At 35.3% G+C, this 72089-nt stretch overlaps 3 protein-coding genes across 3 annotated transcripts; all 3 read right to left on the bottom strand.

The window, feature by feature from the left end:
* Nucleotides 1–19892: 19892 nt before the first annotated feature.
* LOC111913858 (WRKY transcription factor WRKY51) lies at nucleotides 19893–21303 on the bottom strand. Its single transcript, XM_023909570.3, has 3 exons — nucleotides 20725–21303; nucleotides 20504–20632; nucleotides 19893–20420 (listed from the first exon to the last, which is right to left on the bottom strand). Exons 1-3 carry the CDS (start codon nucleotides 21246–21248, stop codon nucleotides 20255–20257), a joined length of 819 nt encoding a protein of 272 aa, XP_023765338.1. The 5' UTR covers nucleotides 21249–21303; the 3' UTR covers nucleotides 19893–20254.
* Nucleotides 21304–23116: 1813 nt separating this feature from the next.
* Nucleotides 23117–29282, bottom strand: LOC122197898 (calcium-dependent protein kinase 11). The gene is made up of 5 exons (XM_042902058.1): nucleotides 29171–29282; nucleotides 26885–27025; nucleotides 26671–26786; nucleotides 23274–23441; nucleotides 23117–23176 (listed from the first exon to the last, which is right to left on the bottom strand). The coding sequence occupies exons 1-5, from the start codon at nucleotides 29280–29282 to the stop codon at nucleotides 23117–23119; spliced, it is 597 nt and encodes a 198-aa protein (XP_042757992.1).
* Nucleotides 29283–32890: 3608 nt separating this feature from the next.
* LOC111913828 (uncharacterized mitochondrial protein AtMg00810-like) lies at nucleotides 32891–33450 on the bottom strand. The gene is made up of 2 exons (XM_023909542.1): nucleotides 33379–33450; nucleotides 32891–33271 (listed from the first exon to the last, which is right to left on the bottom strand). Exons 1-2 carry the CDS (start codon nucleotides 33448–33450, stop codon nucleotides 32891–32893), a joined length of 453 nt encoding a protein of 150 aa, XP_023765310.1.
* Nucleotides 33451–72089: the final 38639 nt, after the last annotated feature.

Raw genomic sequence — 72089 nt, 5'->3', positions numbered from 1 at the left:
TTAATCTCTTAGATCTCCTTTAGTTCAAGTTTATGGACTTTTTGGTCCCAAGATTGGGTCTTTGAGACTTAAGCACGTTTCTAAGACTAGGGTTGCCTCCCTTAGATTCATATGAGTCCCATAAGCAGTAAAGTTCCAACCTTTATGGTCCTATTAAGTCCATGCATGAGATCTAGTCCTCTTTATGGAAGTAGAAGATTATTTTGAGAGTTTGAGTTGGTTTGGGCCATATAAAGTCACCAAGTCAGTGACTTTATGGCTTAAGACATGGAATAAGGTTTGGATCTGAGTTTGTAGCTTCTGAATCGAGGTATTAAGCACTTATTAGAAAGTTGGGTTATCAGGGTATTACGATGAGCGTACGTGCAGGTACGCCCAGCGTACGCGTCGTCAAGCCTTTACGCTAAGCGTACATTGGAGTACGCCCCACGTAATTCTGCCAGATGGGTTTTGAGCATTTGGGCCTCGGTGTGTGCTGTGTTTTGGACTATAGGTCCTTGGGCCTTAGTGGGCCATCAGGAGTCAACGATTATGAGCCAATAGTGGGCTTGGGAAGCCTACCTAGTGTTGGACCTTTTTTATATTAGGTTTTGGGCCCTAGTTGTGGACCATTATAGGGTAGGGGTAAAATGGTCATTTTATCCTGAGAGTGACTATGATATTGGGCTAAGTGGTATATGTATTGATATTGGTAGCTCGGGGAGCTAGGAGAGCAGCGGTTCAGAGAATTGCCGGGCAGCAACCGGAGGGTTATCAGCAAAGTTCAGCAATGCAGGTGAGTTTCCTTTCAGTAGGAACGGGTCAACGGCCACAATGTTGACCCATTTAGTTAACAGTAGTTTCGGACTACAGTTCGATGAAGTAGTTCAGTATGCTTGGTGTCTTTGTGATACAGACATGGTATGAGTTATGTGTTCCGTACTATGGTCCGACGTAGTATGCAGTATATGTGTTCATATTATATGCTATGATTATGTTATGTTGTTCAGTTAGTTCTGGACCTCGGTTCGATGCAGTAGTTAGAGTGCTTGATGTCTTTGTGATTCAAGCATGTTTTGTGTTATGTGTTCCGGACTCTGGTCCGATGCAGTATGCAGTGTATGTGTTCATGCTAGTTGATATGTTTATGTTATGTTCAGTCAGTTTCCGGACTTCGGTCCGATGCAATTAGTTCTGGATTTCGATCCGATGCAGGGGACAAGGTCCCAGTCAGTTCCGAACCTCGGTCCGATGTAGTTAGTTCTGGATTTCGGTCCGATGCAGGGGACAAGGTCCCAGTCAGTTCCGGACTTCAGTCTGATGCAGAGGGCAAGGCCCTGGTTAGTTTCGGACTTCGGTCCGATATAGTTTCCGGATATCGGTCCGGTGCAGTGGGCAAGGCCCAGTACGTGCTGTATATGTTATTGTATGGTATGCGATAGTTTGGGGGAACTCACTAAGCTTCATGCTTACGGTTTTTAGTTTTGGTTTCAGGTACTTCTGGTAGTGGAGGGAAGAACTCGGGGTGATCGCATGGCACACACCATTGATTAGTCAGCTTGGGATGTTTACTCTGATAATGGAAATATGTTTTGGATATGATACTCTAAATTCACGTTATGACTCATGATATGTTTTTATGAATATGCCTTTGGTAACGTTTTAAAAAGAAATTTTTAGTCGTGATTTTGGGGACGTTACAGAGGGTGTTTCCACGCAAGACAATACCGATGAAGTCAATAGCCTTAATAACAATTTGAACAAATATGTTTTCGAGGAACAATCGGAAGAAATTATCGAGAACACACAAAGTGATGACTTTCATGACACGCACATGGAAGATCATTTTGAGCAACCAGTTGCTCAATAGGGGATTGAAGAAGGAAGGCAAAAGAGACGAAGGACACAACCAAAACACTTGAGTGATTATCAAGTGAATCTTCCCCCATCCATCGACCACACGCTATCAGGTTCCAATCAAGACTCCTCAACGGTACATCCATTAACTCATTATGTTTCATATGAGCATTTTTCTAATACTCACAAAGCTTTCTTGTCCGCCATCACAAATCATGATGAGCCAAAATACTTTCACCAAGCAGCTCAAAGTGAAGATTGGAGGGAAGCCATGCGAAAAGAGATACGCGCCCTTGAACAAAATGGGACGTGGACTCTTGAACAATTACCAAAAGGAAAAAGGGCAATCGATTCCAAATGGGTGTACAAGATTAAGTTCAAACTGAATGGCAGGTAGAAAGATATAAGGAAAGACTTGTGGCGAAAGGTTTTACGCAAATGGAGGGAGTTGATTACCATGACACATTTGCACTTGTTGCTAAACTGGTGACCTTACGAACACTTCTAACCATTGCCGTGAAGCAGATACAAGAGGTAGACGTCAACAACGCTTTCCTTCATGGAGATTTAAAGGAAGAAGTTTATATGAAAATTCCTCAAGGGTTCTCGAAAAGGGATGAAACGAGGGTGTGCAGACTCAGAAAGTCTATATATGGCTTAAAGCAGGCCTCTTGAAATTGGTATTACAAGTTCACAAAATCTCTTACTGATCTTGGTTACAAACAATCCAAGGCGGACAATTCTCTTTTCATTTATAGAGATGGTCATACTCACGTTCAGCCATCATCTATGTAGATGATGTGATACTTGTTGGAAACAATATGAATTGGATTGAAAGAACAAAGTCTCATCTTGACAGAGAATTCAGCATTAAGGACCTTGGACCCTTAAAATATTTTTTGGGGATTAAAGTGGCGAGAACATCCGAAGGGTTAGTCCTTAGCCAAAAAAATACACATTGGATATTCTACAAGATAGTGGGTTACAGGGATGCCGACCTAGTTCCTTTCCCATGGAACCAAACCTCAAACTTAACAAAGCCGAAGAAGAAGAAAAGATTGACGCAAGCCAATATCGAAGACTCATAGGACGATTACTTTACTTACAGGTTACTCGCCCTGACATAGCCTATTCGGTTAGTGTCCTAAGTTAATTTGTTGGGGACCCAAGGCGTGTTCACTTGGATGCAACTAATAGAGTTTTGCGATATCTTAAGACCACCGTTGGTCAAGGGATCCTGGTCTTAAACACCAACAATACCGACCTTGTAGCCTACTGTGATGCTGATTGGTTGGGGTGCCCACTTACTAGACGATCGAGGTCGGGTTATTTGCTACTGTTAGGGGGAGCCCCGATATCATGGAAGTCGAATAAACAGTCTGTTGTTTCACGTTCTTCGGCTGAAGCAGAGTACCGAGTAATGGCTATTGTTGTTAGTGAAGTCACTTGGGTTCATTGGTTGTTGAAAGAAATCGATGTCATAGTGACTGGACCTACACCTCTATTTTGCGATAACCAAGCAGCGAAACATATAGCAAATAATCCCGCTTTTCATGAAAGGACGAAACACGTCGAGATGGATTGTTTTTTTTGTCCGTGAACGCGTTAAACGTAAAGAGATTGTTCCTGTTCACATCAACTCAAAACAACAAGTTGCTGAGTTACTGACCAAGCCCCTTGGTTCTCATATTTTACAAACCCTTTTGGTCCAGTTGGGCATTCGAAACTTACAAGCTCCAACTTGAGGGGGAGTATTGGAGTCCGCTTGTCATTCCCTTGATCTTCTCTTAATCGTATATATTGTTTACTTGTATAGCCCTTATTTTTAGCACTTTCTTCTTTCATTATAATCTGTGTATTGTATAAATTCCTTTTACCTTAATGAAATCAGTAGCTCTTCTAGTACCCATTTGTATAATTATCAATAATGGCATTAAGCCTAAAATCAAGGCTTCACACCATTCTTTGAATTGAGAAGCATGATTGTAGTGTTGCGGTTCAGATTTAACTGAAATAGCAATCATAATAACTTTGTGTTGATTAGAAAAAATATCATATGAAATGCATTGATTCTAGGGATGTTCACATTGTATATATGTAACCATCTTAAAGTGATAATCTCTTATGTAAGAAGGAGGTTGATGGGTTTGTGATGACCGATGAACGAAGAGCATTAAATTCACTTGAAGGATTGATATTAATGTTGGATATAGTGTCTAAGTCCATAACTTTATTTGGTATGTACTAGATCCGACCCGGCATGGTCCATTTGGGTTGCATGGCATTGCAATACTTGGATAGACTAAATGAGAGAATAAGGCACTTATGATTATTAATATATTATAAGTTCTAATATATTAATAATAGTATTACTTAATTAGTATTTGATCAAGTATTAATCTAGTATTAATTTGGTGATCAAAGTGAGACTAATTAAATATATAAGGGTTGATTATGACAATCATCAATTCTTTTATGGTGGATTAATGATCCATGGTTTATGGGTTATGGATGTAACCATTTGGAGCTCCATGGATAGTCCATGGGAGTTACAAACCCATGGGTCATGAGAAATGAAGAGTCATGACAATTATGGGTATTCTTAATGAACCCCTAATTGTGACACCACTATAAAAGGAACCCTTTGGCTAGTAAAATTGGAGCTAGTAAGGTTACTAGAGAGGGCATAACCGATTTTGAGTGCTAGAAGTATTCTCTCAAGTTATTCCAAGTTTTGTGGTGTTGTGTGAAGCATTTGAGGCACAACATTTGGGGTGCTAGGCTCACAAAGTCTTGAAGGAATCCAAGCAACAACAAAGTATGTATTTCTACTAGTTTTATGTTTCATATATTCCCCATTCCATGCTAGTTAGGAAATAACCTTGAAAAAGAAATTTGCATGTATATAGAGAAAACATAGATTCAAGGTTATTAGAGTTGCATGTACACTTAGGAAGTGTAAGAATGCTCAAAACCCATCAGTGGTATCAGAGCCTAGGATTGTTTTCTGTATACTTGATGCAAAACTGCTTGAAAATCGAAAAAACTGCTCACTATCGACTGGACTCGCCGAGTTCATGGGGAGGACTCGCCGAGTCCATGTACAAATTCATCCTACTCGTCGAGTAGGATCATGCACTCGACGAGTAGGTGCGTGCTGGGCAGTCTTTTCGTGTTTTGTTGCTGGAAATGGATTAGAATCATTATCCCAATCTGTTTTGGACTTGTAAAATCTGTTTTTCAAAATGATAATGATTATGTTAATCCATTTTACATGACTTTTAACAATTTCAAAGTATTATATATGTTCATATGATTTCTTGAAATTTCTTGACATGAATTTGTGTTCTTATGAGTTTTTAGAAGATCATAGGAATTATGTGTAACCGCCATGTGTGTTTAATTCTTGATCTTAATTGTATTGATGGTGTCCATAACTTGCCTCAAGTTATGGATAACCAAAAGTCACTTCTTTTAATTGTGATTAAAGAACTAAAGAGGTTTCATAAAATGAAGAGTCTTCATTTTTATGAACCATTAAAACTCATAAGTTACAAAATTGAAGAGACTTGGAATAATTTCAATTCTTGCCCTCAAGTTTTGGAATTTGAAAAGTCTTACACTCTAATACTTTAATTCCAAATTAAACCTTAGATTTTTAAAAGGTTTAAAAATCAACACTTATACTATTATTATAATTTTATTATATAGATATGTATAAGAATATGTCATTCTTACCGTTAGTAGGCCTCATTCACGAAGCCGGTCTATAAGGGGGGTATAAGGTTGTTGCCTATAAAATGGTGACTTAATGGGTGTCCACTCTCACCCACCGCTTCCTTGATCGGTGGAGGTTCGTTAGCCGAACGGGTAGGATATGACTTTAAATTCTCATTAAAAGTATAATGAATTATAAAGTAACTATACATTATAAATTCCCAATCTTAGTTACTTTAGGAAAATGTGAATTTGGTGCTAGCCCATAAAATTACACTTTGTACCTTACCAAGTCGTTAGTGGAGCGTGTGTGGTTAACCGGCACACTAACATGGACTAGTAAGAGTGGCAAAGGGTAACTTGACTTTATTATAGATCGGTGGAGCGTGTGTGGTTAACCGGCACATCGATTAGGTAATATTGTTAAAGGTACCAAGTCAATTTGTATGGTTATTCACACCTTGTTTGTGATCCTCAGCATCCCAGTCACAAACTTGAGAGGGCACATTCGAGATTCAAACATGCCATTGAAAAGTTCAATGTATCTCAAAAGATCTAGGAGTTTCAAAACCAATAAAACCTAATAATAAAATATTTCGTTCTTATGGTGGAAATTGGTAAATCGCCATTTACCTACCTTCAAATATTTTAATGTGTGGATTACGGCATCCCTCTTCCACCTATAAATAGTTTGTTGGATCCTAGCCTTAATATTTCATTTGGGTGACTTATTAAGGATTCTTAATCTAACAAAACTTATCTTCCTTTTATTCCAGATGTCTTCCAATAACGCTGCTGGCTCAAACCCAACAGACTCCTTTTCCCTAATGAACTTGTGTGGTAAGGTCATCTTTGATGGATCCAACTTTAATGAGTGCATCAGAAACATCAGGATAATTACCCGCTATGAGGACAAAGAATATGTCCTTGATAGGGAGCTTAAGGTTGTTAATGAAGCCACTGCTACTCCAGAAGAGCTTGCAGAGTTCATTGCGCATGAGAAGGATGCCACCAAGGTGTCCTGCATCATGATGGCCACAATGACTCCGGAACTCCAAAAATCTTATGAAGATTTCTACCCCTATGAGATGCACCTAGATCTGATGGAAGGGTACCATCAGAGTGCGCGTCAAGAGAGTTATGAAATCATTTCCTCCATGATAACCGCAAGGATGAAGGATGGTGAACCCATCACCGGTCACTTGCAGAAGATGCAGAGGTTCGTTAACCGGTTGCTAAAGCTCAATGTTGACTTCCCTGAGGAATTGGCGATTGACATCATTCTCCATTCCTTACCTCCAAGTTATGATCAGTTTCGTATGACTTATCATATGAACAAGGAGGAAGTCACACTTAGCAAACTTCAAGGACTCTTAAGGACAGCTGAAAATGGCATTAAGGGTAAAGCGGTTGCTACTTCTACTCCTTTAACAGCCCCTGTTCTTGCAATTGGGCAAGGGAAGGGTAAGAAGAGGAAAAGCCCTTCAAAGGGTACCAAGGGTAAGACTCTTGATGGTTCCTCTTCAAGTGGGACAAAGAAAGGTCCCATTACTCCTTCTTCGAACCCAAAGGAAGCACATTGCTTCTATTACCAAGATAAGGGACACTTCAAGCGAAGCTGCGCCAAATATATGCAAGATGTAAAGGATGGGAAGGTTAAACCCACCCATGCAGGTATTTACACAATATTGTCTAACAACTCATCTAATGCAAATTCTTGGGTGCTTGATACATGGTGTCGTATTCACATTTGTACTGATTTTCAGGCACTAAGAAGAAGTGAGCAAGTGGTGCATGGGAAGATAAACTTAGTCATGGGCAACAAGAAAGCATCACTTGTTACCAAGATAGGAGTTTATTCTTTATTGCTTAATAATGGGTTAATGTTAGATTTGAATAAGTGTTGTTACTCGCCCGAAATGGCGAGAAATATTATTTCTTTTCATGGCTTGTACAAACAAGGTTTTACATTTTCATTTGATAATAAAAATGGTGCTATTAATGTTTATTACAATGATGTATTTTACTTTAAAGAAATACCTTTTGATGGTGTATATGAAGCCGTGAATGTTGTAGACAATTTAGGAAATAATGTGTTGTATATTGATTCTTCTGATAGTTTGGATAAAGCATCCTCGTGGCATTGTCGTCTTGGACATGTTACCAAGATGCGCATAGGACAACTCCAAAAGGCTGGAGTCTTGGAATCATTTGACCTCAAGTCAGATGATAGTTGCGAGTCTTGTTTACTTGGAAAAATGACAAAGTCGCCCTTCACAGGTACTTGTGATAGGGGTGAAGGTTTGTTGGACCTTGTACACACGGATGTGTGTGGGCCCTTCAGAGTTGCTACAAGGGATGCTAATCGTTATTATGTGACTTTTACTGATGACTACAGTAGATATGGATATATTTACTTAATCAAGCATAAGTCAGAAACCTTTGAAAAGTTCAAAGAGTTTAAGCAGGAAGTTGAAAATCAATTGGGCAGGAACATCAAGATGCTCCGATCCGATCGGGGAGGAGAGTATCTTATCATTGAGTTCCTTGACTATCTTAAGGAATGTGGGATTTTCTCACAATTGACACCTCCTAGAACACCACAGCTGAATGGTGTGGCTGAGAGGCGCAATCGAACCTTGTTAGATATGGTTCGTTCCATGATGAGTTGAGCTTCGTTACCAATCTCTTTCTAGGGGTATGCCTTAGAGACTGCCGCCCATATCCTTAATCTAGTCCCTACTAAAAAGGTTGCCAAAACACCTCACGAGATGTGGACTGGGAAAGTGCCCAATTTGGACCACATCAAGATTTGTGGTTGTGAAGCTTTTATGAGGCGTGAGACTCATGACAAGCTTGAGCCCCGAAGCGAGAGGTGTATTTTCATCGGCTACCCACAGAGATCCTTTGGTTACCTCTTCTACAGACCCAGTGACAATGTGGTCTTTGTAGCAAGAAGAGGAGTCTTTCGTGAGAGAGAATTCATAAGCCAAGGGGGCAGTGGGAGGCAAATTGACCTTGAAGAGCTTCAAGAGTCAAGTGGTGAAGGAACCTCAAATGCTGTCAGCCAACCTGAGGAGGAAACTCCTGTTGAGCCGATAGATGAGTCTGTACCTCCAAGACGTTCCACTAGGGTAAGGAACACACCTGAATTTTATTATGGTTATCACATCACCACTGAAGGTGATACATTTATCAGTGATAGTACACTGATAGATTTGGATGAACCTAATAATTATAAGGAAGCCATGGCAGGCCCTGAGTCTGCGAAATGGAAGGAGGCTATGGACAACGAGATTCAGTCCATGTATGACAATCAAGTTTGGAACTTGGTTGACAATGTACCAGGTCGTAAGACAGTGGGGTGCAAATGGATCTTCAAGAAGAAGACCGGCATGGATGGGAAAGTACACACTTATAAAGCGCGACTGGTTGCAAAGGGCTTTACTCAAACTTCGGGAGTTGACTATGATGAGACCTTCTCACCAGTAGCTAAGATTAAGTCTATTAGAGTGTTGTTAGCCATAGCTGCATTTCATGACTATGAAATATGGCAAATGGATGTCAAAACCGCTTTCCTTAATGGGAAGTTGGCTGAGGATGTTTGCATGGCTCAGCCAGAGGGTTTTGTCGATCCAAAATACCCTAATAGAGTGTGTAAGCTTGAAAAATCCATTTATGGATTGAAACAAGCATCTCGCAGGTGGAATCTTTGCTTTGATGAGAAAGTTAAAGAGTTTGGCTTTTCTAGGAGTGAGGATGAGTCTTGTGTGTATGTTAGGGCTAGTGGGAGCATAGTTAGCTTCTTGGTGTTGTATGTGGATGACATACTTCTCATAGGAAACGACATCCCAACTTTGCAGGAGGTTAAGGCCTGGCTTGGGAAGTATTTTGCTATGAAGGACCTTGGGGAAGCTGCCTATATCCTAGGGATAAGGATATTGAGAGATAGGAGTAAGAGAATAACTGGACTTAGTCAAAGTACTTATGTGGATAAGATACTGAAGAGGTTCAGTATGCAAGATTCCAAGAAAGGAGAGTTACCAATCCAGAGTAATGCCAAGCTAAGTAAGACTCAGAGTCCGAGTACAGAGGCTGAGACAGCTGAGATGAGTCAGATACCATATGCTTCCGCTGTGGGCTCGATCATGTATGCTATGACCTGTACTCGCACTGATGTGGCCTTTGCTTTGAGCATGGTCAGTAGATATCAAGGGAACCCTGGCAAGGCACACTGGATAGCGGTAAAGAACATTCTCAAGTATTTGCGGAGGACTAAGGACTGGGTCCTTACCCTCGGAGGCAGTGATGACTTGAGAGTGGAAGGATATAGTGATGCTAGCTTTCAAACTGATAGGGATAATTTCCGCTCTCAGTCAGGCTGGGTCTTTATCCTAAATGGAGGAGCAATTACTTGGAAAAGTTCCAAGCAGGAGACAGTAGCTGATTCGACTTGTGAATCAGAGTACATAGCAGCAAGCGAGACAGCAAAAGAGGCGACATGGATGAATAACTTCATCGGAGACCTTGGAGTTGTACCAGCTATAAAGGAGCCAATGGAAATTTTCTGTGACAGTGAAAGTGCGATTGCTTTGGCTAAAGAGCCAAGAGATCACGGGAGATCTAGGCACATTGACAGAAAATACCATTTCATCAGACATAGAATAGAAGAATGACTCCTCGTGGCAAAGAGGGTATCATCAGATGAGAACCCGGCAGATCCCCTCACGAAGGGACTGAGCAGGGTTAAGCATTTACAGCATGCAAGGCGCATTGGGCTGAAGGATGATATTAGTTTCAATAATTAGATTCCTGAAACTTGTAAAATGTAATTGACATTTGATGATAAATAAAAGTTGTTATTTATTTATGAGTAAGGTGTTACTATCTTGTGTTGATTGTTTACTATGTTTCAATTTTGCATGTTTTTACTTCCAGAATAATTATGTTATGGTATATATATCATATTATTCAAACCATCCACAGTCGGTCAAACTTTGGAAGTAAGTATTGATTCAAGACTGTCATGAATTTGGCTTGTATGATTTGTCTAAAGTGCTTTAGACAATGCAATGGTTGCTACAACATTCATGAGTACTCATAAGGGCTGAGTATTGGATTCAACCCACGCTCACTTGCATCACTTCATGGAATTTATCTCGAGTGATCGTGAGACGGTAATATCATATAAATCTTCAAACCTAGAGATATGAGTTGTTGACTATGAGTTGGTTATTCATTGATTGTACGAAAACACATTGGTAACTCAATGTTATAAAACGTGCCTTTGTGATTAATTCAACAAGTAGTTAGTACAAGCATATCAGTCGAAGTTTATCTGTTCCTTCTAGAAATAGAAGCGATATATGGGCCCCTCGATGATTTGGTTTTGACCTATGTACCGGGCCCGGTCAGAACCTAATTGATGTGTTCAATTTAGTTCTATGCCGAAACAAATCGGAGATCGAGAAACAAATGTTGGACAATAAGTAAGACCATGTTCCATGTGTTTGTCCGGCTGATATCATGAGAGCAGAGGATTATATGATCACTTACCTTAAATGACGTATCATCATCATCTCAGTTCCGAGAGACTTTGAAAGAGCTACGATTGCTAGTCGGATTTTGAAGTCATATTTGCAAATATAGTTATTAGATTTATCCAACTGGGAGACTGTTGGATATAGTGTCTAAGTCCATAACTTTATTTGGTATGTACTTGATCCGACCCGGCATGGTCCATTTGGGTTGCATGGCATTGCAATACTTGGATAGACTAAATGAGAGAATAAGGCACTTATGATTATTAATATATTATAAGTTCTAATATATTAATAATAGTATTATTTAATTAGTATTTGATCAAGTATTAATCTAGTATTAATTTGGTGATCAAAGTGAGACTAATTAAATATATAAGGGTTGATTATGACAATCATCAATTCTTTTATGGTGGATTAATGATCCATGGTTTATGGGTTATGGATGTAACCATTTGGAGCTCCATGGATAGTCCATGGGAGTTACAAACCCATGGGTCATGAGAAATGAAGAGTCATGACAATTATGGGTCTTCTTAATGAAACCCTAATTGTGACACCACTATAAAAGGAACCCTTTGGCTAGTAAAATTGGAGCTAGTAAGGTTACTAGAGAGGGCATAACCGATTTTGAGTGCTAGAAGTATTCTCTCAAGTTATTCCAAGTTTTGTGGTGTTGTGTGAAGCATTTGAGGCACAACATTTGGGGTGCTAGGCTCACAAAGTCTTGAAGGAATCCAAGCAACAACAAGGTATGTATTTCTACTAGTTTTATGTTTCATATATTCCCCATGCCATGCTAGTTAGGAAATAACCTTGAAAAAGAAATTTGCATGTATATAGAGAAAACATAGATTCAAGGTTATTAGGGTTGCATGTACACTTAGGAAGTGTTAGAATGCTCAAAACCCATCAATTAGGATCATTAATTAGAACATTGTCATTATGAGACACATTTTCAAGGTTGGACTAGTAATTATTGTAACGTCAAATTCAAACAAAAATTTTCATTTTCAAAAAGACGTAAGCAAAATTTTAAAAACTATTTTTCAAAAAAGAACAAGGTAACGAATTATTTTGACATCATCAATCTATATTATAAAAAGTATCAGAATAATTATAAAATATCAGAAGTCTAAACCATGAAATTAACAATGATGCGCGTGATGTACAGTCAAGTTGGGATCTTCAATCTAACAACAGAAGTGTGTGAAAAACATTTAATCAAAAACTATAAACACAAAGCTTAGTGAGTTTCTCGAAATACCACATACGTACCACAATAAAAATACAATGCATATAGACAAATGCTCTCAACTTTAGTGCCAATCAACCTGATCAACGGCGACTAACAGCACTAATGGTTATCTAGTCATCAATAACGACTACAACTCTAACATATGTATAGTCATCATCATCAGTTAATGACTTTAGTGCACGTCTTACCAAAGACATGAGTATTGTAGGCTCTCGGCTCTAGTGTCAACTCTTATTCAACTCCTAAAACATAATATGTCGACATACCATATGATCAATCAATCAAATAATCAACAGGAAAGATACTATACTAGCCCAATTGCCAAATCAACATACCACATGACATCTACATCCTATCATACAAAGGATATATACTGCAACACATAGTATAGTGAGATAACTCAGCTGATCTAAAAACTGATGAAACACAGTTAGACGCTCAAACACACAAGAATTAGTCTCACAAACCACGTAAATAACAAAACAAAGTTCAAACCTCGGCCTATAGCTTAAACTCACTAAGTTTGACCAAATGTCAAACTAGTCAAAAAGTTAATAGTCAACGATTATGTTTTGCAACCCTTACCCATGCTATGTCATGATCACTAAAAGACAAAATAGTCGCGCCATCAGATCAATCGCGTAGCACGAACCTTCCCTTGGTCGCGTCACGATTCTCACAGTAGAGTCCATTTTCTTATTAAGCACTTAATCTCTTCAGACCAAGGCTTAGATCTTCATATCTGAATATTTCCATTAACTTAATGGATAAAGTTTCCAATTTTATTCATTTTGACGGCTAGATCTTTCCCAATCTAAAACCCTAACTTGATTAGTCCATTTTAACTCCATAATGTTTTACATGGTTTAAAAAGGGCGCAAGCATATGAAAGCGTGTTATTTTCCCATGAATTGTCTTTTGGCCTAGGAATTCATTAATATACAATATGAGTACAATACGGGATAAATAATACAAACTAGAGTTTTGGGCCTATACTAAAATACAAACATACTAATTACATAACAAATACATACATGTATACATGGTACGCTAATACGCTCCCGCAGTTTGAGTGGGAGGTCTTGAGCGGACACTCAAATTGGATCTGAAATCACTAAATAATGTGGTCGGAAGTCCCTTGGCGAAGATGTCAGCATACTGAAGAGTTTGGTATTCTTACATTTACAATAAGGATTGGAATTGTGAAACAAACATCATTGAAATATTGTCAATTGATCTATTTCACAAAAAGAAGACCATATGTAAACATAGTGTGCATACTTAGAGTATGGCATGACTATTGTTTCAATTCAAGTATTAAGTTGATAAAATCGAAACATTGAATAATGAGTAATCGATATGGTGCTTAGATAAAAGGTGTTTTTATTTACTCTCAAAGTGTTGGGGCCATAAAGGATTAGTATTATTTTGTGTTTCACTTTGCATGTTTTGACTTCCAGAATAACTAGGTCATTCTTCCCAAATGACTAAGTTATTCAAACTCTCCACAGTCAGTCATACTTTGGAAGTAGGTATTGATTTAAGACTGTCATGAATCTGGCTTGTAAGATTTGTCTAAGGTGCATTAGACATAGCAATGGTTGCTACAACATTCATGAGTGCTCATAAGTTCTAAGTATTGGATTCAGCCCACGCTCATTTGAATCACTTCATGGATTTTATCACGAGTGAATCATGAGACGATAATATCTTATATATTTCAAACCTAGAGATATGAGTTGGTTATACATTGATAGCACGAAAACGCATTGGTAACTCGATGTTATAAAACGTGTTGTTGTGTATGATTCAACAAGTAGTCAGTACAAGCATATGAGTCGAAGTTTATCCATTCCTTTTACCCTTAATGGGATAAAAGCGATATCTGTGGGCCCCTCGATGACTTAGTGATGGCACCCCTAAGTGCTTGGCCAAGCCTGGACTGATTTGATTTGTTCAATTAGTCAGTCATCATAAATCAGACATCGGGAAACAACAAATGGACAAAGCGAATGATTATAATCCATGTCTCAGTCCATATGATATCTAGAATGGAGGAATATATGATCACTTATCTAATGGACGCGTCATTGATTTGTTCAGAGTTCGGCAACAGCTTTTAAGAGCTACGATTGTTGGTCGGGTTGTGAAGGCGTACTTGCAATGATAGTTATCAGACTTATCCAAGTGGGAGACTGTTGGATTAGTGTCTAATTCCATAACTATAATTGGTATATACTTGACCCGACCCGACATGGTCCATTTGGTTTGCATGGCATCATGCATTTGGATAGACTAAAATGAGAGAAATAACACTTAAGATTTATTAATATATTATAAGTTCTAATATATTAATAAGATTATTTAAATAGTTTTGATCAAGAATTAATTAAGTGATCAAAAGAAGACTAATTAAGTATATGGGTTGAATTTGTAAATCATCCATACTTGTATAGTGGGCTAAGACTCTATGGATTATTAAGTTGGGCTAAAACTCATAGGATACTCCATGGATGCTCCATGGTGTGTTTGAACCCATGGATCCAAGGAAATGGAAAGCCATGACAATTAGGGTTTACCCTAATTGTAACGACTATATAAGCATCATATTCTTGTGCAAAATCGGTCACTATGTGTGTATGTAGAAGGCAAGCCAATTTCATGAAGTGGTGATTTCTCTCTAAGTTATTCCAAGTGCATATTATGTTGTGTGAACTATTTGAGGTGTCACATTTGGGGCACTAGGCTCTTGAGCTCCATGGAATCAAGCACCAACAAAGAGGTGTGTATTTCTACTAGTTTCTATATTACTTGTACTTCATAATATGCTAGTTAGGGTAAATACCTTGGAAATTGATATTTGCATGTATAATAGAGAAAACATAGATCCAAGGTATTTAGGGTTGCCTGTAGACCATAGGAGTGTTAGAATGCTCAAACCCCAACAGTATAAGTGTTAATTTGATTTGGTGATTATTAGGTGGAGATCTGAATATATGATGGAGTTCACTCATTTCAATTATCTTATCACTATGTTCTCCTTTTGCATGTTTAGAACCCACTTCCCGAGTATTAATTTACTCAAACGTCCGCAGTCGGTCATGCTCTTGGAAGTAAGTAGTGATTCAAGATTTTCATGAGTATTATTGGATTGTCCATAGTTAATGGACATAGCATAGAGATTATGCTAACACTCATGAGTACTTAATAGAGATTTAAGTATTGGATCAACCCACGCTTAGAGATTACTTCATGGATCCAGTTACAAGTAATTTTAAGACGATAATATCTTCTATTATTCAAACCTAGATAGATGTGGGGTTTTTCTATATGATTATGTTATGCATTGGTCTAATCCAACGCTATGCGTAACTGGTAGTTATAAAGGGTATGTCCATGTGTGACATGATGAAGTAGACAAAAACTATGTAGTCGAAGTTCATTTGTTCCTTCTGCCTTAACAGAAAAAGCGATATCTATAAGCCACTTGATGATTTGGTGCTGACATCTAAAGTGTTTAGTCGAGCCCTGACTAAAATCGATGTGTTCAATTTAGTAGTCAGATGTAGGCGTCACAAATCTATATCGGGAAACATACTCTTGAATTTTGAGATTGACCATTATCCATGTTTCGAGTTCATACAGATATCATAGAACGATGGAATAGTTGGTCACTTATCTAAGGGCTGAATCTTGATTAGATCAAGAGTTCGGTAGTTACATTGGATGGCTAAGTCTGTGTTGATTATTGGAGAAGTATTGGTCCTCATATAGTTGATGACTTGTCCAAGTGTGAGACTGTTGGAAAGAGTATCCAAGGTCATAAACTATTGATAATATTTCTATTAATAATAGGGTCCTTTTGGGTTGCCCTCAAGACCCAAATTGAGTAGAATAAATAAAGTAAAAATTGGTTTATTAATTATTATGGTTAATAATTAATTATAAGCTAATTGGAAAAAATATTTTCAAAATTAATTAACCGTTTAATCAATCAAAGGGTTGAATATTCAATTAATCAATAGTTGGTTGATCAGGAATATTCCAGAACCCTTATGGAATTTGGGTTGGATGAAAATCACTCCATCCCACATGGGAAAATGAGTGAATTTCGTGGTTGACTCCTTGTACCACATATGAAGGAGTACAAAACGTAGGAAGGGATCCACGGCTATAAATAGGGTCTTAGGGATTTCATTCTTGTTTGCACCTTGGCTTGAAGTTTCGCCAACCCTTCTTCCTCCTCCCATAGGGACAATTTCTAACCCTCTTAGGGTTTTTGAATTTAACCTTTCTCCTAGTTATTTTTATTCCGCTCTTTGGTGTCATTGGGTGTGATACCATCAGAGGGATTATGGTTTGGGTCCTCTCATCCAAGCAACTTCGTGGAGGATGAGATCTCAAGCATAGAGATCAAGGGATACATAAGACGTATGTTTTTCTTCTTTGTATTTTCATTTTCTAGGGTAGATGTAGTTAGCATGAAACCATAGATCCATGGGTTTCATGTATACTTAGGTATATCAAAGTTTTGATTTTTCCGCTACCTAGTTTAGAGTGTATTTGATGCATAGAAAACCTAACAAGTGGAACACTAGTAGACTTGCAATTTGTATGTGTTAATGAAATCACACCAACTGGGAGTATGGATTGTGGATTCATCTGAGTCCTTTATTTTTCTTGATTACCTTTTAATCACGTAACCCTTAGGGTAGAACCAGATATATATATATATATATATATATATATATATATATATATATATATATATATATATATATATATATATATATATAGAGAGAGAGAGAGAGAGAGAGAGAGAGAAAGAGAAAGAGAGTAAAAAAAATAAGTTAGAGACCAAACATGTAAATTACCCTAAACCATAGGGACCATTCGTGTAATTTACTCATATATAAATCTTGAATGTTGGTAATACGCATTAGGCTTCTCAATTCTAACTTATATATTTTTACAAGTATTCAGATTAGATGTTCATGAAAGAGACCGATAGATGAGAGCAAAGATATTTAGAAGGCTATGTTTATATAATGGTTTCACTTGCTGACTTATGTTCTAATAATGATTGTACACATTACTATAACTAAAACTTAACACTAAAACATTTAAGTTGGTATTATGGAACATTTTATCCATAATGAAGTCTAATATTTAGGAAAAAATATTTCAAAATGTATTACATATTTTAGCCCATACAATAGATGTTTCATGCACCCCATCCTTTTTATGCAGGGTGTTGGGTACTTTGTTATATATGTTAATGGATGCATTTGCTTTACATGGATTTATATTATGCATCTTCGCTTTGAGTTACCCAAAAATTTTATCACTTTTTCACAAATGATTCAATCTTAGTATTAAAAATCCATCAACAAAAAGAATCTATATTTAAGCTAGCAAGAAAGATGAGGATACCTTTAATTTAATAGATGTGTTGTATTCTCTTGATTTCTCCTTGTAGCTAGCTCCAACTTGAGCTCAAGATCAGCTGAAACCTTCCTCCTCTACTCTCTGGAATGTATGTGTGGGAGATGAAATAAGAAAATTGACTTAAGTCTTTAAGTACTCTGTCTGTATTGTCGTCTTAAACGTGTCACGTAATTGTAGAGATCCAACTCTTAATTAACTTTTCAATTTTACCCATGGTCACAAATAACTCAACTCTAAGAGATTATAACTCTACTTTTGTATCTTCAGGTTGACTTTGTATTTATAGATATTTAGAGGTTATTTCATTATTTTGTCCTATTTAGCTAGGTTATTTGTTTTCTAGCAGTTTTGTAGAAGAGAGCACGTTTTCTTATTGTTGATACACGATAATCCCTTTGAACATCTGAATCTCAATTTCTTGCTCGATTAAATACCACACATTGTTTCTAACAAATAATAAAACATGATATAAGTAAAAGGGAAAAAAGAGTTAAAAGTTAAAGGTATTTAAAGATTGAAACTTGAAAGCAGAGTATTGATGGATTATAATTTATAAAGGAGGTACTCCTGGCAACCACTTTAGCATCCACTTGCTTCTGAAAGTCAAAGGCATCCCCTTTAATTTGCACATGATGAATACGTCACAAGTGGTTGCAAAAGTCACATCAAAAGAATAACCTAACCTAATCAATTTCCTTCCTTCCTTCTTTCTTTCTTTCTTTCAACATATTAAAGTTTTAGTCCCTATAGTTTATACCTTTCTAAATATTTACTTTTACATCTAACCAATGGTTGTCGATATGGAGGAAGAAGGGGTCATAATGAATAAATTACAAAAAAATTGGATATGAATGAGTAAATTACAAATTTAGCTCGTATTCTTAATTTGGATATGAATGAGTAAATTACAAATTTAGCCTCTTTAGTTTATAGTTTTATTAAAAAAAAAAATTGGTTTTGAGGGTACTTTGGTGATTTCATATACTTTTAATGGAGATCCATTAAAATTAGACCTGACAATTCGTGTCTGCGTGTCGTGTATTCGTGTCAGACACAAATTTACACGACACAAATTTGTTAAACACGAACACGACACGAATTATAAAACGTGTTTGAGATATCAAACACGAACACGACACGTAAAAAATTCGTGTGACACGTGACACGACACGAATAGACACGTTTTTCAGTCGTGTTACATGAAAACATGAAAAAACACAAATAGACACGTTTTTATTGGTTTTTTTTAAACTAGCACTATAAACTAATTATTGACTTTTACGAAACTAGTCCTTAATATATTATAAATATAAAATTTAACCCTAAAGTATATATGTGTATATACATGTTTGTACGTGTCACGTGTCAACACGAATCCGTATCGTGTCTTATACGTGTCTAAACAGGTAAATTCGTGTTTGACACGTATAAGACACGAAATACGAATTTAAAATACATTATCAGCACACGAAACACCAATTTCTAAAACACATACACGGAAAACTCGAGGCCTTAGCTGGTGATCCGGGTTGTTTCCCTCTCGACGATGAAGTTTATCCCCCATCGTCTCGCTGGCCGACCTTGTATCGTGTTCGTGTATCAAATTGCCTGGTCTAATTGAAATAGACCAACCATGTAGCATTTTACAACCAAGAAGACTATTGTCAGCAATTTTTCTAAACTAGTCTTAAACCTATAAAAAGGTGTAAACCACAGGGACCAAAACTGTAATTTTACTCAAAACTATATAAATTTCAATTATTTATATATAAAATTTGAATAACGTAACATCATTGATTAACAAGATACTATATCACTTAACCTGTTTATTGATCAGAAGTCCGACAAAATTGTGTATAAATGTTTTTTGAGTTTAATATAAAATCAAAATTGTGTATAAATGTTTTTTGAGTTTAATATAAAATCAAAGACTTAGATGATATTTTTTTTTATTAAACCCTAATACTTTTACAAATTAATAGTCGTTTATTACTATTTTTATTCTTTAAAAATGCCATCGAATTATTAAATAGTTTGACATAATTTATCTAATAATAATTTATTCTCAAATAAAGAGAGTCTACGTACTCATATACCTCAAATTCATTTGACTTTTTTTAATTAATAAAAGACAAAAGAAGAATCAAAATAATTTCAACAAAATCGCATTTAAGATCAAGGCCTCTTTACCCTTTTTCTTTACACTTCAGTGCCTTCTACTTTACGTAATTTACAAATCACACCCTCCATATTTAACATCCTCATACGAAATACAGGCAGCAGCAGCTTCCCCCATTGAAATCAAAATTACCTTGCATCAACGATGATGAACATTTCCATGGTGTTTCACCGGAGATTTTTTGATGCAGCTGGAATTCATTCAATGAATTGATGGGAAAACGCTTACTGTAGGAATTGTGCGAAGTGATAAGGTGCCAATTGAGCTCGCAAATCTTCAATGAATCTTTAAGCCGGAAAAACTCGCCGGTACCGGCGTCGGAGTGTGATGGTGACGGTGTTCTCTGTCGTATGTGACAAGAAGCATTTTTGAATCGGTTAGAGATAACTCTATTCGTTTCCTTGCTGGACATCCTTTTACTGTGTTGCACTTGTAATATACTCTGCAAATTCATCAAAATCGAGATCAATATCTATGATATTTGTGGAAGATTGCATTAAATGGGGATATTTTGCGATTTATTACCTTGGAAAGGGTAATCCCTCGATCTTCTTCTCACCGTATTTCTTCCAAGAGTAATCATCAGCTGGTATACTTTCTACCTTTGATCCAATTATTGGAATCCTTCTGACTTCTCGTTTTGATCCGGTTTTCCTGAACAATCAGAAAGGGAAAAACGTTAATCGATGGAAAAAATAAGTGAAATGTGTATTTTCGCGAAGGTGAATCGTGTAATTTGTTCATACCTTCTCTTGCAACAATGGCAGCCGGAGCGAGAAACCGAGTTGTTCTCTCTTCCAGATCCTTGTAAGGAACCTGATGGCCGGTCAGTGCTGGGTCTTTTCCGGTGAGATGATGGAAGCGGCGGTTTCCTCGACGAGAACGACAGAGTCGGTGCTACTATCCCTAAAGAAGACAACTGTTTACCATCGGAAACGCTTCCTTCCAGACTTCCCCCAGCGACAGAAGAAGTTATCGACAGAAACGACGACGTTGTATCCGTACCAGATCTTTTCAAATCAAACTTCTCAGACGCCGTTGACTCCCGCAGCGGAGGCTCTATCGGCAGCTTTTCTTCAGATTGCGAAGAAATTGAAGGCGCGTGCGGATCAGAAGATGAAGGTCCGCGGCGGAAGCGAGCGTGTCCGCTGCGCTTCAAGGCGGAGACAGCTTGTTTGAAACTAGAAGAAGCAGCGTAGTCGTGATTCTGCAGCTGGAAGATGCGATTGAGGTGTTCAACGGTCTGAATTCCAACTAATTCCACCGCCATTGTTGTAGAAGAAATGCTTCAGAGAGAGAGAGAGAGAGAGAGATTGAAGAAATTGGGGATGGGGACGGGGGTTATAAAAGAGGGGTTTGGGAAAGTGAAGTCAAAGAGATGGGAAGTTAATCGGACGGTGGAGATTTGTTTGACTTTCTGAGATGAAATAAATAAAGGGGCAAAGGAGCAGAGGGTATCAATTCAGAAAAGTCTAACAAGGACTGAATACTTTAACTGCAAAAATAAGAAAGAATAAACAAATAAATGACAAAATGATAAAAACATATTATTATTATTAATATTAAGTTCTTGAATTAACAAATAGTGGATGGAACTTTATATTGTTCTTTTTTACCAAGACCGTTGACAAAAATACGAGGACAATTTGAAAATAGTTTACATTTACAACCAATGGCATGAGGCTCGGGTATGATATATCATATATGGTGTTATGTGAAAATAAAAGTGAGGTCCAATAAAAATTTTCTGGTAAAATATTATTAAGTAATTTGGTATCATTAAATTTAAAACTTAAATTTATAACTACCATCTTCTAAATTTATTACCATAAGGTCCATAACATTATGTATTAATTATTTAGATGTTCGAGTTGTTAGGACCATATATATTCACTAAAATATCTTCTTTGTCATCGTCATTACCATTCAAAGCGGTCATTTCTTTATCTATACAAGAGATATCTTCTGAAACTTGGGGTTTAACTTTTTCTTTTTTAGATTCATCCACAACATCATAAACTTTTTCGAGGTTTTTTCACAACTTCATGAACTTCATCTATGTTTTCTAGCACACGTAATTCAACTTCTTTTTCTTTATATTCTTTTACAGCTCATTCTTCATTACAATGATATTTTGGCATTTGTTTAACGATAAATCGATTGATATATCCCATTTGACTATGAATAACTTGTTATTCTTTTATGTTTAGAACAACCTAATTCAATTTTCTAGTTAGATACATCTTTTTTTTAACACACACACACACACACATATATATATATATATATATATATATATATATATATAGAGAGAGAGAGAGAGAGAGCTAGGTTAATTTGTTTAAACTAAGTATTGTGTTATCGTATGCATAAATGTGGGCCAATCAAAATTAAATAATTAAATAATTAAATAAAATAAATAAGGGTAATTTAGTCATTTGTTTAATAACTTCCAAAAATAATCTCTATAATCTTGCTAGCCTTCACTCTTAACCTAATTTATTTTCTTATATACAGTCGTCGATAATGACCTGAAACAAAAAGAAGGGCAATCGTTATCGACCTTGTACATCGATGAAGGTGATGAAGGGCATCAGGAACGAGAGAATGAAAATGGCGCAGACGCATGGATTGCCAACATTATTTACACTTTCACCCACTAATCCTTCCAATATACACCTCAATTCTCACTCAAATTCTATACGAGTGCGTACTTCAAAAATTAGGGCAGATGTCTCACTCGAAGTCAAAGAACACCCTTTTCCTTTTCCCCCAAACGCCATACGAAGGAAGCTTGATTCCAGGTGGTTGGATGGATTCGGTCTAGGAATTGATCTTGCGTTGTCTCGTACCTGTCTTGCCATAAGCAAAGGATTCTCAGTTCGCCCCCTCAAGGTTTCTTCCTCACATCTCCATCTCCATTAATGGTCTTTTTCAATTTTCATTTAATATATAATTTCAATTTGTATAACTAATTCGCACAATCTCAATGGGTTCTTAGGTTTTTTATTTGGATTTTATCATGTGTGTGTCTACTCTAGGTTCTGGAATTAAGGGGCCAAAAGCTTGAGAAGGGCTTGCTTGAAATTGCTCAATAATAGGTATGTTCTTGTTTATTGAAATTCTACCCTTTAGATTCTAAAAATTAAAAATCAAAAATTCCCCATAGTCTATCGTTCCATCGTTGTCGATATCCGCCTGCAATTTAATTTGGATTCGATTTAAGTTTTTTTTTATAGTTTTGCAGGCGTTCATGGAAATTAATCAATTATTGTAGTTAATGTGAATTACCTACCGCTTCCATAAGTTTGTTCATGTCTAAATCCTTAAAGTTGGCGCATGCTTTTACCAACCCTTCCTTTAATTCCTCTAATGTGATTTGACCACTGCCATCTGTGTCCATCATTTTGAACATCTCTTTCAATCTAACAATTTCCTCTTCAGATAGACTCTCAGCAATAACCTGTTCAAATCACTAAACTATGACAACCCGAAATTTCCATTCTGAACAAACCATATCAAGCCAATAGAAGTTAGAACAGTTACAGTGAAATTCCATACTTTGGGTATAAGTTTGACAGTTTTTCAAGATTTACACTTAAGGAGATATCAGGAGAATGGATGCACTAGGGTTTTGTGCAACATTGTTATTCCAATACTCTAGGATATTAGAGTTCATTCCGAGAATAAAAATATTTTCTACCAAAAATCTCTGGACTATATATAGAAATCTGAACCATATTCGTTCATTAGTTACATTTCCAACTAGAGAAAAGCCGAATTCTCTCTCACGGATCTTCGGGTTTTTATCCTAAATCGTGAGTACTTCTATATAGTTGTATTATATAGCTTAGATTGTGTTTTATAACATCAAAATCGGATCAAAACCCCAAGATTCGGGAGTTTACCGCCCAAGAACACTTGGAGAGTAAACTCCTTTTTATGGGCCAAAAGTGTGCCCAATGTCCCTCAAAGCCTTGGGAATGAACCTAGAAGCTGCCATTACATGTTTAAGACCACAAAACAATTAAGAATCATGGCTAGAAGAGAGTTCACGGCCAAGGAAGTTCTTGGGTCGTGAACTCCATTTTTAAGTGTCAAAATGCCCTAAAAACCTTCCTTAAGCCAAGAGACTAATTTAGACAAGTACCCTAATGTGTTTAGGACTAGCAAACACCTTTAGAACACCAAGAAAAAGGTGTTCACGGCTCAAGAAGTTCTAGGGTCGTGAACTCCAAGAAATAGTGCCAAATAGTGCTATAAACTCTCCTAAAGCCTTGGACAATTTCCTTGCTTCATTCTTAGATAAATTAGGGACTTGAAAACACCACAAACCCCCCTCCCAAGGGAGACTACAATTGTAATCTCCATGGGATATGGTCCATGGGCCGTAAACTCCTCAAAGGAGTTAAAAGGAAGCCCAAACACTTGTTTAAGCCTTGAAGCACTTCACCACTTAAGTTGTAATAATGTTAAGCTTCATTTAGGGACCCTATAGAGAGTTTACGGCCAGGAGTTTACTCCCCTGGCCGTAAACTCCAACACATATGGTCTTTTGACCATAAACTCCTATAAGAGGTCTGCACTCCTTTGTTGCAACCCATTAGCCTCATAGCACTTGACCAAAAGTGTTTTCCTCGCATTAGGATGTTTATACATGTTTAATTAGTGTTATAATCACAAATTGTTTATATACATATGTCTTCATATGTAATTAGGACCATTGTGTGTGTCTAAAGTCTTCACTTGACACCTAGCAGCCCTACCTCTTCAGTTCATCCGTATCACCCACAACAGGTGAGTTCATACCCCTTAATCAATGTTTTAACTGTTTTTAAACGTTTTATGGGCGGGATACAAGTAGAATTATGCTAATTATTATATCAATCACATGTGATTAATAAGCAGCATTCAAATGATTGGCTACGCATTAGCCGTTTTATCAAACAGTTTCATTCAAATGTTTTTCATAAACACTTTATGTGTTTAAAACTCCTTATTACACTGTACATTTTACTCTGTATGTTTTATTTCAAACTTATTTACAATAGTGTTTCAAACAAATGTTTCTTTATACTAAACTGTTTTATCAAACCCATGCCTTCAAACCATTTTATAGATTGACATCAAGTCGATCTTTTCTTAGATGATAATTATGTTCAAAGGTTTTACAAAACTTATTTTATTGCTTTTATATTATAATTTGCATGCCTCTATATGTATAGTTATATAAGAAATGTTTAAAAGACTTAGGAAGGCTATCCACCTTGTTTCCTTTTCCTCAATTTGGATGTGGTCTGGTGGGATATCGGGTACTCGTCTAAAGGTCGTTTAAATATTTGTTATATATCATGTGTACATATATAGTCATAAAGGTCCTTCCAGTTCATCCAATGCCCTTGGGTAGCAAGGGTATACATCCATGTTCATACGTACCTGTTAAATTACTAGTAAGCTACCATATGGGTAGTTTCGGAAGATACTAGAACTATTACTAGAACGCGATATCATACAATGAGTCAATACTTTCTAGAACATTACAGTACATTACTATACTTGCTAGATAGAGAGAGCATACATTACAGCTAGAACATTACAGTACATTACTATACTTGCTAGATAGAGAGAGAACACACATTACAGCTAGCACACGTAGAACATTTCAGTACATTACATATACATAAATACGTTGACAAAATTGTGATCCACTGTATCGGAGCATGCCTTAAATGTCATGGCCCGAGTTGTAGCCAGAGTCTTTTGGAGGGAGAGCGTGAGTTTGCGTATAGATCTATATTGAATTGACTATCCTACACCTTGCTGCTAGCTACAGTCGGACCTGCAGGTCTGTGGGTGCCAAACGTCATTTCTTTTTACGACCATACCTTTGTCGTTGTTACCAGTCGATAGTATGGTGCAATTAATCACATGATACCTTAATATAAATCCGGTTTAAGGTAGTTAGTACAGCAGTAGTTCTTATAGCACTACACTACAGTACTACATTAATTTTCCCTTTACATATATTTAGTGATCTTTTTACTTAAACATTAAATGTAAAAACTATATTTTGTTATTGATAGTTACACTTGGAAAATTACACACTTTTACAAGAAATGAACATTCAGAGCAGTTAGGTCTTGGTAGAAGACTACATATAGATCAGTTAAGTCTTGGTAGAAGACTCCCTATTATAATAGTAGGAATCATAGGGATTTCTAGAGTTTTTCAAACGGTTACAGTTGTTTTACATACATTTTCAATACTTACGATTTACATACATTTTCAATACATACAAAATTCTTACATACAAATTAAGACACTAAAATACTTATGATCTCACCAGCTTCAAAGCTGATACTCGCTTTCAAAATTACTTGTATCCTCAGGTCATCATAGACAGGTACCGATGCAAGGTTTAGAGAAGATGGAGCTCGTTCAAGACTCATCTTTCATTTTGGTTTATGCTTTAGTGTTTATCAAAATTTGACAGAACACATTTGTATAATAATTATATTATTAATGCAATGGATGATGTTGTTGCTTGTTTACTACTTTTCATTGTTGTGATACTGTACATGACGTCCTCCGCCCCAAAACGTTTCCGCCGTTCTTGGTTTTGGGGTGTGACATAAACTAATCTCAATCTTTAAGCAAAAAATGGTAAACATAATATATATAATAAAACTTACTTTTATGGCTATCTTCTTGATTCTGTTCATGGCAGAAAACTGCTTCAAGCGAGATAGAACAACAGTATCAAGAGGCTTATCTGGAGCAACACCATCAGCTTGAATCCATGGGTGATCTACATTACATGAGAATATAGAATTGGAAACTCAAAATAAAAAAAATATCCAAAGAAATTGGAGAGTTTAAGTAGTTGATACTCACTCAGAACTTTACTTGCTGTCATCCACTTTTTGGTGTTTCTTACGAGCATTCCTCTAAGAAGATCTTTTGCACTTTCAGATATACTTGGCCATGGGTCTGATTCAAGGTCAAGTTCACCATTCAACACCTGCTGATATATCCCAACTTCCATTTCTGTTCACCATTCCATGCTTTTTAAGATTTTATGTATTTTTTATGACATTCTGTTAGAATATGTGTAATTGTATTAAAATGTACAATTTCATAGCAGTTATTCTTATAGAATGCGTGAAGGAGACATACTGATCAAGGGCGTGAACGTTGGAATGGAATGACGAAATTCAAATTCTGTTGGAATCACAGAAGTTGATGCTTGAAGAACGAACCACATTATTCTTTTAGAATGTATTAGTCGTTGTTAGATTTTGATGTTTCTTCCCCGTTTTGATTGTTTTTTTAGTTTTATTCTTTAACAATAAATGTAATTCTTAACAATTGTTACCCGTATTCTATAAGAAATAATGTATTTTTTGTTTTTATTCTTTAATTGATTGTTCAAGATTTTGTTATTCTAATAGATGTTGTTACTCTTCAAGAAGTTTTTAAAGTCATCATCAATAGGTTCATGAATACTTTTATTATTTATGGTTCAAGAATATTTTTATTTTTGAATATACTCATAAACATATTCTATCATAATGTCCGAATTAAAAGAATTATAATTCGTAAAATCGGATTTTTTAAATTAATAGAATCTATGATCCCTTAAAAAATGCAATTTTCCTTTATTAAATCTATATTAATTGACTAAATTACCCTTGTAAGTAATTAAGATGAATTTTTCAATTATATTTAATTCAATAATGTATATTAATCACTTTCTTAAAATAAGTAAATTTGATTGGCCCACATTTATGCATACAATAACACAATAATTATTTTAAACAAAATAACCTAAGCCTATATATATATATATATATATATATATATATATATACATATATATATATATATATATATATATGTATATATATAGGGAGATGATCAAATGAGAACACCTAAAAGGTTGAGAACGCGAGAACAATTCTGGACCAATCAATATATAAGGGCATACTAGTAATTGTATATTTTAATTAAATTAAAATAAACTAAAATTCAATCAAATTCCCTTAAATTTAGGACCAGTTACCAAAAAGAAATAAATATTCAATTTTTTATTTTTCTTATTAATGGAATATAAAAAAAACATTTTTACCAAAATGTATTTTAAAACTGAAAAAAAATTCTTACAAAAAACAATTTTTTTTCTCTATTTCACAGTTTTTTTTGTTCAAAAAAATGAATAGAAACCGAACACCAAATTAGTACATTTGTATTCATAAATGATTTTTTTTCAAGAAACCTGATACTACTTTAATCACAAATAAATACACATCAATTTACAAGTAATCCAATTTCTTTTCTTAATCAATTGAAAATAAAAAGAGTGTAAAAATTATCATTCTTCATAAAAAGAATACCTCTAATCATAAATAAATATACTCATTAACACATGCTTACACTATTATTCACAAATGAATATAGTGCTATTAAGAAACAAGTACCTTGTTATTCAGAATTGAATAAATGAATACCTCTAATCATAAATAAATACATTCATTCACTGTTATTCAAATGAATATACTATTATTAACACATGAATGCACTGCTATTCATTCACTGTTATTCACACATGAATGCACTGCTATTCACAAATGAATACACTGCTATTCATAAATAAATACAATTTTTCATTCTTCCATTTCCTCTCATACTCCCTTCTTTTTCGCTTGTCTTCGAGGTGCAACAAAAACACCCCCACCAGAGGTGTTTGTTGGTGGTTTCCGGCGAGCCAAGGGCAACAGCCCCCTCTGTTTTCTCCCACTCTTTTATGACACATGAAGAAACCCAAACACCCCCTATTTTCGTTTCTTTCTGCCTTCCTCCACTTGGCAATTGTTGCAGCAGCCCCCTCTGTTCCCTCTTCCCTCTATATTCCCCTCTCAAAAACCAAAAAGCTCAAACACCCAATCCAAACACCCAGTTGAGCCTATCAAATTCTGCCAAACATCAAACTCCAAACACAATAACACATATCAAACCCCATTGATTTCAAAAAGAACAATAAAAAAGGAATCATTATGTTCTTCTTCTCCCATTTCTTGTGAAAATAATAGCCAAACACCCCCAATGGATTGATGTTTCATCTGTTTTGTTCTTTTTATTGTTCTTATCAAATCAGGAAGAAGATGAAGAAAAAAGAATACTAGAGATTCTTACCTCGGTTTACTGTTGGCGACAGATTCAAGAAGGATAGAGGATCGTTGTCGTTTCCCCCTTTTAACGGGTCTGCCATCACTGAACCACCGGGCCAAAAATCTTCTGCCTTCATTTTTCCTTTTTAGTGATCAGTTAAGCACCAAAAGTCAACTAGTGGCTTGTTATTTCACTCTATATCAACAGAACCTGTGATTAATTTCAAGAAAGAAAGAAGAGAATTTTAGAAGGGTACGATTGATTAAAGAAGAGAAGAGGTCCAATTTCGAGTTTAATAATTGATACCATTACCTGTGATTTTTTCTTGTACGTGGCGTCGATTGAAGAGAAAGAAGAGTTGTATAGATTCGATGTTTAGGTCTGTGATGGTGTAATACTGGGTGATGCCCAGATCGATGATGGCGTGAGTTTTATGATGGAGGCGGATTTGTTATAAAACCCTAGAGAGAGAGAGAGAGAGAGAGAGACGAGAGAGACGGGGGAATAGGAGAAAAATGAGAGGAAATATGTGAGAGGGTGAGAAATTATAGGAAATATATAAAGTTGCAATTCCTATGATGCCCTTCTGATCATTTTAAAGTTACACTTTAATACCATTAGTTTTAGAATTTTTCATAAATAGTCCATTTAATAATAACCTTAGATCTAAGTATTTAAATGGTTCAGATCTGTTCTCGCGTTCTTAACATTTTAGGTGTTCTCATTTGATCATACTCCTATATATATATATATATATATATATATATATATATATATATATATATATATATATATATATATATATATATATATATATATCAATGCTAATAACTTAACAAAATATATTTGTGATATTTATCGAAAGTTAATGTTTAAAAAAGTTAGAACACCAAACAAAAATTGTGTTTTCTAAATTTCTAAATATTATATTATATTAATATTACAAACTAGAAAATGGAAAGCCCATTGCGTGTCTCCCCCACCCCGCCCTAAAATTTGTCAATGTTTTAATACTCTACTCAGATTAGGGATGTCAAAAGCTTTTGTGGGACCCCGATTCCGTACGGGAGTGGGATTAAACCTTGTTTTATTTTCAGGGTCGGAGGCGGGAGTGGGTATTTCCGTCCCGTACTCTCGCGGGGGTTTGTTTGTATATTTATATAAAAAATGTATATTTAATAGAATATATATATATATATATATATATATATATATATATATATATATATATATATATATATATATATATATATATATATATATATATATATAACAACAATACATTATTTAATTTTAGTGTTTTTTAACTTTATTCCACTTCACAACATACGACGATATGATAGTGAATTGGTCATATATATATATATATATATATATATATATATATATATAATAGTTAATTGGTCATATATTTTTTGACATGTCGTACTTTTTTTTGTAATGTTAGATTTGCTGTATTTTATATTTGAAAGTTTGTTGGATTTGTCGTTTTGTAATGTTGGATGTTTAATTTTTTAGTTGTTAAAAAACAAAATTTTAGGCTTTTAAAGTTATGAAAAATAGTTTTTTTAGTCCAAAATATGATAGTTGTTTTAGCAAAAGAAGTCAAATTTAAGCCTATAAAACGGGGGAACGGGGCGGGATCGGGGGTGATGAAGGTATTCGGGGTGGGATCAGGGGCTATGTAATCGGGAGATTCGGGGGGTGAGGGTGGGGATCGGGGTCAGGGCAATAACTGATTTTGTGGGCGGGGGCGGGGCATCTACTTCCGCTCTCTTTTGGTCCCGTTGACATCCCCTTTATAGCAAACATTGAAACTAAAACTATAAAGTATAGTGATATAATTATAAATACAATTCGCAATGTATAAAAGGAAAAACCAAGAGCATTGTTTTCTTTAGTTTCACAACTTTATTATTCATTAACTTCATTATTAATTCATAAAAATAAAAATGATCATTTAGCATGGGAGAGAAATAAGTTAAGCATACGTGGGAAATTTAAAGTGATAAGAGATAGGCAGTTGTAGTTAGGGAGTCGGTTAGAGAACTTAGAGGAGGACAAGACGACTACCAACAACTCAACGATATATCAAGATTCAAGACAGAAAAATGATAGTTTTTGGCGAGATAGATGAGTAACGCCGATAATATATTGGTACATTATTAGGTTTGTTATTGTTTGATCTTTTGGTGAGTTTTATAAAAACTATAACATTTGCTTGAACTTATATTAGAAACATATATGTATTTTTTTTATATACATATTTTTCTTAAATTGTTGATAAATTATAGAATTTATGATAAGATTTTGATTTTTTTTTAATTTTCATTGATTTTTTTCACAATTAAAATTACTTTAAGATTGAAACCAAATGTTACATTGTGTATATAGCTAATTGCTATTTTTTTTAATAAAAACACATAAAAATATGTTTTATGAAAATATCAACACCATTACTATATATTTTCCCTAAATCCGGAGGCCCTTTAAAATCAGAGGCACCGCACGACCGCATGACCACACCATTCGCACACCCCTAGGACAGACACTGAATGACATTTTTCGTGTGGTGGCTACAATGGTGCACATTATTCTTCTTGGTTGGGACTACACCGACGACCATGGTGGTGGTTTATGGTGGTGTCGGTACTGATCTGGAAGCTCTCTATGCTCCTTGGCATGGGGAGTATACCTTTCAACCTTAGAACATCTTCAACCCATTCTTAAATATCATTTTTGTTCTTCTATTTTTGCTTCCATCCTTGTTGCAACTCTACCTTATTTATTACCTCATTTTTTAAGAAATATATATTACTCCAAATATGAAGTAATATTTTTTTCCAAAAATAAAGTTGAAGTTTCAATTAAAAAAAATAGAATATATATTTGTTAAAAAACAAATTATAGAATGAGTGTGTTTAACAATTTATGTAAGTTACAAGAATAGAATACCTTATTGATACTTTAATGGATAAAAAATGAAAATATGGTTGGAGATTAAATTGTAATTGTGATAAAATCTCATGCATTCTATTACTTCGATAAACGTATTTATACAAATATATATCAATGGACCAAGGGCCACATATGGGATAACAATCTAGATACAAATACTACACAAAATAAATATGTATGTTAACAACCCCCGTAGTTTGAACGGGGGTAGAGAACGTTCAAGCTGAACCAAAAATCAAGAAACAAAACCAAAGGAAAACTTTTCGTAAATATATCTGGATATTGAGACTTGGAGGGAACATGAAGCACTTGAACCTGGCCCAAAGCAACCATGTCATGAACAAAATGAAGATCAATCTCAATATGATTGGTATATTGATGTTGAACTAGATTTTACGCCATATAAACATCACTTACATTGTCACAATAAACAATAGTAGCCCGATGGGGAGAATAATGAAGCTCAAGAAGTAATTTGCGTATCCAACATGTTTCAACAACCAAATTAGCAACACCGCAACACTTTGCCTCAACATTGGACCTGGAGATAGTGTGTTAGAGATTTGAAGACAATGAAAGAATATTATATCCTAAAAGGACACAACAAGAGGTAATATGTCGAGTGAGAGGACAACCAACGCAGTGTGCATCCGAGTAGGCAATAAGGTTCTATGTGTCAGAGCTAAAAAATTAAAGACCATGATCAGTTGTACCTTGAACATAGCGTAAAATACGCTTCAAATTTGTGTAGTGAGGCCCACGTGGATCATGCATGTAAATACAAATTTATTGAACTGCATAGGTAATGTCAGGTCTGGTGAACGTGAGGTATTGAAGGGTACCTGCCAGACTACGATATAGAGTAGGGTCTGGAACATGTGGACCTGAACCATCAAACTTAGTATACAGGTCAGTGGGAGTGGATGTTGGTTTACAGTTAAGCATAGATGTACGTTCTAGAATCTCCATGACGTATTTTCGTTGAGACAAAATTAGGCCGTCGACAGTTCTAGTGGTTGAGATACCCAAAAAATAATGAATATCACCAAGATCAAACATGGAGAACTCGATTCCAAGTATGGATGAAATATTTGTCAAAAGCTGTGCAGAATTACCAATGAGGATAATATCATCCACATAAAGAAGTAAGTATGCAATTTGGGTGACCTGTTTGTAGATAAACAAAGGTGAATCACACATGCTATTAGTAAAACCAATGCGAGAAATAAATGTAATAAATCATTGAAACCATGCCCCGGGTGCCTGTTTGAGACCATAAAGAGATCTCTAAAGAAGGCAGACATGATGGCGCAAGATGAATCATGAAAACCAGGAGGTTGCTGCATGTAGATTATCTTCTAAAGATGGCCATGAAGAAAGGCATTCTTCACATCAAGCTATTGAATAGGCCACTTGTGAGTGACCGCTATGCTCATGATGGTACGAATGGTGTTGGGTTTAACAACCAGGTTGAAAGTCTCATCACAGTCAACATTGGGTCATTGACTTTGTCAATTTGCAACTAGACGTGCCTTGTAGCAAGAAAGATTACCATCCACATTTAGCTTCTTTTTAACAATCCATGTGTGATTAATAATATTTACAACTATATGACAAGGAACAAGGGTCCATGTTTTGTTTTCCATTAGATTTACACATTCTTCTTGCATTTCTTTGATCCAGTTTGGATCTTCAAAAGCTTGTGAGTAAGTATGATGAAGAGGAGACTCAGAGTCAATGTGAAGATTTAGGTGTTTAACAGGTTTCTTAATACCATGTCTTAGCCGAGAGACCATAGGATAAGTATAGATCAGCGTGTTAAGAGGAACATTGATATTCAGATAAAGGGGATGTATCATCATGATTGATCACATCAGCTGTAGAGGGAGACTGTCTCAGTGGAGATTTTCGAGGGAAGCATGAGGAGCAGTAGGATTCTGATGAGGACTCTCGGCAGAATAAGATTGCGAGCTAGGAGAGTGAGATGGAGACTCATGGGGGGAATTGGTGGGAGTGTTTGGTGATGATGGGGGCTAGTGAGTATTAAACGAAGGGTCATGATCCTCGAGAAAGGAATAAGAGGGAGCAGAATTGGGATTCATAGAGCTAAAAGGAAACACGATTTCAACACACACGACATGTCTAGATATAATTATTTTCTTGAAGTGAAGATCAAGACATCGATATCCTCTATGATTGGAAGGAATATGAGGAATACACACGAGGTTGATCAAGGAGAGAGTTTATAAGAAGACTAGACATGCTGGAAGCATAAACAACCAAAGGCATGAAGGTGACGATAGGTAGGTATTTTATTATGGAGTTTGTGAAAAGGAATGTCATTGTTGAGAGTCGTGGAGGAGAGAATGTTAAGAAGGTGTTCTGCCATATGTAAGGCTTCAACCTAATATTCATGTGGAAGTCGGCCATGAAAAAGAAGGGTGTGGACAACATAGTTGATGGCGTGCAACATACGTTTTGACTTTCTATTTTGTTGAGATATGTGTGGGCAGGAAAAACACATTTTAATTCCATGTGTGTCACAAGGTGTATGAAGTGCTTATTGTTGTATTCACCTCCGTTGTCACATTGGAATTGTCTGATATCGGTATTAAATTGATTTTTAACAAAAGCACAAAAATGAAGAAATTTGAAAAAAAACATCATATTTTGCACGTAAGGGATAAATCCAAACAAAATGAGAATACTTGTCAAGGAAGATGACATAATATTTCATACCACTATAGCTTGTAACAGGTGAGCTCCAAACATCGAAGTGAATAATATGAAATGGAAAGAATGAAATAGATATTGAGATAGAAAATGGTAAGTAAACATAGTTCCCAAGTTGACAAGGTTCACATAAAGTAAAAAAAATTGAAGGACAAGAAATAAAACGACTATTAACTAAATGCTTGAAGACATGATGACCGAGATGAATGAGACGTTGGTGCCAAACAAGCAGAACAATGGTGAGAAGCACTTGAGAATATGAAGTAATGACATGAAGAGATCTTCGGTTGTAACATCCATAAAAATCACAACCAATTTAAACTTTTCAAAAAATCCATTTACTTATAAAAGTGTTTACAAAACCATTGTTTCCAAAACATGATTTAAAATCAGAGTCTCCCAAGATCCAATCAGTAGTAAAACCAAGGATGTGTATGGTCACGACTTTGCCTCGCCATGGTCCTCTGAAGAACCTAAAACCATAAACAAAAACTGTAAGCACGAAGCTTAGTGATTTCCCGCAAAGTACCAACACACAAATATATAACATATACAAACAACAACATGTATTGGACTGGATTACCCATAGTATGATTCTGGCTTTCCTATCAGGCCCACAATTCATATCTGGATTGCTCTTGAGTCCACAACATAAGTATGGCTTGCCCTCGGGGACCACAACTTATGTCTGTCTTGCTCCCTCAATCATCGGACTAGAATACCAATGTTTAGACCTCAGTATGAGTCTAAAATACTGACCTCCACTTAATGATGAACGAAATCCCTAATGATCAAAGATGAATTGACACTTAATTCAATGAACCAAACCCAAACAGAGCTGAATGTACCCAACTCTGAAACTGATTTCTCTATCGATAACCGCCCAAGCTAGAATATAAATAGTGATCCATACAACGAGTTGATAAATCCCTCAACAACCGATACTCAACCTGAGTGATCCTAGAGGCCCCTCATCTATTCATTGGCCTCCCAAAAGGAACTAATGGCTACAACAAGCTCCTTGACCAACTACTTTTTGCTGAGAGAACACTCGTGTATCCCCTGAACACACACCTCTGATAACCACTTACTCTACACCCCTTACTTGACCAAGTCTTGCACCGAAGTCCCACATACCTGCATCGCAAATCCCTATGAACCATTCTTCCAACACCACAAACTGGAACATATCAATGATTCTCCAAGCAGAATACCTAGTTCTCCCCCACAAGGGGTTCGAACTACCACCCATTGGTGATGAATCTAAACCATATGTCAAACTGACTCAACCTAGTACAGACCATCCCCAACTCTTGGAAGGTATAACACATGCAAGATGATCTTCCAGATAAGGACCAAGCAAACCCTAAAAGATTCTGAATTTCAGATGAAGAGTTCAAATTTTTTTTCCAATCAAAACCTCTTTTAACATTAAAGACTTCATGAAAATGCATAAGCAAAACACCGAATTACTATCCCAAACATACACTCCTTGCCTATAATCCCAACCGTCAATTCGCTAAATGACCTGCCTATATCCAAGGGAAATAGACCCTTGATCGCCTCACTAAGCATCCATACCATATCAATCCTCTCGCACATTCCCACATTGTCATACTACCGCCAAACACCACAGCCAACTAGCCCCCATGCTGAGTTTACACCCTAACTCTGAAAGTCACAAGCCTGCTCACTCCTTCTTCGAAAACTGTCAGGATATAATCCTTGCCATAGATAGCAACATTGCAATCCATGTTTTAACCACTCAGCTTCCAGTTGCAATCCTCAAGCCAATCATAACAATCGTTTCCTTATTGAGTCCTGCGACTCAAATGCACGACCTTAAGCAAGGCCCTAGAGTCCTCAAAACCAACAAACTCACCTAGGTCTGAACCATAAAACTCAACTAACATCGCCCCTGAGGCCCACAACAATTACCAGACCCACCCTCATGCCTGAACAACCATAACAAAAAGATTGATAGATATTGAACCACTGACACAAATCTTGGTATCAAACCATGCTATCTTCCCTCGACCAACTCCTTAGAATCCCCAAAAAATTTCTCGGTTCGAGTATGGATCTTGTGCTTCTAGTAATACAGGCCCAATACTACCTTCCAAACCTATCCGTACTTTCCTCAAGAATCATCCTAAGTCTTCTAATTCATCTACTCATAATAGTACTCCCAAAACCTGCTCAACAGCGTAACAACTACACTAAAGCACTTCCAAGGGAAAGGCTAGACATCCCTCGACTGGTCGGCTAACCCCTAATAACTCATCCATGAAACTTCCACCAAACCTACAACACTTGTGTATGCTAATCATACATAAAACTGGATCCTATAGACAGTCGATTACTTGATTCTACCCTAAGCACACAGCAAAATAAGGAACAGGAAATAAGGACAAATCAAACATTCTCAGGCAATAAAATCTTAGTTATGTATAATTTTGATGCATACACTAAGAAACTACAATAACGATGACAATTTCATATAAGGAAAAAACCCTAGGCTATCAGACATTATATAATCGTGCAATTCTAGCATGTAATTCTTGAAGATCCCAAGCCCATCACTAGAATTGTTCTATCATAACATTATATCAAATAACAGTGTGGTAACTTGGGGCCTACTTACTGGCTCCGGCTGATCGTACACATCACATCCTTTCTTGATTATTTTTTAAAATCATTTTTAAAATTTTTTTTGTTCCTTAGTTTGAGTCTGGATTCACATGGATGCTCCTCCAATTTGCTCAAACCAAGGCTCTCGTACCAACTTTTAACATCCCAAAAATCACAATAAATTTAAGCTTATCAAAACAACCCATTTACTAAAAAGAAGTGTTTACAAAACCAGTGTTTTCAAAAGATTATTTAAAATTAGAGTCTCTAAAGATCCAATCAATCATAAAACCAAGGACGTGCATGGTCACGCTTGTGCCTTGCCACGGTCGCCTGAAGTACATGAAACCACAAACTAAAATTGTAAGCCAACGCTTAGTGAGTTCCCCCAAAGTACCAGCACACAAGACACATATCATATACAAACAAGCATGTTGAGTCTAAACAGTCATCAGACTGGAATACCCATGGGTCCACATCCGTTGGGCTGGATTACCCCTAGCCTAATCGGTCATCGTACTGGAATGCCAATATACAATAGGTCCCCTTAGTCCTCGGACTGGAATACCAATATATAACGGGCACACTCAGTCATCAAACCGGAATACCCTCGGTCTGTTGACTCACATATATAGTAGTAAAGTCTCAACCCAACACAATATTTTGACATATAACAGATAACAAACATATTCAACAGACAGACAATCATGCAACAAAAAATCAAAGGTATTCCTACCGATCTACCGGTCTATGCATATCAGTAGCTATATAATCATACAAATCTACCCCATACTCAGCATATCATTAATCAATGTAGAACAGGATATCAATCTAATGGACCAACCTTGGTGCCTTCAACCCGTAATTATAGTAGGGAAAACTCACCTCACATTCTGATGAATAGCTGAATAATACACTGTTCTGAATTCCAGTTCTCCAGGTCACATATTCAACAGATAGAGACCAAGGTTTATCTATACCTCCAAATGCCCAAAATACCCTTAAGTCAAACTTGGTCAACCTCGGTCAAAGTCAATAGTCAAGGTCTAAAAGTCAACATTCCTCTCAAGCGGAGTGCGCCTAACGTACCATGAGATTACGCCCAATGTACTCTGATGTTGACCAAGAAGTGGGGCGTTGACCGCGTACGCGCATCGTACTTCCAGGTACGCCCAACGTACGTTGTCCAGTCCCAAAATTCCATTTAAAGCTTATTCCATTAGGCCCTTCCGCTCAAGACTCAGATCCAAGCCCAAAATGACGTCCTAAGTCATAAAGTTTCCAACTTTATGACTTTGCATGGCTATAAAATGTTTAATGTCCAAAACGTTATATTTTTAACCCAATAAGACCCTCTAACACATGCATGGGCTAAATATCACATCCAAGATCACATTTTTAACCTTCAAGACACTCCTAAACGTCTAAAAGGACAACTCAAAAGGATTAGAGTACCTCATACTCATAATACCAAACTCATGGGGACCAAAATAGCCACAAATCTAAGGCTAACAAAATCTAAATGAAATCAAGACCAAGTTTAGAACTTTATACCTCCAAAAGGGTGTCAAAATATGGTAGGATCCTAGATCCAAAGTGTTCCACTCTTCAAGGATGATCTTCTCTTCTAACGTATTCCTTCAAGGACACCAAAATATAAATAAAAGCTATAAAATGCACTTGAGAGGATTGGGGTATGCTAAGGAGCGATTTTCTATATGGAGGCTGAGGAGGGGAAGGGGTATTGAGACATAAAGATGAATATATAGTGATCAAAGCCTAAATAATTAGGGTTTTGCTTGGCCGGAGTATGCCCAACGTACCCCTGTAGGCACACCTTTTTCCCAATTTGGCACATGGGATACTTTTTGCAAATAAATCTCACTCAAAGAGTCAAAATGTAATATTTGAAAATCAAGGTATTACAATGTAGGATCATTAGCCAACTTTAGATAAGGCGGTATAGGAGGCATACCTAGGAATGACGTTTGAATTTTGTATTCATTTGCAAAATCCATCCTCTAACCGACCTTTTTCAGATTCGGTAGATATTTCACCAATATACATTTCATCACAAAAAACTACTAATAATCTGTAATTAAGTTAGTTTCTTGAACAACAATAAGCGCCATCATTTTATCTATTTCGTCACATGTACCTTCATCGTTATCGTCAATACTATCATCAAAATTTTCTGGTAAATAATTTTCAATAGATTTTAGAGGACTATTATATAGTGTGTGTTTTGGGTAGAAATTTTAAATTACCATTTATACATTGAACTTGAACTAACATCTCAATCAAGCCCAAGATCTTGAATTTATTCAGTATCTTGGACTGCCATCATTTTTCTTATAAAATCTTGTGTAGGGTCTTGAAGCTTAAAGAAAAAGAAATAGACCAAGTCAACTACACATGGTTAATGCGTCATGAATGTTGATGACCCTTGAGAAAGTTGGGTCAAGTAAAATTCAAGGAGAGTCCCAATAACCTCAAAATTTTAGTTACTCTAGTTATGTATAAAAGACTAACTGATCAACACACACATACACATTCACTTCTTCTTCTTCTCTGAGTCTTTCGACACTTGAACACAAACACATTCTTTCTAAGATCATGTAGCACTAATAACATTTATTTACAATTTAATATAAGTTCTAGGGCATGTAAGTTTATCACCTTCTGAGGTTTATGTCGGAGATCCAAAAGGATTAAGGGCTTTCCTCGTACATAACTGTTTTCTTGATTTGATTTTACTCCTTTATGATTGTTTGATCGATTACAACATTTATTGCATACTTATTTGATTGTTTTTCAGTTTTCACATTGACTTATCAAGATATTATGTGGTATCTTGTTACCATTTTGAGTATCTTACAACTTTCTTATTCAAAATCATTTATTAATTACTGTAACACTATTTTGTCCCAAAAATAAACTTATTCAGATTACGAAATATTACATTTTCATTAAACACTTTGCTAAGCATTTTAGTTTTATACCCAGGATCTTGGACACAACTAAGATCTTCGACATATTTCAAGATCTTTAACACTCTGGTTTACAACTTCTTATCTTAAACATCATACCACACTTGCTAATTTGGTTACAAAACTAGTTTGTTAATTTTTAGCAAAACAATTTGGCGCCATCCATGGGACATGTAGTGTTATTACATTTTTCTCTTAAAATTTACTCGAAAAGATTTTCTCAAAATTTCAATCACATAAACATTTCTGAACCAAGAATGTATTCTTTACCAAAATCCATTTCTAGCACTATTCCATCCATCTTAGCTTGTTAGAGCCTTCCCCCTCCTCATGCAGCCACCTCACAAAGAAGAAGTGTCAAAATCCCTAGAAGGCAATCCCAACATCCTCTTTGGTCCAATACTCAAGAAGTACGACTCAGGAAATACCAATTATGGTCTTGAAAAATGAGATCATAGCCATACTGACCACATTAGATCGACATATCACTGAGAAAAGTGAAACCAACAGCATGATATTCGATTAGATGGAAGCATTATGCTCAAGTTTGAGAAGATAAGTGTAAAATATACCAACTTCATCTTTAATCTTACAACTCAAGACCCTGAATTTCGAGACTGGACCATTTTCAGAACGCCAAACTGGGGACTTCATATTCAGACAGGCTCCTATCTATACAGATGGAGCAACTCCTAGTATGAGAGGTCCTGTCTCCTAAGATCTTGAAGGGATATTCAACATCTCACATAGTACCCAAGAGCCTGGGATAAGTCCCATCATGGCAAATGAACTAAGGCAACTAAGAGATATGATCACAAGTGTATCGGGTGTCATTAAACCAATACCAAAAGTTTCACCTGTCAGCCACATGATTTCAAGATTCGCACCCCCATATGAGACATTGAGGTCCCAAAGAGGTTTCAAGAGCCAAACATTAAGGGGTATGATAGGATCACAGATCCTGAGGAGCATATCGCCCAATATAGAGAGCGCATGGAAATAATCCTAATTCTGTAACATATCAAGGAAGATTTTGTTTATGCAAGGGTTTTGGTTAAACCCTTACAAAATCCGCATTAAAGTGGCTCCTAAATGTTCCTCCTTACTCTATTACTTCCTTCGCATATTTGGTTAACCTATTTAATAATTAGTTTTCTTGCAATATATCTTTTGAAAAACTAACAAGTGATCTTTATAGAGTAACTCAAGGCACCGATGACCCGCTGAGAGATTATGATAATAGGTTTGGAAAGGAAGTCCTATATATCCTACATATAGATGTAGCGACATCCGTGGAAGCTTTCAAGATGGGACTAGAGAAAGATTCTCCATTTTACGAGGTTCTTGTCATGAAACCATGCTAGAAATTGGACAAAGTCAGAAATAGATCCTTGAGATTCATCAGGCTAGTAGAAGACAAAAAGATCCAAACGAGGATAAACAAGTCCTTTAATCATCCTAACAGGAAGAATGAATCTTCCTTCCAAAAATCCTATAGAGCTAAACCTTACTCATGATCCGAGAACCATTGGGTCAATGCTCTAGAGGATGAAAAGGAAGATGAAGTTTATCTTGTGATATCTAATTACCCTTTTTATGTTAATGTTTTAGGTCTACTCTATGCAATGCAAAATCTTGGGGAGATGGAAAGATTACCCAAGAAAAATGAGAAGACCCTAGGATGGAAGGACAAGTCCAAATGATGCGCTCACCACGAAGATTCCGGGCATCTTATCGAAGAATGCTTTTTCCTTAAGAAATAGATTAGCTATCTATTGAGAAAGAGGAATTTGAAAGAACTCTTGGGAAGGAAAAGGACAAGACTGCCCAAGGATCCCTATATCCCAAAATTCTACCATAAAAATTAGCATTTCCTCCCTCAAATGCCAAGGTAATTAACTTTATCTCTGGTGGATCTGGCATTTGTGGAACCTCTTATTCTGCAGCAAAGATACATGCAAGAAGTTCCAAGATGGAGAAGGAAGACAGGCCAAGAAAAACACATTCTTGACCAATAAGAAGGATATCTCTTTTGATGAATATGATAGGGAGAATGTCCTTTATCCACACCATTATGGGTTAGTCATAACACTTTACATGGCTAACCATTTCGTTCGAAGAATCTTGATAGATGGTGGCAGTTCAGTCAACATCAGCTTGTTAGAGACACTTAACAAGATGAGCATCCCAAAATCTGAGATGTTTGAAGATCCTCAGTCCTAGTAGGATTCCATGGTGAAAGTAAGTAAACCATTGGAGAGATCAAGTAACTAATATACATAGAGAGAGTTAACTCTATCCAACATTTTTGTGTTGTTGATTCTTTGTGTTGCTATAATATTGTCTTAGACAGGTCCTATATCTGTGAAATGAAAGTCGTCCCCTCAACTTACCATTAATGTGTGAAGATGCCTAGACCATGGGGAGTATTCAAGACCAGATCGACCAAGAAGGATCCAAAGATTGCTATACCAGTTCGATGAAAAACTCAAGTATTCCTAGACAAGCATGACAATTATTGAAAAAGGCAGGAGATGTTCTGGATGCCAAAGAAAGCAACATCAAAGAAGTCTTGCTAGACCCCGAGGATCCTAACATCAAGGTGCTACTGGGCACGGATCTCGATCAAGATCTTGAGAAAGATCCTACCAAGTTCCTTAAAAAACCAAAAATCAACCTTCGCCTGGAAACACGAAGATATGATAGGTATATCTAAGGATGTAATAACCCATAAACTTAACATTGATCCAAGTTTCAGGCCAATTCATCAAAAAAGAAGAAAATTCTCACCCGAGAGGCAGTTGATCATCCTAGAAGAGGTTGAAAGATTGCTCAAGGACAATATGATAAAAAAAAAGTAAAATTCCTAAGATGGCTAGCCAATATGGTGGTAGTTGAAAGGAAGAATGGAAACTAGGGAGTGTGTGTAGACTTTACGAATCTTAATAAAGCATGATTTAAAGATCCATTTCCTTTACCACACATAGATTCTTTGGTAGATGCAACTACAGGTCACGAGATATTTAACTTCATGGATGCTTTATTCGGATTTCAACAAACCCAAATGGAGCCTTCAGACCAAGAAGATACAACATTTATAACTCCAACATGTATATATTGTTATACAACAATGCCTTTTGGTTTAAAAACTGCATGTGCAACATACCAAAGGCTCGTAAACAAAATGTTCAAACATCAACTTGGAAAAACCATGGAAGTCTATATAGATGACATGGTAGTAAAATCCAAGAAAGCCAGAGATCACCTACAAGATCTCGAGGAAGAATTCAACATCTTGGATTAGTTTAACATGAAGCTAAACCCTTCCAAATGCCATTTTGGTGTAAACGCAAGGAATTTCTTGGTCTACATGGTAACAAAGAAGGGAATTGAAGCTAGTACAGAACAAATTAAGGCTATTTGGAATTTACCATCCCCATCTTCTTCCAAAGATGTCCAAAGATTAACAAGTAGAGTTACAACCCTAAACCAGTTTATATCCAAATCATCTAAAAGATGAAAACGATTTTATAATGTCTTGAGGAAGAACAAAAAGTTCGAATGGACACCGGAGCATGAAAAAGCATTTCAAGAGCTAAAAAAAATATATATCTTCAGGCCCTTTGTTGGCCAAGCCTAAAGATAGAGAACCCTTATTCCTATACTTAGTCGTGTCCCAGAAGACAACAAGTACAGTCTTCATCAAGGAGCAAGATGGCACTCAACATCATGTATATTACTTAAGTAAGAGTTTTTTAGATGTTGAAACCATGTACTCGCATCTTGAAAAACTAATCTTATGTCTTATTTGTGCTTCAACTAAACCACTCCATTATTTTGAAACTCATCATGTTTGTGTATGAAACTAACTATTCGATGAAAAATGTGATGAGAAAAGCTGAGATGTTAGGAACAATGGCTAATTAGTTTGTACAAGTTAGTACTTATGAATTAAGATATGAGCCAATGTCTAAAATAAAATCTTAGGCAGTAGCAGATTTTATGGCTGATTTTCATATTGATCTTCAGCCTGAAGTTGAGAAGGAAATTTAGTGGCTTCAAGATACAAAATATACAAAGAAACGAACTCTCTTTACAAATGAGATTCTAACTCTGAGGGATCAGATTTGGAGTCATACTAAAATTACCCCAAGGGGACATTATATCCCATGCAGTGAGTTGTGATTTTCAAGCAACCAACAATAAGAAAGAATACAAGGCATCGATCTTGGGTTTACAAATCGCTTAAGATCTTGGGATAAAAAAATTCAGGTACATACGGATTCATTGCTACTTACTAATGAATTTAATGGAAAATATGCAGTAAAAATGAAAAACTAGCTTCATACCTGAAGATAGTAAAGAACTTGGCATCCAAGTTGCAAGATTTCGACATCAGACAAGTACCTAGAGAAGATAACACTAAAGCAGATGCACTCGCCAATCTTGGTTCAACATTCAAGATCCATGCAGATGCCAAAATCCTTATATCTCATGTACTTAAACCGACGATAGAAGAAATCCAAGAAGAAGTGTAAGTGGTTTTTTTAACGAGTAATGAAATGTAATCAGATTACTAAATGATTATGAACACCGAGAGTAAATATAATCTTGTTTCAGCTCAATTTTGCTTTCCAATACAGAGAGAGTTTAGGCAGAAAATGATGCAAAAGTTCTAGTCTATCTACTCTACCTTCCCTATTTATAGGAGAAAGAAAGCATACAAAAAATACAAAGGACTCGACCATTAAGTTTCGAAACAACTATGCCTTTGTAAATAACATTACATCACATAACGAACTCTATTACAATTTCGACACCTTACAACTAACTTCGACTCCTACAAAGTGGCACTTGTACAAGATCTTGGATCCTAGGATCTTGGTCCCAAAGAGTCTTTGATCCAACTCATTTTTCAATTTCTCGAAGATGGATTCATTCCTGAAAATTTTAAATGCCCAAGGACAGTCAGAATCAAAGCTTCTAGGTTCAATATAATTGAAAATTTCTTTTTTAGAAAATCTGCATCAAGTCCGTATCTTAGATATCTTGAAGATAATGAAGCTCATGTCATCCTCAAATATTTTCATGAAGGAGAATGTGGCAACCATACTGAGGCAAGGCACTCTTCTACAAGATAATGAGGACATGATCTGTCACACCCCGAAACCGGCGGCGGAAACGTTCTGGGGCGGAGGACGTCATGTGTAGCATCACAACCATTGTACATAGTAAGCATAGTAAACACAACCATTACATTACAATAAGAATATTTATATTTGTTTAAAAAACATTGAAAACATAGTTTATATACACCAGTATAATCAAAAGTAAAGAAGAGACTTCTATATGCACCATCTTCTCCAAAAGTTGGCAGAAATACCTGTCTATGGTTGACCTGAGAATACAAACAGTTTTAGAAATATCAGCATATAGCTGGTGAGTTCATAAGCGGTTGATTCTGGTGAAGGAAAATGTTCCTTTGGTATTATGAAAAGTTATTTCCCAAGAAAATCCCATATTTTCTTATAAAAGAAGTTTGATTATCCATTTTTTAAACAGCCTGTTTATGAAAGTTAAGTTATCCTAGGAAAAACCCATATTTTCCTTAAAAGTTAATAGTTGGTTAACGATCCCGTTATGAAGTGTACAAGTATCTACCATACTTGTATCGTTAGGTGTAGTTTTCTTGAAAAACTATGTTACACTCAATGAGATGTATTAGCTTTAATATACACATAAAACTAATAAGTAAGTAGTGAACTAATTCCTAAGGGTATTGCTGATACCCTCTAGTAATCAAAACAATCATTACTTTGAGGTTAGTTCACTAGGTTCATTATTACCAAAAGTAAATCTCCATTATCTAAGTTGCGAGTTCCATAACCATACAATAAACTGGATATGGCATGTAACGGGGCCAATATCATTTTATGACTTTGTCACCCGTAGACCTGTCGGTCCCACTGTAGCTAGCAGCAAGGTGCGGGGTAGTCAGTCCCGTATAGATCTATACACAATAGTCATGTTCTCCCTCCAGGAGATTCTGGTTACAGGGTTAGTCCTACACTCACGTATTCCGGTGGAGTGTTACCAAGGACGTGTCTCCAATCTTAAGATTAATGAATTTGCAAGTAATAATACAGAAAATCCTGTTTTATGGTTGGCATGAATCCTTTGTAAAATATAAAATATAACATTTTATGATGAGATTCATGAGTTTCCTTGCTTTAGTTTTGAAAACTAACTTTACAAGTTGATTTATTAATCAATTGGTAATACAGTTTTCTGTGTTAAAAGCATACTGAACATGTAAACATTTCATATGAAATAATAGGTCTTGAGTACAAGTTCCCTTGTACTTTTGCTTGTATTCCCCCTAAAAACATGAAAACTCGGTAAAAAGGTGTAGGGGTATGAACTCACCTGCAGTGAGTGGACAGGATGGAAGTGCCGGGTAGAATGCTAGGTGTTAAGTGAGGACTTGAACACACCCACGGATCCTATGTAACATATAGTGGTACATAATGGTATCTAATTAGTCATTTAATAACTAATTATACAAGTAAAGGCATACTAATGCACGAAACACTTTACCACAAGTGCTAGGAGTACCAAGGGTTTCATATAAATAGATTATGGCCTCACTTTGGAGTTTACTCTTCAAATGGAAGCCCTTAGGGGTGTTTACGGTTTTTGAACCATTCCCCCATGAGTTTACGGCCGTAAACTCATGGCTATGGTGTGTTTGTGTGCTTCAAGGTCTTATGCTTCACAAAGAGGGGTCCTAGGGTTGATTCAAAGGCTTAGCAAGTGGTTAGGGCTCGGATTGGCACACTTTTTGGAGTTTACGGTCCTTGGACCATGTTTGGGAGTTTACTGCCGTAAACCCATGAGTTTAAAGCCGTAAACTCATAGCTACTCCCTTTCTTTCGTGTTTTGAGGTTCTTAGACCATTCATGCAAGTTCCTAGTTCATTAGCCAAGCATTGGAAGGAGTTTGGGGCATCAAAACCCCTATGGCATGATTTTGGTGTTAGGTCTTTAGTGATTGCTTTCTAACACTTGTTCCTTAAGTGTACTGACATCGAAATACTCAAACAGGCCTTAATTTAGCTAAATGGTAACAGAAATGAATTTGACTTTCAATGAAGTGTTAGCCTGTAGAAATTATACATACGAAAAATTTGGGTTGTCACATGATCCTATTGGACAATAATGAGGAAATATGTGATGGAGCACGCTGAAAGACGTGAGGGATGCCAAAGATATATCAATGTCCTACACCAAGTAGTTGAACCTCTACATCCAATTATATCTCCATGTCCATTCATGAAGTGTGGCATTGATATAGTTGGCACACTTCCTAGTACACCAGGTGGTAAAGTTTTCATATTAGCAATGACAGAATACTTCTCCAAGTGGATAGAAGCTGAAGCCTTTATCCAAGTTAGAGAAAAAGAAGTGACACCCTTCATCAAACGCAACATCCTGACCAGGTTTGACATTTCATTTGAAATTATATGTGATAACGGATCTCAATTTATAGGTAAAAGAACACAAAACTTATGTGCAAGTTGGGAAATCAAGATGATCATTTCCACTCCTGTTCATCCTCAAGCAAATGTTCAAGCTAATTCGAGCAACAAGATCATAATCAATAACCTAAAGCAAAGACTCACAGAAAGAAGAGGAAGATGGGATGAAGAATTACCCTTGGTTCTTTGGGAAGATAGGACTACTACTAAGAATTCCATAGAAAAAGCATCATATTCTTTGGTATTTGGATCTGAGGTTGTGATTCCCCCAGAAGTTATGATCCTCACGACTAGGACAAGATTTTGCGACCAAGATGAAAATGGAAAGATCCTAGCTGAAGACCTTGACGCAGTGGACGAACTTAGGGATCTTGCCAAGATTCGGATAGCCGCATACCGGTAAAGAATTGCCAAATCTTACAACAAGAATATCAGAATTTGAAGATTCTAGGTAGGGGATATTGTCCTTAGAAAAGTATTCCAAAATACAGCTAAACATAGTGCATGGAAGCTTGCTCCAAAGTGGGAAGATCCTTACTTTATAAATTCATAGGCCAAAAAGAAGGCATACTGGCTGTCCAAGTCCAACCTAGATGGTCAAGTGTTAGCAAGATCTTGGAGTGCTATCCATCTTAAGACCTTTTTTTTTTCTAAATCAAAGATCTTGGTCCAAGATACTCAGGTATATTTTCCGTCCACATTTCAATTATCGATTATACATTCTTATTCCTGATACTAACTTAAGCATCGAAGGGGTGTTAGCCAAACTAACACACACCCTTCACCCAAGATCTTTGTTTTGCAGACTCCGAAGATCTTGACCAAGCACTTAGGGACTGATCACCCCTTCTAAGATCCAAGGTATCCAAGATACCTTCTAAGGTTTAAAGATTGGTGTCTTTCTACGAGATAAGGTTTAAAAACCTCACGAGGACACACAATTTCTAGCGATAGTTAAAGGATATGGGGATCAACTTACGATTTAGTAACCAACAACTTCCATATTATTAACTATTTGCTAGAAATTAAGTAAAACTCAATGGAATGACACAGGCGTATCATACATCGAGGAACTTATACCCATGCATTTAACATTAACATGTTAAATTTAAGTCAAGGGAATATCCCAAGGGAACAACCCTCGGACGAGGTTATCCCAAGATTTGCAACATTTCTATGTTGTCAATTAGTGAGAACATGGTCATGTTCAGTAAGACCGAGACATCTAGATTTAAGAAAAAAAACAACGATGTAAAACAATGAGGACATCCGAAGATATTAACAAAGTATCTGAGATATTATCCCAACATGTAATTTCAAGATAACAAATGAAATCACTTCGACTTAAGATCCCATCACAAGATATCATACATAAGGTACACAATCCTCGTAACACTCTTGAGTTCTAAGATTATTTCTTACTTATAATCTTAAACCTTCCTTTTTATAGTAGGTCGGATTTTTGATCTTACACTCGAATTATCTCATATTTATTTAAAATCAATTTCTTCAAAATACATTTTCTCAAGTATATCTCTAAGAATAAGGTATGAAGTCAAAATTTTATTTTAAACCATTCAAAAACAAACCCTTTTGCCTCATATTTTTAGGATCTTTTATTTGAAGGAACTATCTCGAATACTTGATATTTTATCCAAAAGAACAAATGTTTTAAAAAAATATTCTTGTTTGAAACCTATTTTTAAAAGAGGAGAATTAAATTCGTTGCTCGAAAAATGTTTTTAAGCATACAAAAACTTTTCTAACAAATTTACTTTTAAACCATCCATCATCATCCAAAAGAAAAAGGAGTACCTCGTCTTTCAAAAGCATGCATAAGCTAGCATAAATATTACAAACCAAAATGTCTTATAAACATAAACCAAAATAGTTGCCCAAAAAGAAAGCAATCAGCTCACTGTTCTCCCTATGAACCTTCAATGTCTTCATCCTCCACTCTAACATTTTGAACACTATCTCCTTCCTCATCATTTGTTCCACTTGTTCCAGCTTCACCTTTCAAATTCCTTAGGGCCCTCTCCCATTTCGCTCTATCCCAGAGATCTGTATCGTTTTCATGGAAATCATACATCATCTTCAACCTGGCCTCTGAAATTGTAGTGAACTTTTATGCTTCTTCCTCTATCTCATCTAACATATTCTTCAATCTGTCACATTCTTCAACCACTTTTCTAACTCCTCTTTTTTGCATTCAACTCTCCATTCTTAAGATATAGTTCACCATTCTTAGCAGTTAACTCTTTTACATTAGCCAAAATTTCTTTGTATTTTTTTTCAAATCTTGTTCAACTTGTTTCTTCACGTATTCCATTTGTTTCTCTAGCTCTTTGGCTCCTTTTTAACATTAAGTTTGTATCCTATACCCAAAAAAGCTTATTAAGACTCATATTTGAATAAAGAACATATAAACAAAAACTTACACATTGTTTCAATGATATCATCCCGAGTTTAATCTCAAAAGGATTTAGTCCTTCAAAAATTTCTTGTCCCACTTTGGATACAACCTTTCTCTTCTTGGGCTTTGGGATTTTATGCTTAATGTCTAATTTTCTCATGGTTAAGGAAGTAGGCTTCTCGGTTTTAAGGACAGGAGTTGAAGACAGAAAATCATCAACGTCGCAAGGAGATCCGAAAAGAGAACCTGCTTAGATAAAGTAATAAATAAATATCCATAACGAAAACTACCAAATTTGTACCCAACCAACCTGTTGAAGCAACGGTTGGTTCTAGATGCTTGGCAACCAAGGTACTAACCAAATTTACCTCTGGGACACAATCAATATGGACCTTGAAACTTCTTTTCTCCTCAGAAAGCTTCAAAAACTCTTGAATTTTCTTCTCAGAATCTTAATGAGTAGGGAAGAGCTCGTCAAACTTCGGCACTATCCAAGAATATAAAGAAAGAAGTCAATATTGAGAGAAAACATGAAATTGAAAGACTCAAGATATGAAACCCCTACCTTCTGTCACCCAATCTTTTCATGGAGAAAGATGTTGGCCAAGGGAAGAAACATTGACAAAGAAATATCGCTTTTTCCAATCATGGTTAGCGGGAAAACTTTATAAGACCAAATAAGGCTTCGAAGTTTTGATCTTGAAAACAATGCGACAATACCTAAAAGTTTGAATGTCATAAACACTTGCAATCTCGGGCAACCCAAGATTTGTGCCTTATGACTCATTCAGATGATGGATTCAAAATAGGATACAACATGTAACCAGGCAAATCCAGTGATTTCAAAGAATTCTGAAATCCATGCAAGAAAAGGAAACGATAACCTAATAGTAATGAGAAATTCATAAAAGCATGTCCATGTAAGGGAAAGATAATCTGATTTCAGTAGTGATTTGGGAACCCTAAAAATAGTGCCTGGAGGTAACTTACCCGACGAACAAAGTAGCTCAATGTCAGCATTAGAGAAGGTACTAGTTTCACTTTCATTTTGAGGCACATTCCTAAGTCAATGAAGTCTTCAATAAGTCGAGCATTAGACCTAGCTCAAGAAAGAATAAGCTTTTTCCCCACGAAGAAACTGAGGGCGAACAGAAAAAAAAATTCTTATGATCGTTACTCACTGGAAGCAACTACTCGAACTTATTTGAGGGTTTCAATTTTCCTATGAAAACAGATGAATCTAATTAATCTTAGAGAAGCGAGCCACGTCACATCAAAGTTTATTGAGAATATTATGCTCCTAGAAATCTCCAATCATTCGGGTTCTTAGATTGAAGATTTATGGGGGCAATTTTTTTTCGGTACAAATTTTGACTTGCCATTTATATCTTGAACTTGAACTAACATCCTGAGTAAACCCAAGATATTGGATTTATTCAATATCTTGGATTGTTCTTGTGCAGGGACTTGAAGCTTAAGGAAAAAGAAATAGACCAATTCAACTACACATGGTTAATTCCTTATGAATGTTAAAGACCCTCGAGAAATTCGGGTCAAGCAAAAATCAAGGAGAATCCCAAGGATCTCAGAATTATAGTTACTCTAGTTATATATAAATGACTAGTTGATCAACGCACACATGCACGCTCACTTCTTCGTATCATTCTCTGATTCTTTCGACACTTGAGCACAAACATATTCTTTCTAAGATCATGTAGCACTTGTAACATTTATTTACATTATAATATAAGTTCTAAAACATGTGATTTTATCACCTTCTAAGGTTTTATGCTGGAGATCCAAAAATGATTAAGGGTTTTTCTCGTACATCACTGTATTATTGCTTTGATTTTACTTCTTTATGATTGTTTGATCGATTACAACATTTATTGCATACTTATTTGATTGTTTTTTTGGCCTTAATATCAATTTATCAATATATTCTGTGGTATATTGATACCTTTTCGACTATCTTACAACTTTCCCATACAAAATCATTTATTAATTACTTTAATACTATTTTGTTCCAAAAATACTCTTATTTAGATTACCAAATATTACATTTTCATTAAACACTTTTCTGAGCATTTTAGTTTTATACCTAGCATCTTGGACACAACCAAGATCTTCAGCATATTTCAAGATCTTTAACACTCTAGTTTATAACATCTTATCTTAAACATCACATCACAATTATTAATTTGGTTACAAAATTAGTTTCTTAATTTTTTACTATAACATTGTGCTTTTACGAACTAAAGGATTGATTTTCAAACTCACTATATTGTTGTTTCCTCTTCCACTTGACCGGTTTTTGTCAGATCCTCTTCCACCAGACCTTCTTCCACTTCTTGGATTTTCCTCGCCATTTGATCTTTTCCCAACGTTTAACCAATTCACCACTGGTTTTGAACTTGACCAACCAGCACCATATATATATATATATATATATATATATATATATATATATATATATATATATAACATTCTTTGTGTTACAAATTACACTTTTCAAATGTTTTACATCATTATTATCAACTGCATCCATAACATATCCGCACCCTTGATGTTGGAAAGACATATTATTATTACTATTAGTAGTATAGCCTGTTTTTGCTTTAACTAATCCTGTTAATCCTTTGTGGTTAATATTTGTTGGAATATATACTTCAGAGTTCGTAACAAATGGCCTAACATATGTGTTTTCTTTATCTACTATTTGCGACGACCCTCCCATACAAACAGTTAAAAAAAATCATTCATAGTTCTTAAAATAAAGTTGAATTTTATTTGAATTTTCTCTGATGAAATTGATTTTTTTTATGAATTTCTTTCATTTTATATACAAAAGTAAAATCATAATTAATATTGTATGAACTCTGACGTCACAGTACGAACTATGTAGTCCACAATAGGGATTCTGTGCACTAGAGTATAGTTTGTCACTCGTTTTCTTAGCCCACAATACGGATTTTGCGGATTTGGCGTAATGTTTGCATAGGTTTGATCATAGACTCAATCTGAAATTTGAATTTTTTTAGGTTTTTATAGAGAATGAGTCCACCAAGGGATTGAGAAGTCCGTATAAGCGCATCTACGAATTAGACGGTTAGTTTTTTAAAGTATCAATATTTTGTCCATCTTTACGAATCATGGTTAGTATTTTGGTTAGTTTTGAAATTTTCTCTATACTTATAGAAATATGATTTACAAAAATAGAAATAGTAATTGGTAGTAGATTTTATTTATAAAATAAAATATATTTATTTCTAAAAACGACATTATATGACAAGATAAAATTATTTTTTTCCCTTTCTATGAAAGAAAATTTTAATTTCATACTTAGTTTCATGAATAATATCTTTTGCACGTCAAATTATTTTCCTCTTTCTTAACGGGGATATATGCAAAAAAACACAACTAATTATATGTGTATATGTAGAAAAATATTTACATTATTTTTATGTTAAAAAAAAATTTATATTATTATTTACATTTAAGATAAAAAATAATTTGTAAATTTTTAAGAGAAATGATCTGCTAAAAATATGATATGAAATGCATATCCCTTATATTTTTTTGATTGTATGTGAAACAAGTCGAAACCTACATTTATTTCGATTACTTTTGTGCAATTGTACTCTCCATATGGAATTATATGATTGATTTTTTCCTCATTAACTAATCATTTTTATCACACTTAACATCAGTGTCGTATTAAAAAACAAAAATGAATTAGTTGTGTTTTTCTCATATATATATATATATATATATATATATATATATATATATATATATATATATATATATATATATATATATATATATATATATATATATATATATATATATATATATATATATATATATATATATATATATATATATATATATATATATATATATATATATATATATATATATATATCCCTTCTCAACAAGTTTTCAAAAAGAATTTATTTCCGCTTCAGTTTTATGATCTTTCGTCCTTATATGCTTTAACTTCATATAATTGTATCATGTTCCTCAAGTGCATCCACTTCAACTTCAAGTTTTCTTTGAAACTAGTGGTGTCTAGAATACCGATAAAAACATAATTCCAATTTTAGTAATTGTAATGCAAAACAAAAAGTTTGAATGATGTCCCAAATCCGACCTTTCACCTTTTGACAATACATCTTATCTATGACAAACTTATTTATTTCTTCAAACATTGTGATAAATGGGTTCTTTCTAACATCTATAACTTTTGTATTGAAACTTTGAGATATATCATTCTTAATTGCATTATAACACCTATCCTTTTTTTTTTAAATAATCAGTTGGCCATTTTTTCAGCCTATTTGCATGAGATGATCATAAGCTAGTTCGTCAATCATTTTAATATGTTTCATAGCTTCAAAATTTTGTACTATTATATACTTTTCAACAATTTGAAAAAGTTTTCTATATTGGGTACATATATCTAATTCTAGGATTTTATTTTCTTATAACTAATTCTAGGTTTTTCTAGTATTTCATTAACATATTGTTTTTCTATCTATGTATATGTCACAATTGATCAAAGTTTGAAAATTCTAGCATAGTTATGGTCATCAACTAGAGACTTAATATGGAATGACCTTTATTTACTCATATAAGAAGCCTATAATGAAAAGGACATGATGGATATTTACTTTTACAATACCTAATTAACAACCTATTTGCATTTTTTTTCATACCATATGTTATAGTCATTTGCATTTGTATAATTATTGAAACATTTTTTAAACTTCTTTAGGATTAGAAAGTTTCGTACCGATGATGGGTACCATTATATCCTTCCTATGTCAAATCATGTATATTAGTACATGATAAATTGGGACTTCACTTGCATCTGCTTAAGTATTAGAACTCTCTCCTCTATCTTTGGCATTAACATTTATACACTTCAAAAAGGGATCAATTGTCTTCTTCAATAGTATAACCTTATCATCCTAATCATGATCAACTAATAGATCATCAAACATGATTGGGTCCACACCTTTAACTGAGTCTTCACTTTTGGTATCTTTATTTGGTGCATCTTCGTCTTCAATCCAGTCAACTAATGGTTCATTGAAGTTATCAACAAGTACATTAATTCATCTCTTATTAGCATATACATAAACATGAATAAATTAAACATATTCAACTTTATTTTTCATACATCTCAATCCATGTTCAAATATTAATGTTGAAGACACTAGTGCAATGTATCACACTTCTCATTATTAAAATTTTAAATAAAAGAGATGAACTCTTTGTAACTAACCTAGAGTACTAAAATCGGTATCCCTCAAAAAAACTTTAAGAGGTTCAGTGTATACGAGAGACTTTGGTACAAGAAGTCCTTTATAATGAATATCGAGAGTTAACAGCTTATGTTCAGTTGTCTTTTATTGTTGGGTGAACACATTTGATTGCCTTGATTTACATATTCAAAACAACATATATAGACCCTAATTTATGCCATAATAATGAAATGGGAGTAACTGATTTTTTATGTAAGAGGCTGTAATACCACATGATATAAACCTAATATCCTCTCAAACTTCTTAATTTTCAAATAATCAATATAATTTGTAAACCAAAAAATGTCAGTAGCAATGATAATATTTGAAATTTTATGGAAGATTAATGGTAAAATTTGTTAAAAAAATAAACGACTCAATGAATACAAAATCAAAAGTTGTGTCTATTATTTTTATTTGACAAGGCATGATTATTAGAACAAATTACACGAATGGTCATTTAGCTTTATAGTTTTTCCCTGAAGTGGTCCTTACGAAACTTTTTTCCCTTAGATGGTCCCTAAGGAGCAAACCTTGCACACAAAAGGCCCCCTTGACTAACTTTGTTAACATATTCTGTTATGTTTTGTTAAATGACAAATATACGCTTTTTTATGCACACAGATGGTCCTTATGACTCTCTCTCTCTCCTTCTCTCTCTCTCTCTCTCTCTCTCTCTCCCCATAGATTACAACCCTCGTATCCCTCATTGTCCTCCTCCGGTCACCACCAACTCAAACCTCCCCCAGAAATGGGTGACCACCACCAATACCTTCACCAGACTTTTTTACCTCCGTTAAGTCATTCGCCCCCGCCATCATAGCCAACCATGGGCCTCACTTCGACTTCGCCTCACTCCGACTTCCTCGACTGCACAATCAATGACATCAAATAATACGTTGCCCTAACAGTCAACCCCAAGTCTCACATGACGGATTATCAATTGCAGACATCACCAGTGTCGATACCTCCACCAAGAGGCTTAGCAAAAACCCTCTATGGAATTGCACCAAAATTCGATACGCAATCTCTGTCACGCAGATGCTCAAAATTCAACCTGTGTGTATGTGTGTGTGTGTGTCTCTCTCTCTCTCTCTCTCACACTCATGGCCGATATGCCTCTCCAGTAAATCGAACACTAGATACACCATTGTTCACCCCTTCCTTCCCAACCACTGCTAGTCTGAGAACCAAATCAAGAACCATTTACAATTTTGTATTGGATCGTCGGTAGCAACAGACGAATGGGAGGAGGAGCAAAGCAGTCGCCGATCAAGGGTTTATTTTTGGATTTGTTATGGACAGAGGAAAGGAGCGAAGAAGAAAGAGAGGCGGTTGTTGGTGGCTATTGTCGCCGACATTGGTGGCGATAGGGCATGCTCTGGCTGCTTGTTGTTTCTTTTTTCCTGATCCAATAGAAAATGCGACATACAATGGGACAGGACGGAACAATGATCTTTAAGGGTGCTTAGGTGGCATTGCTCGACAGGAGGAGGAAGGAAAAAGGCAGCTCCGATGGCCGACAGCCTCTTCCTTGGCTCGTGGGGAAGAAAAACGAGAAAGAAGAGAGATACACACACACACACACACACACAGAGAGAGAGATAAGGACCATCTGTGTGTATAAAACAAAGGGTATATTTTTCATTTAACAAAACTTAACAGAATCTGTTAACAAAGTTTGTCACAGGGGCTTTTTGTGTGCAAAATTTGCTCCTTAAGGACCATCTAAGGGAAAAAAGTTTCGTAAGGATCATTTCAGGAAAAACTATAAAGCTAAAGAACCATTCATGTAATTTGTTCTTATTATTATGAAGAACTCACGTTTATCTTAGAAGACTGACATCTAATAGTTCAGGTGTAGTCTATTTTAAGAATTATGCGTGTTACTTGTGCCTTAGTCAACATATCTTGGATATATAGAATCTGGGTCATGTCATTTGATAATGGTTTTATTTATTTATTTTATATTTTTAGGACGTATCACTTGCGTTCGGTTTACATGAACTTATGAAATATTTTCTAGAGAAAATTATAAAAATAGCCTAACCCCTTGATTACTTTGTAGAAAATAGAAAAAAAAATCCAAATTACAAAAATAGCCATCAAAATCGCAGATGGATTAAGCCCATCTATGATTTTAACTTTCCATCTTCGAACGTATAAGTCGCTAAATCACAGGTACACTTTAGTGACTTGTATGATCGAATGTGGTTTTTTTTTTCATTTTCTTTCGTATAAATACCAGCAACCTTACACTAAAATCGCAGATGAACTAAGTTCATCTGCAATTTCCTCTGCCATTGCGATTTTGCGCATTTTTTTTTAAATTTTGACTACGAAATTGATAGAGTTTGACTAGGAAACAACTATATTATATATAAACTTTTGCAAAAAGTTATCACTTTAGTTGTTATTTCTTTGGAAAATTTGTTTAAAACCTCTCTAACAAAATGAATGAATATTTGGTTTGCATTGTAACTAGTGGGAGGTGGAAAGTTGTGGAAACAAATCTTGAATACATATGTCCACAAGGAGGTATTTTTGAATTCGCTTTGATATTTTCCGAGTATATTAGTTATAGTGCTTTTATATCTTTGGTGAGAATGAAAACCGGTTTGTTAGATAGATATAAAATTAGTCTTCGTTTCTATCATCATGAATTGAATCATTATATAGCCATAGTTGAAGACATGAATGTTAGAATGTTGATCAACGTAATCAAATCGATTGTAGGAAGGGTTGTGAATGTCTTTGTGGTGGCTGATGCGGTTACAGAAGGTGGCGAGAGTGGAAATGAGCCGGTTGCTAACTTATGCAACAATAAAGGAAGCAACAATCCAATAAGTACTTTCATGACTCCTAGTGTACCTCAGTTTCATAGTGTTGCTGAAAATGTTAATGTGAGGTATTCACCTATTCACTATGTGGATCCTGAAAATTACAAGTACATTGGTAATGATGATGTTGGTACATATCTTAATGACGTGGGTGGTTGTTATGTTGATGTTCCCCAACAAGAAGTTAAAGTTATGAATACGGGTGGAGTATATAACAGTTAAAAGAATAAAGTTATGATTCATAAAGATGAAACTATACATGGTTGCAAGGATTTTGTTGATGTTGCTGATATAGCTCTAGATATAACCAACTTAGAAAGCGATTCTGATGGAGATGAGTTGGGTGATGAACGTAAAACTAAGTTTCCTGATAACCTTTTCACGGTATGCCCCCTCTACCAACATGTCCAATTGATGTTAATAACGATATCCCATCATAGATGGTATACGTCAATCATCAAATATTGAATGTCTCTGTATATTTAAGAACAAAGACCTTCTAAAACGGGCGATTTGGAAAAATGTCTTCAAGAAGGTTTTCAGATGAAGACAAGTAGATCGACCAAATCAAGGTATAAGGTTGTGTGTGTTAGGAAAAAATGTTCTTGGTTACTAAGAGCAAAATGAATTAAAAATTATGGCGGACTTTTCCAAGTGAATAAATTTGTTGACGTACACACCTTCAACAATGTTGCAACCTAATCATTGACAAACAAACAAATATGTTTTGGGTGAATATCTTGCCAATGTTTTGGATGAAGATTATAGTAGAGTATATCTGAGACAATATATTATTAATGATATGAATGCTCAATTGAAAATCAATATCTCATACCACCAGGCTTGGCGTGCGAAACAATATGAATTATTGTTGTTAAGGGGTACGAAAGAGGATTCTTTTACGAAACCTCCAGCTTATTTCCACAATTTGGTCAAACATAATCCCGACATGGTGACACATATTCAAACAGCTGGTGATGATCGGTTTGAGTTCTTGTATGTCGCACTTGGTTTCTCGGTTAGTATTACTATATTTTATTATTATTATTTTTATATTAGTGTACCTAACTATAATAAGTGTATTTGAATAGATATACAATGTATTGTAGGTATGCGTTTTTGTCAATTGTTGTAAGCCAACCCTTGTAGTAGATGGAGCCCACCTAAAGGGCGAGTTCAAAGGTACCATGTTACTTGCAGTTACTAAGGACGGACAAAACCAAATATTACCGATTGCATATGGTGTATACAAAAATGAGTGTACAGATTCTTAGACATGGTTTTTCAAAAACTACATGATTGCATAGACAATATGTAGGATCTTACAATAATATATGATAGGTCCCCATCTATAGCAACATCTTTTGCCAACATTTTTCCTCATGCTCATCACGGAATATGTGGTGTCCATATGTATTTCAACATAGTAGCTAGATACAGGAAGAGTAAGACAGTTCAATGAATTTTTTGGGAGGCTAGTAGAGCCTATACCGTTGATGGTTTTAATGCTGCCATGGACCTTATGAAAAAGACAAAAGAACCAGTATGAGAATACTTACAACGTATAAATCCTAAAAATTAGTCTAGGACACATTTTAGAGGCAACCGATACAATCTTATGTCGTCCAACAGTGCGGAATCTATAAATGCATTGTCTAGACATACACGTAAGGTGTCGATACTGATGTTGATTGACTTTTTTCGTGGAACAATGCAACAATGGTGGTTTCAAAGACGTAACTTTGTAGGTAGTAAGTGGTAATATTAATGTTTGTGTTAAATGTATTGATCTTAACTGTGTAATTTTCTCTATTTTTTTAGCGGAAGAAACAACAACACTCACCCCTTGGGCCGATGATATTCTAAAAAAAGTAGAAATACTTTTAGTAATTGGGATGTTCGCATGATCTCAAGTAAGAAATGCGAGGTCAAAAAGGGGACACACAACATCATTGTTGATTTCAGATAAATGACATGTACATGTAGACATTGGAAACTTGACGACCTACCTTGTGGTCATGTCATAAGAGTGCTAACAGTCAACAATTACCAAGATTGGTCGATGTATGCAGTTTAAGCTTACCATACCGAAACATTGAGGAGAACATATGAGGAATCAGTAAACTCTTTGACAAAGCCATCCGAATGGGAGATCCTTATTGATTTGATGACTGTTAGGTCACCTATAATGGATAAATGTCAGCCAAGCATGCCAAGAAACAGAAAACGCATTCCATCCCAAGGCAGGGTCCAATAAGAAAAGAGTGCTCTACATGGGATCAAGCAGGACACACGAGAAACAATTGTTCTGGAAGGGCGAATGGCAGTGGAGCAAGTCGCACAAAAATTCCTACTATGGAGACGACATTTAATATTCGGGATTCTGCGAGCTGTTTACAGAGCTATAACACCAATTATGATTTAAAACTACCTTAAATTTAAGAGTTGTTAATTTATTATGTATTGTAATATTTTTATTAATTTTCTAAGATGTTGTTCTTATGCTTTTATATTTTAATTTAGTTTGAACATCATAAGAGCAAATGAAGTTTTTATACATGACTTTTAAAAATACTTGGAAATTAACGGTAAACAAACATATTAATCTAAAAAAAACATATAGCAAACCCAAGACATGCTAATCTTACAACAAATTTTTAACTAATTATTAACCTCAGGGAACTGTAATGGGTACTTCTCTTTCTCGATTGTTATATATTCATCCTTAATTCTCATTTTATCTTTGAAATGATCCTTTTGCACCGTAAGATGTATCATCTCTGTGTCCTTGTCAGCAAGCCGTTTTTTAGTCATTTTGATAGTCTTCTTAGTCTTTTTGATCCATTCTTCATGCTCTTTGATTTTCTTTTTATTAAGCTCTATCCATTCTTGAGCTTGTTTGCATTCAGATGCAATAACTTTACGACGTTGATGAGAAGTCGGGATGACTCTTTACCCTCTTTTTTTGTTCTTCAACCCTTTTCAATTCTTAAAAACTTTCATCTAACATATATGGGCCTTCCGAAGAGGGTGTAACAAAGGGGTCGATCGGATCACAATAGTAACAATCTACTTCGTCATATGAGCAAATTTCGAACTTTGAGGATGAATTCATATTAAAGTTGAGATTATATATATAGTATTTTTAATAAGAAAACGATTGTATATGTCGTATTTATACATCCTATTAATCTGCAAATCATAGTCCAAAGGCAACCATTTCGTAGTCAGAGTTGGAATTCATAGATGATTGTTTGACATGACAAGTCATTGTAGTAACCTGCAAATCGTAGTCAAAGTAAGAAATGACTACACATAGATGACTGTTTGACATGATAAGTCACTGTAGTACACAAAGATTCCACTAGAAAGCTCAAGTCCTTGTTAGCTCCTTTTTTTATTATAAATAGACGTTTAATCTATACGAAATGAATACCCATATTCAGAAATGTCGTCCAATGTAGAAACTTCTTCGAATGTAGTAACTGGTTCCAATTATCCATTACCACGGACGACAAACGAGGTGTTAGCTGTAACAGGATGTTGGATTAGCGTTAAGGAGGGTGTAACACGACTGGCTCTCCCACATTGCCTGGTAGGTGATAAATGGACCCGCATAACAACTTTGTTCAACTATGAAATGGGAGAAGGACAACACCGACTACAATAAGATATTGTCAGTAAATAGATGGATGTAAAGGGAGAAGTCATACGGTTCAATTGATGGTACAATTATGTTAAAAATACCAAAACTTATTATGCAGATGCCGAAGAGCTTTTGGAAATTGTTAAAGATTTTTACATTTTGGAGCATAAAGCTAGTGACTTCGAGTATGAGGACGTTTGAAATCTTGTTAAAAATAATCAGTATCTAATGTAAACGGCTCTGTTATTATGAAATTTTCATATTTGTAATGTTTTATGTGTAATGCTTCATGAAATTGTTATTAATAAGGTTTTATGGTTAATGTTTTATGTATTGTTTTATGTGTAATCGAATATGAAAATGTTATTTTAAGGTTTTATGGCTAATGTTTTATGTATTGCTTTATGTCTAATCGAGTATGCAACTGTTATTTGTAAAGTTTTATGGTTAATGTTTTATGTGTAATCGAGTATGAGGAAGTTTGGAATCTCTTTAAAAATAACCCAACTTTTTTCATAAATAACATAAAACAAACGAGGTACATCTAATACAGACGAAAGACATATAAATAACCGAATACAAACCTAATAGAAAGAAATACATATTAAATAAATGGGACATATTTCAAAATATTCCAAGGGGCTTCATAGTGGAATTCCAACCCGTCACTTATTGATCTGTATTCCTCTTTAGCAACTTCCAAGATGACCTCCTCAGTAGCATTTAAACGGGCATCGTCAATTTTGGTAGAAAGATCATTGAATAATAGAATTTCAGTTTTCATTTCATACCATTTTGTTGTGATATCTAGGTTGTCACGATGGTTTTCTACAGTCGTTCGAGTTTCAACGTTGAAGATATTGGTTAAACGAGTACGAAACATTAGATCATTCAACTTGCTGGTCTCGCACACATAAATGTATGCACGACTAAGAACCAAGTACTCCTCAGTGGTCCATGGTTTTGAAGTCATTTTGAGCGAAATAAAGTGAGTAAATTTTTAAAAGTCATATATGAAGAACTGATATATCTTTAAGTGAAAAGAATTTTTCGCTGAAAGTAAATTTCTATAATAAACGACACGTTTTTAATGTTTGTCAAAAGCACATAAGTTTCTACACCAAATCGCAGTCAAATTCTTTTAATTTGTCTAGAATTCCTAATCCAACTTAACTGAAGAAGGCAGTGTACTTATTGACAACAAAAGAGAGGACTGTTTGAGTTAACAAGTCATTGCACTAACTGACAACAGAAGACACGACTGTTTGACTTGACAACACAGATGGAATTACAAAAGGGAGCCAATATAAATAATTGATCATATCCATATTAATTGTATCACCTTACAATTTTAGCTTTCAAATATGGACCCACCTGTACCACTCAGATGGAGCATCGAATAGGAGGTTGATTTGGTTCATGCTTGGATTGTAGTTAGACATGCACAAAGACCCGATCCGATCCGATCCGATCCGGATCCGGATCCGATCCGGTTTGATGACGACACACCCAATCCGATTCGGCATTAAATCCGAACCGGTTTCAAACCGGTTTTGGCCGGATTTGACCGGTTTTCCGAGCCCCGCATCCGATTCGGTGTAATCCGATCCGGATCCGATCCGATCCGAAATCCGATCCGATTTTCTCTATTTTTTTTTTTTTTTAAATACACATTTTTTGGACTTCAAATATAACACAAAATGCAACATGGGTACATTAAAATAGTTAAAACATACATCAAACGTCGAATTAGAAAGAGTTTTTAAACTAGTTAAATAATAATAATAATAATAAAGTGGCGTTATAACATTTAGCCAAATGGAAATAGTTTTTGTGGTCTTCCACTTCGTGTCGCCTTCATTTAATTATTCTTCAACCGCCACGCATGTAACTAGGGGTCTCATCAATGCCATATTCTTCATTCCCGTCTTCATCTTCGACTTCATCGTCATCGTCTTCGTCTTCCGGAGGTGTTGATAAGCCTTGTGCATATTCTTCATCCATGATCTCCGGTTCAACATTTTGTGATAGTGGGCCTTCTAGTGATGGCAAGTGTTGTATACGTTCCACAGAATCCAAGTAATCCTTCAAGCAAACGCAAACCTCTACCGCAACCGGGGTAAGATTCGTCCTCAACTTTGATAAAACTCTTCCACTAAAAGAAAAAGCGGATTCCGAAGCTACCGTGGAAGCTTGGACGGTTAGTAAATCACGGGCCATGACGGAGAGAATAGGAAATTGTGCTTCCTTTTCTCTCCACCAAGCCAAAAGATCCAAATTTTTAAATTGTGGTGCACTCATGAATTTTAAAAAGTTTGAACCCATATAAATTCCAAGTTCGCTACTAGGCGTTAATGTGCGTGCTCTTTTGTTTTGCTCCTCCAAAAGGTAGTTATAGAGGTCGATATGAAAATCCGTTCGACCCCCACCACTACCCGATGCACCGCTAGTAGAGTCGGTTACACTTGCAAAAGTGTTTGACATATTGCCATATTTTGTAGCGTAAATGTCAAACAAATTAGTAAAAGTATCATTAAAAATGTTTATTTGGTTACGGATGTAGTTTGAGTTATCTTTGTGCAAATTTAAAGACATAGCAATTTTGGTAATCAAAGCCTCTACACCCGTAACATTGATACATGGGTTTAATGCTGCGGCACAAGTAAAAAGTGGTGGCATTTCTTTGAAATATTTGACTAGTTTTTGTCTCATTGGCCTCGTAACCAAAACAAATATTTCACTTCTTTGTTCAAAACGTTCCAATTGTGCGGACATCAACCATAATTCATTTAGTAACAACGGACTTGTAGGGTAATACACACCCGATAGAAAAGTGGTTGATTGTTTAAAAACTTTTAACATTTCCACAAACTCTTCCATCAAATCCCAATCATAATCCGAAACCGGGTTTTTTCCTTTTGAAATTGTGTCGTAAAATAATTGCAAAGCGATTCTTTGACGTGTCAAACTTTCAAACATCATGCATGTTGAACTCCATCTAGTGTCACAATCCCAATGAGGACTATATGGAGTTACGTTAATGGAAATGGCAAACTTTCGATATTTTTCCATTGTAGCTTTATTTTTTCCAAAAACTCTAGTTAACACAATTTTGAATTTTTCAATCGTCGAATCTATCATTTTTAAACCATCTTGTACCGCAAGATTAATAATGTGACAAACACATCTAGTATGAAAAAACGAGCCATCCAAAATAGGTTTATATTTTGCAATTAATCTTTTTGCCGCGGCGGTATTGTTACTTGCATTGTCAAACGAAATAGAGAAGATTTTGTCGCGTAAATTATAAGTCTCTATAACGCTTACTAAAATTGCAAATAATCTTGCCCCCGTGTGAGGATGCGCAAAAAGTTCAAAAGCAATAACTCGTTTGTTCATTACCCAAGTAGAGGGATCTATCCAATGTGCCGTGACACAAAGATAGCTTTTGGGACAACTACCGGCGGAGGACCAAACGTCACAGGTTAAAGAAACACCGGTTTTTATATTTAAAAATCCCAATTGCATATCTTTTTTGGCTATATCCCAATACTTTAAAGCATCACGTCTAAGAGAAGTGCGACTTACTTGCCGGTATTGCGGTTGCATTTTTTCCCGCAAAATCCTTGTTAATCGTGGGTTGTCGAAGTGGTTGAAAGGATAGCCCTCTTGAATCACGAACTTGCAAAAGTTTTCACGAAGGTCATCATTGTTGTAAATGAAGATCGACCCGTCGGGAGTAATATTTGGTTGACTTGGATCGCTTTGACCTTTTACAGCCGGACAAGTTTTTGTTGTATGACTCCTTAACGTGCTATTGCCATCTTTTCCCAAAAACATTCCGCACTTCTTGCATCTCGCTTTTTCCTTCCCGTTCGACAACAAACACAAATCGTAATGTTCCCACACTTCTTTACTCCGAGTGGTTGGTATGATTTTAACCACCGTTGCATCCGAATCTTGACCCGCGGTTGAATTTCTCGAGCTCATTTTTTTGAGTATTATGAGAATAAGTAGTAAATTTTTTGTGTAAAATTGAAATGTAGCAAATGAAAGGTATATATAGGTGTTTAGAAGTGCCAAAAAGTCAAAAAAAGTCAAAGTAGCCGTTTTTTTTAAGTTCCAACGGCTAGTTTAAAAAAAAAAAAAAAAATTGAAAATTCCCGTTTTTTAACGGTAACAAAAAATCCGGTTTCAAACCGGTTTTGGATCCGGTTCCGTCAAAATCCGGTTCTCGATCCGGGGGTCAAATCCGATTCGTATTCGAAGCCTCGATCCGGTGGCCGGTTCAATCCGATCCGGTTCGGTCAAAACCGGTTTTGACCAAATCCGGTTTTCGGATCGGATCGGATCCTATAGCCCAAACCGGTTTTTGTGTGCATGTCTAATTGTAGTTGTAGAGGAGGATTTTCCACCAGGTCCACCACAAGTTAGCAATGGATCATTTTGGTCTCGTGTCTGTCATTTGTTTCACCATCAAATGGGTCAAACTCAATATCAAAGAAGAAGAGATGTCAAATCCAAGTTTGTGGATTTGAAACAAAGGGTCAAGCATTTTCAACATATTTATAACTAGCTGGATAATGAACATCCGAATATGGATGAAGATATTCTCATATAGGTGGCTATGAAGCTATACCATTTCGAATCTAATGGTAGGGAGTTTACACATGGGGATGCATGGAATCTTTTATAGAATGTCCCTCATTTTACATATGCATGTTATTCCTTTAATGTATGTTGGTCTCGTGTGTCTTGTTAATCCTTTAATGTATGTTGTTTCGGTAATGTGCATAAAACGTGAATTAAGAAAACACATCCATTTTCCTTTCACTAAAACATTAAACCATAAATACTACATAATAGGATATAAAATGGAAAGGGGCACATCAATATTTACTTCTACTTGGGAGGTAACAGGACCATCCTTTCATTTGGTATTTCCTATTGCACATGTGATGGCAGAGAATTCACCGTCTCAGATCTGAATGCAGCTCGATACATGACATAAGTCAACGTATAATCAACCATTTCGTGAATGGCTGCAGACGTACAAGTTCTTAGTGATGGTATAGCGTGGCCACAAGGTATAACATTTTTTTGCCATTTCCCACAACTACATACCCTATGTTCAAGTTGTACTTTGAAGGAGTCGAAATTTTCATCCACTTCAAATATATCCCTATAAATACGTCTCGCCTCCCAATTATATGACTTGTTCACTCGCTTTTGAACCTTATTCTCAACATAAGGGGTCACACCAACAGAAATACTCCGTACGAAGTTTGTTAATTTAGAAATAATAACATAAGAAATAACAATTTATAAGTATAAATTTACGTCCAACTTCATCCCGTTCAACATATGCTACTTGAATCAACTGATTGATTAACTCAATGATAGTTGTTGTAGGTAAGTCATATGTGTAGGTAGATATATTATTCACAATTAGAGGAATATCAATCGATTTAACATTGTAACATACTTTAGGAGAAAAATGCCTGTGTCCATTTTGAAATGGCTATATTGTCAAGCTAGACAATTGGATTCTTACATGCATTTGAAAGCTTTCCAAACACAAGTAAACTTCATGCAACTATATGAACTGCATGCATTCCAAAATAACTTTTCGACAATGGTATCATTATGTCCGATAGAATCTCGTATTTTCCGAGCTATATCTTTAGAACAATACCCATGATACGAATCTGGGTAGATTCTCCCAACGACAAAGTCTATTTATCACGTAGGTGGCTTATGAAACCTACATCGGTACTTTCAACTAAACATTATTTTAACTTCCTCATGAACCATGCCCAAGATTCCTTGCACTATAAGGTATCCCAAACCAACTGCTAAGAATAAGGGTTCATGGGTTCTGTCTAAAGCCACCGCAAAGTACATTGTCGTCAGATAGTTGCCAAGTAGGGTAAATAACCCACATATATTAATGGTATCATGCACCTAAGAAAGGTACGGATCTGCATAAAAATAAAACATACTTATATTAGTCACATGCAAAATCTAGACGAGGTACATTACCTACAACTATTAATTAAATCAATAAAATAAAGATGAAATACCACGCAACCTAAAGCCACAAAACAAAATTAAAAGCGGTCGGTATCTGTTTACTGGATGGTTGTGAAGGTATTAGGATTTGTTCTTTCAAGATTATGAAAAAATATTGGTAGGTTACAAAATATTTTTTGGTTGTAAGAAATCATTTTCATATGCAATGAAAGTATATTAGGAAAATCAAACCAATCCGATTATAAATATACAAAAGTTGGTATTGAAATTGGATTACTTCATAGTCAAACCACATGATTTCATAGTCAAACCATAAGCAAACTTTACTGATTGACAAGACAAGACATTGTACTTGTTTGCACTTCATTGTTCAACTTGAAGGATTCATAGTCAAACCAAATGATTTCATAGTCAACCCTTAAGCAAACTTTACTGATTGACAAGACAAGGCATTGTACTTGTCTGGACTTCATAGTTCAACTTGAAGGATTCATAGTCAAACTAGATGATTTCATAGTCAACTCTTAAGAAAACTTTATCGATTGACAAGACAATGCATTGTACTTGTCTGCATTGAAATTTTGTATAAATGGGTAATACTCACTCCATGATATTTATTTGTGAAGTTATTCATATTTGATCAAATAAATCAGGCGAATGGCATACCATAATTGCATAGGTGAACATATCATTAGGATATCGGGGACACCTAAAAACCCAAGAAGATTATTTTATGCTTGCCCAAAAATGGTATCATGATTTTTAGTTCCTTAATATTTGCGCTATCATATTTGAACTGAAACTTATCTTCTTATCTATCTTTAAATTCACAGGGACCAAATGCGGGTTTATCTGTTGGGTTCATGAAGAGAAGGACCAATCTTTTATGATAATAGCTAAGGTAGCTAAGTCGAATAAACACTTTCAATCTGACAATAAGAAGTTGAATGTAGCTTTGGTTTGTAGTTGGGTGTTGTTCTTGGCAATTATTTTTTACAAGTTGTAAGGTTTATGTCTTTTGGTTATCTTTGAAGTTCTAACATCAATAAAGAGGGTGTAATCGTTGTTATGTTTTAACTTTTGAAGTTATAATTATATTATGTATGAAGATAATGTGTATCGCGCTATATATAAAATTACTTTTCCTAATGAAACACTTGAATTTATAAATCAAACATTCAGTTACATACATACATATCACATCCAACTACATAGGACCAACACACATTCCCCAATAAATTTTGGCCATCCTTTGACGAAAATCTAAAGCTGTATTTTTTGGGTCTATAAATTCACGTATTGGTTGTCCTGATACTAGTTTTTCCACAAACATACAAACAAATACAACACAATCTCCCAACACACTGCTTTGTTGGGGAACATTATCTTCGAGAGTAAATGTCATATTCAATGGTCTCCTTGGGATGTTCCTCCTCTGCCAATAATTAAGTTTGTCTAAAAATTTTGCCACCCACGCCTCAAATTTGCTAAAAGTTCCATTTTACTCAAAATTTTCAAACACACTCCTACCGAGACTATAATATAGATGGACTTCTACTGACTCCGGTCGTAGTTCCCTAAACAATCAATGATTTGGATATGAATGAATTGGCATATAAACCTGCAAAAAGTTTAAAAATAATTAGTTATTAATATTTCTATAGAAAAAATGACACTAATGAATGTAATTTCAATAAAACTAATAATATACTCTATCCACATCCCAAAAAGGAACCATAATGTCAGGGTATGTAGCCATCTCATACATGATGCCCTCCATTTATTACCATCTTCCAGAAGATGGTAAAAAATTGAAGGCGTTATGGTATATCGGTTAGCTTCAAATCGGCTCTCCTTCAATAATCTAATCCAAATCGTGATATCCTGCGAAGGTTATGGTACTTTTGTTATAAATTAATAAATAAAAAATCACTTATAAGCATAAATTTATACATACTGCTTCATCTAACCAACCATTATGTGTATGCCCAAAAAACGAGCTCCAAAACTCTCTATCTAATATCAAATTGTAGAATCTGTGATGCACGTTATACGCATGAAAAAAATAATTTTGTAACACAACCTCACTGCCTGCTACATAAGGCTGCAGGCGCAAAACCGAAAAGTCATGATCAAAAGCGTATACTGGAGGAGGAGGGGTTGTTGATCTGTTACCAACCTTCTTATTTGTTCTTCGCTTTGGCTTTGGTGTCGTGTGTAACTAAAATATTTCTCAAACATTTATATCATTATTTTATGAATATTTGACATAAAAAAATTCTTTCCATATTAGCTTTTAATGTATACCTGCATGAAAAGAGTACACATAAACTTTGATGGATTAGGAAGCCTAGGTCTATCAAGTGTAACTTCATTATCATCAAAGTGAGTTGTAGTCCCTACAATTATTACCTCGTCATCTAACACCTACATTCATGCGTTATAATTATTAATAAAATATACGTATTTATTAACAAATTATATCATAAATATAAGCTATAATAATCTTTTCAGTTTCATTATCATCCAAATCCAAAACATCCTCATCGAAGTGATTTGTACTCCGCCCCCCGTTCGTCTAACACCTCTTCATCCAACACCTACATTAATACATTATAATTATTAATAAAAAATATATATATTTATTAAATTATTTTATCATAAATAAAATGTGTAATAACCTTTTCGACTTCATTATCATCAAAAACATCCTCATCGAAGTGATTTCTAGTTCATACCCTTCATCTAAAACCTACATTAATACCTTTAAATTATTAATGAAATATACATATTTATGAACAAATTATATCATAAATATAAGGTATAATAACCTTTTCATCTTCATTATCATCAAAAACATCCTCATCGAAGTGATTTATAGTCTGCCCCCTTCATCTAAAACCTACATTAATATCTTTAAATTATTAATAAAATATACATATTTCTTAACAAATTATGTCATAAATATAGGGTATCACTAGCCTTTTCATCAAAAGAATAACTAGTTTGAAACTTTGCCTGTTCATCAAAATTTATGTTGTTCGATATACTTTCGTCATTCACTTCTTCCACGTTCACCTTAGTGCATTGCGGTTCAAATACACCTCTTGTTCGATTGCAAATAACCGATTCACTAACTCTTCTAAACTTGGTTTCCCACTTTGTCTTGCTCTAGCTTAGGATCGGCCACTAGACGATAGACTACACAAAGATTTATCTTGTCTCCTAAAATGCTTCCGTACTGGGGATGGAACTGAAGGTGGTTCACCATACACATATTTTTAACATGACATATAATATGAAGATCTTCTCTCCTCATCGCTCGATGTCATGCTATGTCTTGGTCTTCGTCCCTCCTAAAACAAATTAACATATATATAATGTTAGTAAAAGTTCAATCAAAATATTTAAATAAATATAAAAAATATACAAACCTTTGTCATATCGAAAATCTTGTTCACATCAACCCATTTCAATTTTTTGGTTGCACTCCAACGCTTCATCCAAGGTGTATCTTTGTTTCTACATAACACATAACCACTTCGAACAAATGGAAGCATCTTATAAATCCATATCTATAATTTTAGCAATTATATTAATAACAATTATTAACAACTAACATACTTGTTATATTTTATAAATATATAATTGTTGGATTAGGTGTCTAAGCCCATAACTATATTTGGTATGTACTTAACTCGATTGTAGCATGGTCCTTTTGGGTTGCCTAGCCTTCACCAAAGCAACTTGACTCGATGATTAATGGAGAAAGAGGTTAGTATGGTTTATTAATATATTATATGAGTAATATATTAAAAGAGAAATCATATTGGTTAATTAATATTGG

Source organism: Lactuca sativa, chromosome 5 (genome assembly GCF_002870075.4).
Source record: "Lactuca sativa cultivar Salinas chromosome 5, Lsat_Salinas_v11, whole genome shotgun sequence".
Taxonomy (NCBI): domain Eukaryota; kingdom Viridiplantae; phylum Streptophyta; class Magnoliopsida; order Asterales; family Asteraceae; genus Lactuca; species Lactuca sativa.
The sequence above is the reverse complement of the archived record's forward strand: the minus strand, read 5'-3'. Positions and strand labels throughout refer to the sequence as shown.

Excerpts from the sequence above, each read along its gene's own strand:
- LOC111913858 (XM_023909570.3), bottom strand. The coding sequence starts at position 21,248 with ATGGCGGTGGAATTAGTTGGAATTCAGACCGTTGAACACCTCAATCGC. Across the intron at positions 20,633-20,724 it reads TGCCATTGTTGCAAGAGAAG|GAAAACCGGATCAAAACGAG; the intron begins GTATGAACAAAT and ends CTGATTGTTCAG. Across the intron at positions 20,421-20,503 it reads GAGGGATTACCCTTTCCAAG|AGTATATTACAAGTGCAACA; the intron begins GTAATAAATCGC and ends ATGAATTTGCAG.
- LOC122197898 (XM_042902058.1), bottom strand. The coding sequence starts at position 29,282 with ATGAAGGCAGAAGATTTTTGGCCCGGTGGTTCAGTGATGGCAGACCCG. Across the intron at positions 26,787-26,884 it reads CAAAAAGTGGATGACAGCAA|ATCACCCATGGATTCAAGCT; the intron begins GTAAAGTTCTGA and ends CATGTAATGTAG. Across the intron at positions 23,442-26,670 it reads TCAAGAAGATAGCCATAAAA|GTTATTGCTGAGAGTCTATC; the intron begins GTAAGTTTTATT and ends TGATTTGAACAG.
- LOC111913828 (XM_023909542.1), bottom strand. The coding sequence starts at position 33,450 with ATGCAGCAACCTCCTGGTTTTCATGATTCATCTTGCGCCATCATGTCT. Across the intron at positions 33,272-33,378 it reads TCTTTAGAGATCTCTTTATG|GTCACCCAAATTGCATACTT; the intron begins GTCTCAAACAGG and ends ATCTACAAACAG.